This window comes from Pistacia vera, unplaced genomic scaffold, assembly GCF_008641045.1.
Source record: "Pistacia vera cultivar Batoury unplaced genomic scaffold, PisVer_v2 Contig514, whole genome shotgun sequence".
NCBI lineage: Eukaryota > Viridiplantae > Streptophyta > Magnoliopsida > Sapindales > Anacardiaceae > Pistacia > Pistacia vera.
In genome coordinates this window covers 10,160-82,248 of record NW_022196351.1, presented here as the reverse complement: position 1 = coordinate 82,248, position 72,089 = coordinate 10,160, and the positions used below count along the sequence as shown (strand labels likewise).

The 72,089-nt window shown below is 35.2% G+C and overlaps 1 protein-coding gene and 1 pseudogene across 1 annotated transcript; both read left to right on the top strand.

The window, feature by feature from the left end:
• Nucleotides 1-49,920: 49,920 nt before the first annotated feature.
• On the top strand, nt 49,921-55,396 carry LOC116106412 (annotated as a pseudogene).
• Nucleotides 55,397-68,046: 12,650 nt separating this feature from the next.
• LOC116106411 (probable F-box protein At5g04010) lies at nt 68,047-68,941 on the top strand. Its single transcript, XM_031392782.1, has one exon. It carries the CDS (start codon nt 68,051-68,053, stop codon nt 68,840-68,842), a length of 792 nt encoding a protein of 263 aa, XP_031248642.1. The 5' UTR covers nt 68,047-68,050; the 3' UTR covers nt 68,843-68,941.
• Nucleotides 68,942-72,089: the final 3,148 nt, after the last annotated feature.

The following is a 72,089-nucleotide window of genomic DNA, read 5'->3' as shown; positions in this document are numbered from 1 at the left end:
TCTTAAATGCATTAATAATCAAAATATGATACCCGAAAATGTTAATAAAATTAATATTGAATAAATAAATATTAAATTGAATAAGGGGATTTATTGTTCGTTGTTAATGATTACTAATAACATTTAATTACCGAAAAAAATTAATAAAGTTATTTTACATAATATATTCTATATTAGACAAATATTTAAATAATACATCATATACTTTTTTATTAAATAAAATTTTGTATAATATAAATATTGAAATAAATACGTTCAGTAAGTATTATGATGAATCACTTTTGCTGATCATTCGAGAACCTAATTTGCTAATTAAAATTGAAAGCTGCTAGATTTTCACTGTAGCAAACGTAAACTTCACATAAGATGCTATTTTTTATTTGGTTGCTTGCTTGCATGGTTATTTTTATCTTTGCCATTGTTGCTTGCATATTTCATTGTAGCGAACACAAACCTTATATAGACATATTGCTCAATGACTTATCTGCATGGTTTGAAATAAGAAATTTAAAATTTTAATAAATATAATCTTTTTACATGAATAAAATACTATACATTTCATATGTCTTGTAGTCCTTTTTTTCTTCTTATCACATTCGTATTATCTCTTTTACTTATTATGATCAATGGGATAAAACAAAATTTCATATATCAGTAAAATAAAAATATAATCTTAAAATGGATTGTAAGAATATATATTAGAATCATAAAAATATTTAAAATAATATTATCACATGGGAGCATGAGATTTTGAATGCTGCAGTGCGCCCTTAAACCAGGGACGGCAAAAAAAAAAAAAAAAAGCCGATTGCTCCACCACAGCTGAACATTTTTAATGCTGTGGCACGTAAAGATGTCCAAAATGGAGGATGATAACTCCCGAATATGGCAAAGTCATGAACATATATGAATTGTAACCCTGGAGTAACCTTTTAATGCTTCAAGAATAGTCTAAATTTGAGATCTACAACTAAAATTTTATAAAAATATTGAAGCATGTTCCAACACTCACGATTCATACTTAATCTTCTTGTTTTATTCAAAATCTAATAAAATCACAAAACAAAACAAAAACAAATGAGAATAATCCATTGAAATTAAGACCTAAAAAGCAAATAAATAGTAATAAACGCATGAAATAAGCATCCACATTCAAGCCCTCATAAAATTTTGTAACTTTTCCGGGAACCTTATACATTGGGTTATCATAATCATCTATGCGTTATGACCCATTTATTGCAACGATACTTTGTTTTTCATTATTTTACTTGTTCCTGAAATTGTAATATGGTTATGGTATTTTATAGTCGTTTTGAAAAGCTTTTAATATTTTTTACATTGACTATATTAATAGTTATAATTAGTTTGCATTACGTATAAGTTGAAGTTTGTAAAAAAATTTTTTTTAAACTAATATTATGTCTATTTTAACAATTACGCGCCACAAAGCACTTAAAAACACACATCCACTGATACAACAGATGTATATCAAATTCTGAAGTCACAGCTTATTATTTCCACGTCGCAACTGCAAGTGATTATACCAAAAGGTTACAATAATACAAAAAACTCCACAACATTTTATGAGTTCGTAATAGTTTGCCTAATTAACATCAATAGAGAACAATAACTGTACTCTAAGGATAAAAGCTTCATTAAACTAACCAAAATCTTAGGGACAAAATCTTTCGCCATCTTAACTGCTAAATTTTTGAAAAAATGTCATCCTCCACCGCTGTTGAAGGATGTAATGCTGCTGCATTTTTTTGACTACTTTCTTTCAACTGCTTCTGTTGTTGCTCAGATAAGTGGATGTGCTCTCTGGAATGGAGATCCATCATTACAATGTCCCATAAGTCTTGGACAAAAATATGTCTCCATCTTAATCCTCCAAGTATCATATTTTCGTCCAGTAAAGATGGGGATAGGAACGAAAGTGGATTTAAGTTACCATTGGCCATGACGAGGATTGAATGTTTAGTGTAGTAAACCCTTCTGCCAATGTAATATATATAGAGAGTCAAGGGATCTTTTAGTAATAGATGGCAATATTCATCGGAAAGGATTAGTTCCAGGCAATTTAATACAATACTTGTTGATCCAATCTCATATTTATTAGTTAGGTTATGAGTTAAACAGTTGATAATAATTTGCAAATGGAATACAAAAAAGATAATAATCAATATTAAATTAAGCCACCCCTCTAACTTCTATTATTGACTTTATTAATCTACCACTATATGCTTGGAACAAAATTAGGAGGAAATGCTTTCAAAACTTTATTAAACCTTTTTTTATTAGAAAATATGATTAAAACATAATCTTTGAACGGTTTCTATTTTGAGATAACATTATTTTGTTTATCAAATATGTTGACTCTATTATTGAAATTTATAATCACTTAAAGAACGAAATATTCAATTTATTAACATATACTAATAACCGATCATAAAGTAACCATAATGGATTTAATTTTTTACTATTTCTTATAGGTTAGCAGGATTGTCCAAGAATGAGAAGGGTTATTAAGATTAGCCTACTAATTTAATGTTTGAGAAAGGACAAAAAGTTTGATAGAAATGCTGATATATGATGACATCAGCATTATCAGTCACTGCCGCAGTCCATTTTTGAAACATTGATATAATCTAACGTTTGAGAAAGGACAAAATGTTTATAGTTATTTAAAAGACGTCATGTATTCCTATTTTTCCCACGTGTGTGCGTGAGTGACATCTCCATCGATCATGACCCCAAAGTTCAACTTAGAGCTCTTGCTCACACAGCCACTGAAATAGCCTGGTTAAATAGTATATTTGCTGAATTAGGATTGTCAATGAAAAAAATTCCTGTGATATGGTGTGACAATGTGAGTACTGGAGCTTTGGCTTCTAATCCTGTTTTTCATGCCAGAACCAAACACATAGAAATTGACACTCACTACATTAGGGAACAAGTTCTAGCTCACAAGATTGTTGTTCAATATGTACCATCCAAATTACAAATTGCTGACATTTTAACAAAGGCACTTCCTTCTGCACAGTTTGAAGAATTAAAAGTAAAACTGAATGTTGTTCCTTGTTGCTTGACTGCAGTTTGATTTGACTTGTGTTCAGTAGTACAGTTGAGATTAGATTATTGTTGAATTCAGTATGCTGTGATGATAAGCTGATTATTGTTGCAGAGTGAGTTTCTGTTGATGAGTTGAAGCTGATTATAGGTTGCAGATTATTAGTGTAGAATGTGTTTTCTGTTGATGATTAAAGCATATTATAGGTTGTAGATTATTGTTGCAGAATGTGTTTCTGTTGATGATTAAAGCATATTATAGGTTGCAGATTATTGTTGCAGAATGTGTTTCTGTTGATGAGTTCAAGCAGATTATAGGTTGCAGTTGATTTCAGTCTGGTTATTGTGATAAGTAGAAGCAGATTATTGTTGAATGATGTTGATGTTTAGTCTTGTTATTGTGAAGAGTAGAAGCAGGTTATTGTTGGATGATTGTGATAAGTAGAAGCAGGTTATTGTTGAATGATGTTGATGTTCAGTCTTGTTATTGTGAAGAGTAGAAGCAGGTTATTGTTGGATGATTGTGATGAGTAGAAGCAGATTATTGTTGGGCTGTATATATGTCTAAGTAATGAGCAGAAGCAGATTATGGTGAGCTGAATGTGTTTCTAAGAAATGACCAGAAGCAGATTATTGTTGGTAGAATCTGTTTCTGGTGATCAGCAGAAGCAGATTATTGTTACTCTACTCAATATGTTGAATTTTACAGAGAAAATAGTTTAAGGAAGGCTGTTGAAGCTCAATTTGAAGAAAGTTGTGCAAAATAAATATAGACAGGTTGTCAAGCTCAAACTGCAGGGCAGCTTGGCTTGAGGGAGGATGTTGGTCTGAGAAGAAGAGACTGCTGTTTAGCTTAAGGGAGGCTATTGGTTTGTGAAACGATGCCGTCTTAAATATAAAAGGCTGCACAGAAACGTTGCCGTTTCAACTAAAGAACAAGCTATGAAGAACTAAAAACACAGTCGTCTCAGCTCCAGTCTTTACTAAAATAAGTGTTGGCTTCTCTGTTGCTAAATAGAAATCAGTTCTTTCTCTATAACCTCACTGTAACTAATTCTGTTTCTTCAGTTCAGCAGCTCACTATATAAGCTTGCTTGTAACAAGATTCTGTTATTAATCAAAACTGAAACAAAGTAAAGTTTTAATTGCTCTGTTTTCTCTCATCTCCGTTTCTATTTCTGTTTGTTTAAGCTCTCTCTCTCAAAGTTCCACAAAATCGTTAAAGTAATATAGTAAGAAAATAAGGATATTGAACCCTAGAGAATGACTATTTACCAATTACCAAATTTGATTATTCCTATTTCTATTTGATTAGTTGAGAATTGATTGAATGAGGAAACTAAAAATAACAATTTTTTAAACAGAACAAAGAAAACAAATCACAAATAAGAAAGGAAGCTAATTGTAAAACAATATGCCAAAACTTAAGCTATAGACTTCACACCAATTTACTTTTATGTCTTAATAAATCATACTATCATTGTCAAGCCTTTACAAGGACCAAATTTTCAGAAATTCCAATAGTTTCTCTCGAACAATTATCGGATTAATCATCTATTGCCAACTCAAGATATCTCTAAATTGAATTTAGTTCTTAAAGGATCATTAAGCCTTTTGGAAATTAATACAAGTCTCACAAGTTATGTCTAGTGTATCTACTATTCACTCAACAGATGGTGTTTATTAATTAGACTAACTAAATTTCATCTCTCGATCTCAATCTAATTTATTAGATCAATCAACTCTCAATACCAAAATAATTAGAGGTAATAGGAAAATAATAAAAACTTTGAAAAGAATTGCTCAACAAAATTCAACATTAATCCATCAAAACATAAAAATAAATTGAGCTATATCGTAGCCTTTAATTTAGTTCATAACTAAATGAAAGGAAACAACAATTGAAAAATTGAAAGACATGAGTTCTAGAGAGGAATAAAAGAAAACATCTCCATTCATGATCCAAAGCTCCAAAGAGTAGATACTTTTATCTTCAAAAATTTAGCTAGTCTCCTTTCTTTCTCTCTACTTCCACGTCCCTAAAAATTGTTAAACTCATCAATATAGAGTGCAAGCTTCTAGGGCCAATTCTGGAACAATAAAACCCAGCAAAGACCCTAGGTTCGTTTTTCTTTCCTTTTTTCCACATGGGGAGCATGAGATTTTGAATGCTGCAGTGCGCCCTTAAACCAGGGACGGCAAAAAAAAAAAAAAAAAGCCGAGTGCTCCACCACAGCTGAACATTTTTAATGCTGTGGCACGTAAAGATGTCCAAAATGGAGGATGATAACTCCCGAATATGGCAAAGTCATGAACATATATGAATTGTAACCCTTGGAGTAAACTTTTTAATGCTTCAAGAATAGTCTAAATTTGAGATCTACAACTAAAATTATTATAAAAATATTGAAGCATGTTCCAACACTCACGATTCATACTTAAATCTTCTTGTTTTATTCAAAATCTAATAAAATCACAAAACAAAACAAAACAAAAATGAGAATAATCCATTGAAATTAAGACCTAAAAAGCAAATAAATAAGTAATAAACGCATGAAATAAGCATCCACATTCAAGCCCATCAGTAATAAGTTTGTAACTTTTCCGGGAACCTTATAAACATTGGGTTATCATAATCATCTATGCGGTTATGACCCATTTATTGCAACGATACTTTGTTTTTTCATTATTTTACTTGTTCCTGAAATTGTATATATGGTTATTGTATTTTATAGTCGTTTTGAAAAGCTTTTAATATTTTTTACATTGACTAATATTAATATGTTATGAATTAGTTTGCATTACGTATAAGTTGAAGTTTGTAAAAATAATTTTTTTTAAACTAATATTATGTCTATTTTAACAATTACGCGCACAAAGCACTTTAAAAACACACATACACTGATACAAGCAGATGTATATACAAATTCTGAAGTCACAGCTTATTATTTCCACGTCGCAACTGCAAGTGATTATACCAAAAGGTTACAATAATATCAAAAAACTCCACAAACAATTTTATGAGGTTCGTATAGAAGTTTGCCTAATTAACATCAATAGAGAACAATAACTGTACTCTAAGGATAAAAGCTTCATTAAACTAACCAAAATCTTAGGGACAAAATCTTTCGCCATCTTAACTGCATAAATTTTTGAAAAAATGTCATCCTCCACCGCTTGTTGAAGGATGTAAAGTGCTGCTGCATTTTTTTGACTACTTTCTTTCAACTGCTTCTGTTGTTGCTCAGATAGAGTGGATGTGCTCTCTGGAATGGAGATTCCATCATTAACAATGTCCCATAAGTCTTGGGACAAAAAATATGTCTCCATCTTAATCCTCCAAGTATCATATTTTCGTCCAGTAAAGATGGGNCGGTAGTGGCACTAGGTTCCATGTCTTGTTCTTCATTAGTGCCTTCATTTCATCTTTGATTGCCTGAGTCCACTTCGGGTCTTCCAATGCTTCCTCCACCCTTGTTGGGACATGATACACAGAAATGCTATGCACAAATGTCTTGAGAGGATCAATCAGCTCCTTTGTGGACACATAATTGGCAATAGGGTATCTTGATCTTCTTTCCTCAATGTCCGGTGAGAAGCGGCTTGGGGTTTTGCCATGATTTTACCTATCAGGTAACACATAACTAACAAGAGATGTCATGCTATTTGTGTTAAAGAGGCTTACCTCAAGATCATTCTCAGGAGTTGGGTCTTCGAGTACTACAGAAGGGGAAGAAACATGCACTTCGTGATCATTTTCATTGTGTTTAGTAGCCGAAGAGATATGTTCCGCTTGCCTTGGTTCCACATGCGTTTCAAATAAGTTCGGCCAATTTAATTCCATCCAATTCTGCTCTTCTTATCTAGTCTCCCCCTAAAGAGGAGAAGTGGGTGGAAAAAATGTTTTGGTTTCCATGAAGGTGACATCCATAGTAATATAGGTGCGACCAGAAGTGGGATCATAGCATCTATATCATTTTTGATGAAAAGCATAGCCCAGAAAAAAGCATTGGCAAGCACAAGGGTCTAGCTTAATCCGCTGGTTTTTATGGAGATACGCATATGCTACGCACCCAAATACACGTGGAGGAAGCATCAAGACTGTAGCCACGTGAGTGTAGCCAGAGAGGGCTTGTAATGGAGTTCTAAAATCCAACACCTTCGAGGGCATCTGGTTGAGCAAATGAACGGCAGTGGGGACAGCGTCAGCCTAAAACTGATTAGAAGCATGGGCACCAATTAAGAGAGCTCAAGTTGTTTCAAGAACATGAAGGTTTTTTCGCTAAGCGATGCCGTTTTATTGAGGGGTTTGGGAGCATTAAGTCTCGTGAATAATGCCATGTTGTTGAAAATACTCATGAAATTGGTGATTGACATATTCACCACCATTATCCAATCGAAGGACTTGAACCTTAGCGGAAAATTGTGTTTGCAACATAGCATGAAATGATTTAAACACACCGAGTACTTCATCTTTATGTTTGAGCAAATACAGTCAAGTCATGCAAGTGCAGTCATCAACAAACAACACAAACCATTTGAAGCCAGATACAGTAGTAATTGGGGAAGGACCCCACACATCAGAGTGGATCAAGGAAAATAGAGTATCCTTTTGATTCAAACTTAATACAAAAGAACATGCAAGTTTCACATTGAAAATCAAAATTATTCAACTGAGAAAATAAATCCGAAAACAAATGTTTCATATAGGTGAAGGACTGATATCTTAACCGACGATGCCAAAGCCAAAGTTCCTTTTCTTTGACACCAAGAGAATGATGCGTATGATGTCACTACAAGAAAAAGTAACTTTTGCAACCAATTTTTTTGCAACTAGGCAAAAATAGTTGTAGATATCCCACATTTATAACTAAATTCCAATTAGACAGCCAAAGGGAATAAAATTCTATGGCCAATTTTATTTCCCGCCTTATGCGTCTAAAATAATATTTGTGACTAATGTGATTTCTTGCCCAAAATATCACATAGCGACTAATTTATTTGGTTGCCAATTCTTGCGTGAACACAATTGGCAACTAAACAAGGGATTCGGCAACTAAAATTATGTTACAGAAATATTATTTGCCCTACTATATAGTTGCCAATTAGATGCAAATTTTAATTAATTTGTAACTATTTTTATTAGTTACAAAATAATACATTACCGAAATATCCAAGCTTTTAACAATATTACAGGGCCCAGGGTACATTTGCAACTAATTATTTGTGTATATTACAATTAGTTGCAAAAACTCATGTATAGCAACTAAAATGTATTTAGTCGCTAAAAGTTGATGAATTTTTTTGACCAACTTTCCCGATAAATGAAAAAAATATTATTTTAATTTGTACCAAATTACTATTGCGTAACTAATTATTGTTGCAAATTATCTGTTTTGGCAACTAAGATTTAGTTGCCAATTTATGGTAAATTTTGAGCGCCCCAAGTTCCTGCTTGAAATAAATTAAAATAAATTATCTCTTTGGCAACTAAGATTTTAGTTGCCAAATGTATGGTAAATTTTGAGCGCCCATGTTCCCTCTTGAAATAAATGAATTTTGGTATGTTATTTTGGCAACTAAAGTTATAGTTGTTAATAGATTTTTTTGCAACCAAAATGTTAGCCACTAATATTGTTTATTAAAATTATATACTACTACTAACCAAATCAATTTATGTTTGATTCTACTTTTGTCGCCTACATTACCATCTCTTTGATTCTATTTTGCCGCCTACATTACCCCATTAAAGGTAACTTTTTGTTTTTATACTTTTATGTCAAAGCTCATTCTTTTATAGATGGTATTTCAATTTTATTATTGATTTTCAATCCGTTTCTTCACAACATTGCTTTAATTTGTTTAAGCATTTGTTGTTAGTGAGTTCCTAATGGGTGGCTTTAACTTCGTAATGGGTGATTTTATTTTTGTCTTCTCTTCATCTGACATTAAAATGAGTATTATAATTGTAATGAGTATTTTAAATTCGTTTATTGTTACTAATAACAAGGTTGTTTGATTTTATTTTTGTCTTCTCTTTCATCTAACATTACCATTTTTCCCTAAAACTTTTGCTTAACCGCTATTTCACTCATTTGTACAAATCCTCATAGTTGACCTGCTTCCGACACTGGAACAACAGTTTCTAGTTTCTACTACTCTCGTTCAGTAGACACGACTCGCTCACTAACTCTGTTGCTTATTTTGTGCCTATTTCGACGGAGATTGTTAACTTCGGTGAGTTTTGACAAGACGTATCCCGAACACCCCAAATGTAGCGGTGTTTAGAAAAATATAGAACTGAACCTAACCGAGAACTAAACCAGTTTTTCGTTAACCTTCGATTGTGGTCCACAAAAATACAAAAAACTGAATTTCCAATTTTAAAAAACAAAATTACAAAGTAAACAATTTTTCCCCTTAAAATTTAAAAAGTAAACAAATTGAAAGTCCCTAAATCCTTACAATTAAAGAAAAACAAAACCCCAAACCCGGTTTTAGGGTAACATAAAAAAAAAAAAAAAAAGGTAAGTAATTTTGCACAAAAAATTTTGAAACTTAAAATTAAAAAAAAAATTAAAAAGTAATAAACCCACTTATACAAAATCCCCAAACTAATTTTACCCTAAAACGCAAACACTCTCCACTTCTCCACTCCATTCGCATCTTCTTCTCCATTTTTCCACACCACATATAAAACATTACAAAACCCTACTGCTTTACTTCTGAACCCAGAAAAAGAAGGCAGAGAGTTTTTAGAAATTAAAAATAGGTGATGAATCTTAAAGATTGGTGTGTATTCTGCACACGGCTCTCCCTCTCTCTCTCTCTCTCTCTCAATCGGCCTCCGTTCCAGTAGATCTTGTCATTATAATCATTACAATGACATCATGTTACCAGCAATTCACCGCTGGTCCCGCCGTGTCACACACCACTCTACTTGAATCATGAAAACCTTCACGTACGGCGGTGATTTCATGCCTCTTACGCGATCAGAGAAATCAACGGCCATGGTTCATCCTAAAATCGCTGAAACAATGTTCAAATTTGTACGTGGCAGGGGCAGGAGGAGTGTGGGAGAGATCGGAGGGGGAGGAAGCGACGGTGCAGGAGAGGAAGGCGGGGACGTGGTCGTACGTGGTGGAGAAAAGGAGGAATAAAGATGAAAGGAGTAGGAAGATGGAAGTGGTGGTGGCAGCGGCGGTTACGGTGGTTCTGGGCATTGGAAATCGAGTGTTGTATAAACTGGCGCTTGTTCCTCTGAAGCATTACCCCTTCTTTCTTGCTCAGCTTGCTACTTTCGGGTACCTAATAATTTTATTTCTCTCTTTTACTATTTTTATTAATTAGTGTTTCCATCATATATTTTTTTTATATTGATTTGTATAGTATGAGTTTTATTTAAATATTCAAAGAAGAGAATTTATTTTATTTTATTGTATTTCTCATTTTCAGTTTTATTTTATATATTATCCCTTCGAAATCTCATTTTTTTCTTCCTTGTTGCATATAGGAATCTTCCACAACCCATATTGGAATAGTTTATTTAGGTTGGCTTTTTCATTCTTTCTCATTGTTTGTGTGGTGAATTCAAGAACTTTTGTTGGGAAGTTGTCAGTACAAGTTAACGATATCCTAAAGGCAGGAGGTGCTGATATTGTTGAAACCATGGATTAGCGTGTTATATTATCCAAAATTAAACATATTGGATGTTGGTGATAGTCAAATTATTAAAGATGATAGGAGCATTGTGAAGATGGTTTTAGAGGATTTTTTTTTTTTTTTTTTNTTTTTATTAATTAGTGTTTCCATCATATTTTTTTTATATTGATTTGTGTAGTATGAGTTTTATTTAAATATTCAAAGAAGATAATTTATTTTATTTTATTGTATTTCTCATTTTCAGTTTTATTTTATATATTATCCCTTCAAAATCTCATTTTTTTTCTTCCTTGTTGCATATAGGAATCTTCCACAACCCATATTGGAATAGTTTATTCAGGTTGGCTTTTTCATTCTCTCTCATTGTTTGTGTGGTGAATTCAAGAACTTTTGTTGGGAAGTTGTCAGTACAAGTTAACGATATCCTAAAGGCAGCAGGTGCTGATATTGTTGAAACCATGGATTAGCCTGTTATATTATCCAAAATTAAACATATTGGATGTTGGTGATAGTCAAATTATTAAAGATGATAGGAGCATTGTGAAGGTGGTTTAAGTGTTTATTTATTTATTTTTTTTTTTTGAAAAGCTTTAGAGGAAGGATTGTTAGAATAAGGTTTACTGTGGAGTGCTCTGGATGGACGCAAGGCCAATTAGCTGGACAGAGCATTTGAGGAGGAAATAGAAAAGGCGAGTTTGAATCTTGAAAACGTTATTTTGGATTTGATGGATGGTAAATGGTGTTATTTCATAATGGATTGATAAATGCTATGACTAGTGAAACTTTTAGCTTCTGCGAGGGGAGTTGAACCCTCGACCTTTACAGTAACCTTTCTGTAACTGATAATTATTAAAAATATTAAAAAAAAAAATTCTTTATAAATTCTGAATTCATTTGGAAGATGCAGTTCTGCTCTAATTTTTCAATTTTATTTACTGCAATTGATAAGCTATATATTTGAAAAATACTATTATTGTAGTTTTGATTCCTTGACTGTTGTATATTCTCCTTTATATAACTGTTAACTACATATGCTTTTATGTTGTTTCTGTAACACATAGGTTCAAGAAATACAAATCATTGATCCTTAAGCATGACCACTGTTTTTGAAGTGATGTGAGTACCCTACTAGCAACTTAGATAGCTAGTAAGATAGCTTGGTGTACAAAAAATGTTTTAGATTGGTTTTAGAATATGGTTAAACTGAAGTTGAAAATAACCATTGGAAGACTGGAAGCAATGTATGACCCTTCATCGCCAGAATTTAAAAAGGTTTCATCATTTTGTGGGTACAACTTTGGGGTGAATAATACTTTTTGTTTTTTGGATGTGCAGGTCTTGAGAAAGTGTGGGATGTGAAACCTTTGGTTAATGGGAGAGAGATTATGAGTGTTTTGCAGCTTAAATCTGGATGGCCACTTATTAGGGAGTGGGTAAGGCAATCTTTATGCATCTAAGACCCAAAAAGTAAAAAGGTTTCAAGTTCCAAATGCTAATTAACTCTTTACTTTACAGCAAAAAAAACTCATGGCAGCTTGCCCATCCTTCTGCAATAGCAGAGGAATGCCTTGGCTGGACGAAGCAAACCTACTCAAAATCCTATCTGTGTTATTTAAAAGTTCTACTCAAAATCCTTTTTAATTTTCAATACATAATTCTTCTACCATAGTCACTTTGTTTTAGTTATGCAACTGTCTTTGGTGTTACCACTGATTGTTTAAATTAGTTGTTATCATGGTTAAAGATAAGAGATTACATGTTACTGTTGCCCTCTTCTTTAATGAATTTCTTGACTTTTGTTTTCTACTGCATTTTTAAGATAAAGGAATAACAATGTTTCAAGAAATATTGGTTGATAGAGCTGTTCATGCTGCTGTTGGCCGTTTTCTGCCTTCCGATTCTGGTGGTGAAAAGAACATTCATCCCACATTAGTTAGGGATGACTTTACTCAAGCTATGCATGATTTCCTTCCAGTTGCTATGCGAGACATTAGTAAACCTTCTCCTGAAGGTGGTCGCTCTGGTTGGGATGATGTTGGTGGTCTTAATGACATTCGGAATGCGATCAAAGAGGTATTATTTCTTTTACTTCTGATCTTCTTAGAAATGCAAGGCTAATAGAACTCCTTTGAACTCAGAACATTTTGATATTTTATTGCTTCCTTGAGTTGATAACTTATTGGACCTTTTGAAGTATGAACCCTATTAGAGTGTACATTTGTACGCTTTAGATTTTAAGCTTGAAAAATCAGTTCATCAAAGTTGAATACTCATTGAAAAATCTTTGATGATAAACAGTGCATTCAGTCTCTTCTAACATCTGACAGTTTAACTAATAAAAGTTCCTGTTGGAGTTAATTTTTTAGTGTGTCCTGTGTAATGTACAAAATGTCGAGCTAGATGCTTCTAGCTTCCAAGTTGAATGAGCAACTATTCTGAAAAGTTTTGCTAGACGCAAGGGTTGGTTCAATAGTCCTACTTATCTGTTAGGTTTTCTAACAACTAAAGGTTGTTGTAAATAGTTTGGGTTCTGAACTTGGTGCTCATGCCGAGGGGTTTTTGGATTATAAAAAGGCAAAAACAAAATCCATTTGTCTATTTGTATCATATATCTGTTGCTAATTCTATATTTAATTGTTAGATGATTGAATTGCCTTCAAAGTTTCCAAATATCTTTGCCAAAGCTCCTTTACATTTAAGGTCAAATGTTCTCTTATATGGTCCTCCTGGTTGCGGCAAAACTCACATTGTTGGTGCTTCTGCTGCTACTGCTTGTTCTTTACGATTTATATGGGTGAAAGGGCCTGAGCTGTTGAACAAATACATTGGTGCTTCTGAGCAAGCTGTAAGATGGCATTAAGCCTTTTCTTTTTATCTATATTCCATTAAATCATGTTCAATTGTATATTATTCTTGACATTTTGATGATACATAGTAACTAGTAAGGTGTCTTTTGAAATTCAGAAATTTCAATCCATTGTTCTCTGCTAATGTAATTGAGTAAATATGAAAGCCTTTTATAGTGTTATTTTCTTATATATTCTTTGATTTAGTTCTTTGTTTACTTGTGAAAGTTATTTCCAGAATTGAGTTGTTTAGCGTCTAAAATAACTATAATTAACCACTAAATTTTGGTCACCAAAAGATACATTCGGCCACTAATAATTAGTCCCAAAAACCTATTGGATTCCACATTCAGCGTCTAAAATGACTGTAATTAACTACTAAATTTTGGTCACTAAAAGATACATTCGGCCATTAAAAAAATAGTTGCGAAAGTCTATTGGATTCCACATTCAACGTCTAAAATGATTATAATTAACTATTAAATTTTGGTCACCAAAAGATACATTCGGCCACTGATAAAATAGTTGTGAAAATCATTTGGATTGTCTAAAAGTACTACAATTAATCACTAAATTTTGGCCACTAAAAGATACATTCGTTGACTAATAAAATAGTTGCGAAAATCTTTTATGAAATTATCTTTACACCTTTGGCGTCTAATTTTTGTGGGATTCGCGACAAATTATTAGACACTAAAACATACATTTTGCAACTAATTGATTAGTCGCTATACAATTTTATCAAATTACCCTTTACCTTTTAGCGTCTAAGTTGGGAGACTAATTTGACCAGCATTTAGCAACTATTTTGCTAGTAGCAAAAAAAAAAAAAAAAAAAACTTTTCGCGTCTAAACCAAAATTTAGGCACACTATGAATCTGCGACCAGGCTACTGTAACTAAGGGGCGACTACCAAATTTAGATGCTAAAAATGGCTTAGCATCTAAATGTGACTTTCTGCGTCTAATTTTGCTAGACGCAAAATGTCAGTTTTCTTGTAGTGTAAAGAAATCATAATTCTTCCATAATGGATAAGCACATTTAGTAAGAAAATCTGCATGAAAATCTGCACAAGAGCGAGAAATAAGCTGGGTTTTGATCTGCTCAATAGGATTGCCTTCAATCTGGAATAAGTTAGGCTGAGTGGTCCAGGATTGGAAAAACATCTTGTACTGAACATCATCGGGAGGATTCTAAGTTTATTGAGTTTAGAATAAACATCAAAACCTAGAACCATGTCTGTGCTAGGTAAATCGAAACCAAGAACTTTATGAAAAGTAAAACATCTTGGAAAAATTTGGATTTTAATGGGTTTGCTGATCAGATGAGTAGTGAAAGTGTCACTATTAGCAGCGTAGAAAACTTCTTGATGAGGTTTCCACTGAGAGGATGGGAGAATCTTTAGGTTGATAATAGCACGAGTAGCACCAGTATCAAAAAATGCTATGACTGAAATGGGATTGGAATATTTAGTAGGGAAGATTTGAACTTTTGCTGTAGGTACGTGACATGAGAAGGCTAATGATGGAAGCAATTGTGGTATTTGTTGGATATGGTAGAAATAGTGACAATCATCTGAATCAGAAAACTCAGCATCAGTGACTGCAAACTAGAAAACAATGTGTGAAGTGGGTTCTTCATCCATTGAAAACCAACTTTGAACATCATAAGAAAAATCTATATTAGTGAGCTGAGAAAGTTGTTGCATCATTTTGGCTGACTGTTTGGGCTTGTTTGGACAATATTTGGCAAAATGACCAGGACGGTTGCACAAATAACACCGATTAGATCTTTTGCCTCTACGTTTCTTTTTTCGAAGAAACTTGCGATACTTGAAACATCGAAATTTGCGCTTGGCAGGAGCATTCGGTGGGGAAAACTTGATGCGTCTAGAATGAAACTTCTTCTTGATAGGACAAGAACATGAGCGATCTGATTTGCACTTGATTTGCAAGTCTAGTCTCTGACAAACCTTTGTCAACTGCTTAGAACGCTTTAGATAATCGTCAAAAAATTGTTTTTGAGAACAGAGCTTTTCCAGAGCAAGAAGGACAAACTGATAAATTTCTCCAAGAGAAGTGGAACTAAGTTGTTTGCTTTGAGACTGCATAAGCTTGGTTGCTTCATGACTTAGGGATTCTGGAATAGATGCTAAAAAGGCTTACTTCATGTTATGATCATCTATACCCTTAGATATATGATATCTTTTGACCATCTCTTTGTAATGTCTGTCAAGATCTTTCTTTTTTAGAGAACATCATCTCATCTTAAAATATTCTTCTCTGACCTGGTCTTTATAAAGGTGAGGTAATCTACAAAATTCATCATAGAGGAGGTATAGAGCTTGATTAATATTTGACATTTGGATGAAAAAATTTTGTCTGTACTCCTGAAGACTAATCCACCAGTCATGGAGAATGCCACCAAATCTAGCTGTAAACTGCATAAGTACAGTAGAGACTTGGGCATTAGGTTTAAGCATCTCAGCTTGTAACCAGACTTGAAATTCATACATCCAATTTCTCCATTTGTGTGGAGGAAGATCATCAATAGTAAAAGTGTGGAGTTTTGCTGAAGCTGTATAAGAGTCACGCTCAGTTGTAGTATGACTAAAATATAATATATTTCATTGGAAAAATTATATTATTATATATATTGTCAATAATAATATAAAAAATTATATAATTAACAAGAAGTTATTATATATAATGCCCAAAAAAAATTGTATTAATATAAAAAAATATATATTTGAATTTTGATAACATTTTCAAAAAAAAAAAAAAATCTTTTCATTTTTCAATAATTCCTTTTTTTTTTTTTTTAAGAACCTTAAGTGTTAAAAAATCATAATTAATTATTTCGGTAATTTTCTGAAAAATAAAGGTCTTTTCTATTTATGGTTTTAAATACTTAAAAGTGATTTTGAAAATATATTAAAATGATATAGAGGTAAGACTAAAAGGTTAAAAAAACTTAAATATATAAATTTTAAAAATGATTGAAATTACAAAAAAAAAATTTATAACATTAAAATACATTTTTTTTATAAACAAATATCTGCCAATAATTGAATATAATAACTGTATGATTATGGACCATTTTCCAATGCACTTTTTTCATTAAATCATGAGTTTAGTATAATTACTTTTTTGCCCTTCATATTGTTAGTTTTAATGACTAAAACTGACGGTAGGGTAGGTGTTTGTGTAATATATCAAACTTTTGGACCTAACGTAATTTTGGGTACTTCAGGGAGGTAAAAGGTTTAAACCCTTATTTATATCACATTTCTATTCTTTCTCATTTACTAATTTGCCCTCCTAAAGAATCTATCTACTGTACCTTGGATATTGATTGCTGAGTGAGTGGGAAAAAAAATTATATGTACGTATATATAATATCACGCTGTTTAGGATTAGAAAGATATACATACAATTGTTAATATACGAGAGATTCTCTCTCGATATACCATTATTAATGTATGAAAGTTTCGCTCTTGATGAATATTTATATTTAAATTACGGTTAAATGCTTTTCTATATTTGTGCACTACTAGATATGTACTTCTTGTAAGCTTTGCTGTTTGGGTTTTGGATTTCATTGGTCTTTCAAGTGGTGAGTAAGTTTTTTTTGTTACACTTAATTATAGATCTCAGTTGTAGTTGGTGGTGTTAATAAAACCATCATTATGTTGTTGCATGCAATAAATGTCACAGTAGGAGTCTTTTCCTAATGAGATATTAACTCCTAATAAAATGTGAATCCTTGTTTCTTGGGATTCTTTTCACCTAGGAATAGCTTGAATTATTATCATCATATTTACATTAGATTTATTTCTATTATGTATACACATTTATTTAGAATTTCTATTCCTTGAGGACTTTGGTTTTCTAAAGTCTTAGGATTAGAGTACTATAAATAGGTAATGTATTGGGTCTTTTGTAAGTACTTGATTAAGAGGTTGCGGGTAGTTCCTAGGTAGATAGAGATCCCTAATATTGTATTTGTTTCTTGTTCTAGTGAAGTAAATATTAATGTGTTAAGCACTGTGGACATAGGCATATTGTTGAACCATGTAAATCTTCTATGTATTTTGTTTTCTTCTTTATTGTTCCTTCCTTGAGTGTTCTAATTAAACCTATTTGTTGTGTGTTTGACCAAATATTCTGCAACAATGGTATTAAAGCCGAGGTAGAAATTGTCAAAATGCAAGGCCAATATTTTAGGGTTTATAATTAAGGATGGCATCCAATTCCACCAAATTTGAGGTGTCAAGATTCAACAGTTCCAAATTCGAATCATGGAAGTTGAAGATGCTAGTGGCCCTTGTGAAGGATGGATGTGTAATTGCTCTAAAAGGAAAGGAAGTGAAGCCATAGGAGATACCTGATGAAGAATTCAAGGAGAAAGACGACTTGGCCATGAAAGATATTTATAAACACAGAAAAGGAAAGCATCTTGCTAGAATGAAAAACATGGCAAAGTTGAATGTTATAACTATGGCAATAAGGGACATTTTTCTCGCAATTGTAGCGAGCCAAAAAAGGTAATTTACTTGTTTGCACAATTAAGTTCTATAAGTGTTTCTAGTTCTGTTTTTCTAATTGAATCTCATCCTTTGTGGACTGTAGATTCAGTAGCCATTGACCACATAGCAAAAGATAGGAATGCTTTCATTAAGTTTTGACGAATACCACAGGAACAAAGTGGATATATGTAGGTAACAATTCAAGAGTGGAAGTTAAGGGGATCAACACATGCAAATTGATCAAGCTTGGAGGTTGAATCCTATACTTACATGACGTGTTATATGTACACGATATTTGTCAAAATTTGATTTCCGTGTTAGAACTTATTAAATTAGGTTTTAATTTAAACTTTTCAAGTGCTGGTGTCCATTTAGTTTTGGTGTGGTTATATTTCCAATGGTTTTATTGAACTAGATATTGATTATAATGATAGTTATGCTTGTTTTTTTTCCTTCATTACATATTCCAATAATGATGATATGAATGTATAACATGCAAGACTTGGCCATATTGGCCAACAACGAATGAATATACTACCAAGAGAAGCCTTGTTAGCAAACTTAACAAAAGTAGACTTGTCTACTTGTGAACATTGCCTAGCTGGAAAAACAAGAAGAAAACCATTTGGAAAGTGATAAGAGCTAAAGTTCCATTGCAATTAATTCATTTTGATATATGTGGCCCAATGAATTTGAGGGCTAGACATAAGACTGTTTATTTTATCACATTTATAGATGACTTCACTCGATATGGTTATGTCTTTTTGATCTCTCATAAATCCAAAACTTTAGAATGCTTTAAGAAGTTTAAAAACTTAGTTGAGAATCAATTAGATAAAAAGATAAAAGTTCTACGAACTAATCAAGGTTGTGAGTATGAATCTGAACAGTTCAAAATTTTTTGTCATAAAAGGGAATAAAACGTCAATTAACTATTCCAAAAAACTCCGCATCATAATGGTGTTGCAGAAAGAAGAAACATAACCCTACTTGAAATGGTAAGGTCTATAATGGCACAGACAAATTTGCTCATCACTTTTTCGGGGTGATACCTTATTGACTGCCACATAACTCAACCGAGTACCATCCAAATCTATTACTACTACACCATATGAGTTATGGACAAATCGGAAACCCGATTTGAGTCTCCTAAAACCATAGACATGTGTTGTCTATGTTCATGACCCTTTCCATAAATACGGAAAATTAAGTCCAAGGGGGAATAAATGTAATAAGATACTCAGAACATTCCAAGGGATACGTCTTCATAGGATAACAAGAAAGTGGTAACATCACTAAGTTTGAATCATTAGATGTCACATTTTTAGAAACCGATTTTCCTAAGAAGGGCGAGATAGGTCAAGACTTGTTTCTATATGAAACCCAAGACCAAGGCAATTCTGCTGTTGAAAACCAGTTGGTTATACTGCATCCCAATGGCAGCGATGTGGAAGTTGATGAATCAGTTTCAGATCTCCATTGTTCCCCACTGATGATCCGACTATGATAGCCAGTCCAAGTGAGAGTAACAACATTCAATCTCCAATGCATCGATCAAACAGGAAACAAGTTCCACATTGACGATTTGAGATTGAAGGGGGAATTTTCTAGTTACTCCACGAGATGAAAAAGAGCCAATGAATGTAAATGAGGCTCTCAAATGCCTTTCTAAGGAAACGTGGATGGAAGCAATAGAAGAAGAAATGGAGTCTATGAAATCAAACCAAGTATGAGAATTGGTTGATTTACCGAAATGACGAAAAGCCATTGGGAACAAATGGGTTCTTAAAATCAATTGTAAAGCTGATGGTAGTATTGAAAGATACAAAGCTTGCTTAGTCGCGAAGGAGTATCCACAGCAAGAAGGAACAAATGATGGAGAAACTTTTTTGCCTATTGTGCAATTTACCTCAATCCGACTTATTCTAGCTATAGTCACTAACATAGATCTTGAATTGCATCAAATGGATGTAGAGACTGCTTTTCTCAATGGAGAATTACAAAAAGAGATCTATATGGAACAACCAATAGGTTTTATTAGAGAAGGTCAAGAACATAAAGTGTGTAGACTTTTAAAGTTAGTTTATGGCCTCAAGCAGTCCTCAAGACAGTGGTACATACGATTCCATAATGTGATAATGTCGTATGATTTCAAAATGATTGATGAAGTTCACTGTGTCTATACAAGGAGATCCAATGACAATTTGTCATATCATCATTATATGTCGATAATATACTTATAGCTGGAAATGATATGGGATTTGTCAATGAAATCAAAGGATGGTTATCATCTCATTTTGAGATGAAAGATATAGGTGAAGCTGCATATATCTTTGGAGTCAAGATTTCAAGAGATCGCTCAAGGAAATTAGTATCTCTTTCACAAGAGCCATACATTAAGAAAATTCTTGAACGATTTCATATGGAAGATTGTAAACCCGTAGAAAACCTATCACAAAAGGCGAGACTTTGAGTCTTAAATTATGTCCAAAGACTCCACAAGAAAAGGAACAAATGAAGAATGTTCCTTATACAAGTGTTATTGGAAGTCTTATGTTCTCCATGATGTGCACAAGACCCGACATCTGTTACACTGTTGGGTTGGCAAGCAGATATCAATTCGACCTAGGACAAGCACATTGGAAAGTAGTGAAGAGAATCTTAAGTTATTTAAAGGGAACAACTGATTACTCATTATGTTATCAAGGAAATTATTTACACTTGAGAGGCTACATCATGCTAATTGGGAAGGAGATTTAGATGAAAGGAAATCTACTTTTGGATATGTTTTCTTACTAAATGGCGAGGTCATATCTTGGAGCAGTAAAAAACAATCATGTATAGCCTTATCTACAATGGAGGTTGAGTTTGTAGCCTTTTCAACTGCAGTGCAAGAAGCCGTTTGGTTGAGATGGTTCATGAATCATCTAGGAATAATTAATGTTGCTATTGAACCAGTGACTGTAAACTATAATAGTCAAGTAGCAATAGCATATATAAGGATCTCAAATATCATGGTAAAACAAAACACATAGATATCAAATACAATTTTGTGTGAGAGTTGGTGGCACAAAAAGAGGTGAACATGAAGTACATATCTACACATGACATTGTTGCGGATTCATTTACAAAGCCTATAACAAGAGATACATTTAATCGACATGTCAGAACTCTAGGCTTACGTAGATGTTGGATGTATTCATACTTTGAGATTTCCTGAAAAATGTTCACGATTTTAAGCTTATTATCTAGGTGATAATAGAGAACCAAGCTTAAAATATTTAACGTTGCCTAGAACAGAACAAAAATAATGTTATACTGAAATATGACCATAAGTGATAAATTATCAAAATTTATCACTTTATTTGCCTAATTGCCAGATTAGAGTTATGATGAATTAAAAGTATGCAAAGTGAACTCAAGTTAGGCATTAGGTATGTCTGAACTAAAATATGTATGACATTTACAAGAAAAGAGAGACATGCACTCTATGGGAAAGGATGAAATGCTGTAGCATGCGATTCATATCACATGTGCAAAAATATTGACCAAGAGGGTAATAAAAGTCAAAATTTCAACTTTAACATTGTGTGATGCCTTGAGATTATAAGAATAAAATCTCATAGAGTACCCTTATTACTCTATTTTGTTTCTTAGAAACCTTATTTAATGATTGCTATCTTAGAGTATTGCCAAAATATTAAGATAAATTCAATCTGTTGGGACATTTTTGGAAAAGCAAATTAAATGAAAGTTGCAAGAATCGAGAAAGAGGAAGATTACAATTTTTTGGATTATCACACTATAATCATGTATATTCATTGGTCGACCAATTATGTTTTGTTTTTTTTGTTTTGTTTTTCCTAATGCAAGGACAAAACATAATTATAAATACAACAAATGTTTATTATAAATGAGATTATTAAAAAAAGAGGTGATAAGTAATCTAGGGTATTGTATACAACAGACAACCCAAGTTTCACAATTTGAGAAGATATATATATTCCTATATAATAGATATATGACTAATATGCTCTCGATATATGCATGGTCACACATCATATTTACTAAAGTATAAACCTTGAAGTAGCATAGAGAGAAATAGTTCCATTGTATGTGAGTGAGAGATATTAGATATGAGTGGGACACCCATGATGGGACCCTCCCAATTATAATATATTACATTATGGTAATTGCATTTGGCAGTTACCAATAAACTGTAGCAGACTGCCACATGTATATAAGAGATTCTTCATTGATGAAAAACTCTTTTAACTCTCTTACGCTCAAAATTTCTCTTTTCATTCATATTTCTTATTGGAATTCAAGAAGACGGTGGTATGTGCTTATGATTGACAAAAAAGAGGAATTTATGTTGTGATTTCTTTATTGCAGTTCATTTATAAAATTGTGATTGCAATAATGACATGTTGATAAGATCTTGGGATTGAACTAGGAAATATTCTTTATTTACAAAAATTGGTATCAGAGCCAATGCCAACCGAAAGTGTGCGGACAGTCAAGAGATCTCGCCTAGCCCCAGAGGGATCGCAATGACAGCACTAGATCCTTTGGGGGGGGGGGGGGGGCGCGGCGGAGATTGAGACATCCCACATAGCTTGGGAAGGAGGGGCATGAGCTGGTTAAATACTAAGGGAATCCCTTAATAGTTAAGATGCGTTTTGGGCTTGAGCAAGAGTTTTTGGGCTTGAAAACAAAACCGTGAGGGGTTGGGTTTTGGAATTGGGCCACCCATACTGTCAAAGCGGATAATATCTTGATTGTGTTGGGCCATCATGGGTGTCCCACCCATATCTAATAGTTATTATAAAAGCAATGCAAGCCTTTACACTCACTGGACCTGATCTTTCCTACTCGGTGAACAAATTAAGTCAATTTCTATAAAATCCTTCTTAGAATCATTGGCAGTCTTGCAAGAGAGTGCTTAAGTATATAATACTATAAAGGTATATTCATCATGGTCTTTATTTCAAGAAAATAGCAGATTAAGTCTAGAATGATTTGTAGGTGCTGATTGGGCTAGTTGTATCTTGGATAGAAAATCCACAAGTGGATATCGTAATTTCTTTACTAGTAATCTCATTCAGTGTTATTCTCAAAAGCAAAAGGTTAAGTGGATATCATAATTTCTTTACTAGTAATCTCATTCAGTGTTATTCTCGAAAGCAAAAATGTTGTGGCTGTTTCATCAACCAAAGCTGAATATCGATCCTTGGCTCAATCATCTGCCGAGCTATTTGGATACAACACCTATTTGATGAACTTCATATTTCAGTATCAACCATTCTTGTTCTCTAGTGTGATAATTTGAGTGCTTAAGCACTAGCAGGCTATCTTGTGTTCCATGCCAGGATTAAGAACATTGAAATTGATGTCACATGGATTAGTGACATGTCAGTTTGTACATAAAACAAAGAAACACAAATTAATGAAGTAAGATTGCCGTTTTACAAACTTTTATCAAATTCTTAGAAATTTACACAGTGACGACATTGTAATTAAGCTATTGGAGCCCATTACTTGTGTGCAAATGGTATCTCAGTACATAAATTTTTTACTTTTTATTTTTAAGACTAATATTTGTTTAAACTATTAATATGAATTGAATGAAACTCAATACTTCACCATCCACATGAGTTATCAGAAAAATCTAAAGAGAAATCAATCAATATAGATTTAAATATGGTAAGGTAAACATATTATTTTCACACTTCATCTAATAAATCAATAAAATAATTTATTAAGCATAGATTTATAAATAACATGAATTATATTTAGTCTTGGATATAATACCATATATGAATGTAACATGCACATCACATATAAATTCAGTATGATAAAAGAAAAAAATACTTCGGTCCGTTTGTTTCCATATTTTTGCCCTATCCTATTCCTATTATTTCCAAAATACACATTTGTTTTTCTATTCTGAAAATACTATTATATTTTATAAAATTATTTTTAAACCTCTTAAGTTTGTTAATTTAACTAAAGACCCCAAAAAAAAGTTCAGAAATTGACAAAACACCCCCACCCACCCACATTTGCTAGATTCTGGCTACCACCATCGGAAGGTGGCCGAAATCTAGTATAATGATGCACTACCGGCTGGATCTGCTGATAATCCTATTTTTCATAGTGATTTTGTATTGAATTTCAATAGGATATAGGATATTTCTCATATAGTTTGGGCCATACTTACTAAGTAATTCTATTAATTTTACTTTGCAGGCTTAAACGATGATTTTGAGCATAAATGATGGTGTTGAGCGTAAATTATGTAAATTGATATTTTCAACTCGGAATGACCTGAATTTAGAAGCTATGAAAAGCTAAGAAGCAGAACTACAACTTTCATTTTTGGGTTTTTTCCTTATTCTGATTGGAAGATGGTGAAAATTTGGCTTGAAGTTGTGAACAGCCCATTGCAAACTGAAGAAAAATGTCTTTGAACATGTGTCAGTATTTTTTCTATAACGTGATTTGTAAACCTCAGATTGGGGTAATTATTGAACAAGTAGAAACATAAGACATAGGGCTACAACTTTTATTTTTTGGTTGTGATCCATTTTAGCTTAGAAAATGGTTAAAAATTGAGCCGAAAGTTACATTAGTGCATCGAAGACAAGCAGATTTGTTATCACATATTTTTAATTTAAGTGTGGCTTTTTACGATAATACCCTCACGACTTTAATACCAAAAAGAGAGGTCCTTAGCAATAGGAGTGGAGGCTAGGGTTTTGAAAAAAAACCACATCAAAGAGGAGGAGGAGATCAAAGGAAAGAGGTGAGCACATTCATTCAGGAGAAGTTGGCGCGATACTTTTCTAGAGATCAATTCTTCAAGATTTCAGTTTTTGTTTTCTCTTACTCTACTTTTATGTATCAATTTGGAATTGTTATGATGATGAGTTCAAAACTGATGTTGATTGTTATCGCTTTGATTATGGAGTAGATTGTTATTGTTAAGGGGTAGATTCTACCGAACCATGTTGACTTGATTTTCAATTTTATTAAAGCATTCAGGAATTTATTGTTCTACAAGAATCTGTGTGATTTGCTTAATACTTTTGGATCTGATGTTTCTTTAATTATTAGGGCTCTTATTGAATGATGAACCAGGCGGTGAAGTTTCATTAGAAATCTTTTGATTAGGGTTTCCTTGTGTTCAACTGTTTTATTGATGTGATGATAAACCAGGCGGTGAAATCACTTCAGGTCATTAAAATAGCATAGATCATAGAATGAATATGATACTCGGGAAAGTCTTATGAGGTTTGTTTAGCCAATTTAGGTTTTAAGCGGGAGCGGAATCTAACCGTTAATGAATTTCACAATTGTGTTAAATTGAGGGATTTAGCCATCTTTAGATCAATAAATTTCCTGAATCTGATTTTTATAGCATGTCTGATATTTGTCTTTGTTATTTAATTATTTTAATTTCTAGCAATTCTTGTTTTTATTTTAAATTCACATCATCAATTTCGTTATCTCAAATAACAATTAAGATTAGTTAATTTATTTGTTTGTTTAGCATTCAGTCCTTGTGGGATTCGACACTTTATTCATCACTTTATTACTTGTTGATTAGTGCACTTGCTAACATACGAAACAGTCACAACATCTAGTTGGTAGTGCGGCGATATAACCTCTTTCTACTAGATCCACCGTGGATCTGGCCGAAAAAGGCCAGATCTACAGCCAAGGATCTAGTCATTAACGGCCAGATCTTTGGTCGTAGCTAGTCGTCAATGACGACCATATCTTTGGTCATCATTGAAGACCAAACATGGCCAGATCTAGCCGTAGATCTGGCCTTTTTCGGCCAGATCCATGGTGGATTTGGCTGACCATATCAGTGCACGACCAGCCAGATCCAGCCGATCGTACGCTGATACGACGACTCCAGCCACCCTTCGACGGTGGTGTTCGGCTGCCAGTATTTAATGGGTGGGTGGGGGAGTTTTTGTTAATTTTCAATGTTTTAATTATATGGGTGTTTAGTAAATTAACAAACCTAGGGGACGTTTTTGTTAATTTTCAAATCCTACCTCGTTATTATCACCCAACTCTTACTTTTTCAAAATATAATCCAAAATACTAAAATAAACGCACCCGAATTATCCGATTGCAAAACCCTTTATAAATTCAGGGTTTTTACTTACACTCTTTCAGAGATTAGCTAATTTTTAGCGTAGCCATGATTTGTTCTTCAATATAAACCCAAATCAAAATTTTTACACTTCAGTTTGGCCTAACTCATGATCATTGAATCCGACCGAACTCGTGACCTCAAAAAAAAAAAAAAAAAATGCTAAGAGAGTGAAATGGTGAAGAACACATCAAATCTAGCTTAACTCGTGAGCTAAATACATGATAAGTTGTACAATTTGAGTGTTTTTAGGGTTGTTTTGACTTTAGTTTAGTTTATTTCTCATTTGTTTTCTTTGTTTTGATGTTAGTTTTTCTTAGGTTTGAGATATGAATGGTTAGCTATTGATTTGGATAGCTTTTGTGTTTTTCAGGCTTTGATTGAGTAGATTGGAGCATTAGAATGAAATTAGGACTTAAAGCTTGAAGAAGTTGAGACTACCTAATATTCTTTAAGGCCACGGCCATGCCTTAGTGGTTCACCGTGGCCATGGTGGTAGACTTAAGATAAAACAAAGAGACTAGAAGCATCATGACCTAGGCTATGGTGACTTAAATTTAGCTGTGGCCAAAACTGTTAGGGCGTTTTTGTTAGTTTTTCTTTCCTTTTTCACTTAGGACTCTTTTAAATATTTCAGTATAATTGAGATTAGCTATTAATGGACGAATTTTGCATATTTTGGAGAGGAGAAGATGCATTCTTGGGGCTTAAAGATTGAAGATCAGATTTAAGAGTTTAATTTTGTTTATTTTCAAGTTTGAATATGTTTTCTTTCTTCTCTGCTTATTTCTTTGTTTTTAGGATGGAGTAAATCTCTTTTGTTTGGGGAAGATGGAACCCTAATTATGTTTTGAATAATTTTTATTCTTAATACCAGATTTATGTTTATGAATTTGTGCAAGAGTTTAGGTTTAATGCTTTATGAATGTTGATTGAATCAATTACCTTGATGATGTTTCGAATAGAGAAGTTAGGGTTTATTGCTCAATTCATATTCATAATTGTTTTATTGGAATAACATCGCACAGCGTATTAAAACTAGAAGTAATCGAATAGAGATTCTAGGATTAATTTGTGGTCCATCTAATTCATAACAGAATAGGGCGAATTAGTCGTAAGAGATTGATGATTTTATGCTTCTTAATTTCAGAGTAACCGAATATGGATCTGTATTAAGTTGAATATTATGTCTGAATAAGGATAATTGGCCTTAGAAGAATTCTACTAATTCATAGCACAAACGGATATTAAGAGTAGTTGCCAAGCATAATTAGAGGGAAATTTGTACCCTAACTTCATTAATATTGCAAAGTTCTTCACATTGCTTATTTGTTTAACTAGTTATTTTTAATCCATTAGTTTCACACTCTAAAATTTTGTTTTTTTCAAATAACGTGTAGGTAGTTTTAGGTAATTACAAATATTTGCTTTGATCTCTGTGGGACGATACTCAAACTCATCACTTTATTACTTGAACACAATTAGTGCACTTGTTAAGGTTGATTTAGTCGCATCAATACACAGCGTCAATTTATGAAAAAAGATAAAAGAGAAAGAGAGAGAAAAGGGGGGAGGAAGAGAAAAACAATCAAACTTTTTTTATTTTGTGGAAGGTTATAATGTCCATCAATTTAAGGCATTAAAAATAGAAAAAATACTACGTTTACAAACTTAATTTTACAACATTTTCTTACAATCCAACGTGTCAGCAGATTTACACTGTCACGTCATTTGTCACTACACCCAAGACACCAAAGACATTACTAAAAATGAACAATCATTCCTTCATAAGGAACATATGTTCCTTAGGTCTAGTCAAAATTATTTTGATATGATAGCGCAAACTCAGTTACCACGTTAGGGATTGTAAAAGAAGTTTGTAAAAAAAGGTTATTGTCGTAGCATTACTCTTAAAAATACTATAATGTCCACTAATTTAAGGCTTTAGATATTTATCTTGGTGGAATGACTAAAATATCCTCACTTTGGTTGACTTTAATTAACTTTTTTTTTTTTAACACTGATTTAATGTCATGGGTGTTCTTAATACTTTTCAAAAATCGTGAGTGTGCTTCAAATTAGCTCATCGGGTGGGTAACAAGAAAATTTCTATAATTTTATTGTGTTATAAAAAATATTAATAAAAAAAATATGAGCAAAATATTAATAAAATATTCACTTTATAATTTTTAGATGTTAGAGTTCGATCTTTTTCTTCCTCTTTAGTTTTGTAAATGGAGAGAAATCAAAATGAGGACATATGTTTATGAAAAGAATTTAAAAAAGACATTATATAATTAATATAAATTTTGAGATTTTAGATTTAATTGTTCCGTTGATTATGCAATTTTTGACATGTTTTTGGTGAAAATTATAAAACTTGTTTGAAGATGGAATTTGACTTGTTAGTTAACTTTAGGTTTTTTTCTTTTTTATCTCTTGATTAATTTTTTTTTTTTCCTTATGTATTTAAGCTTTGACAAATGTTTATCTCTTAATGGCTATTATTATTTTTTAATGTTTCTTTTGATTTTTACATTATACAGTAAAATAGATTAACTTTTATACCCTTTATAAAATAAAATTAAACGGTCTTATACTGTTAAGTGTTTTACTTTCGTCTTTTAATAAATTTGTGTCCATTTTAATTGTTTCTACATACATGATACATGTGTTCTCATTTTGATTCTCCATTGTAAAGTAAAGGAACGGGCTTGATACCAGGCCTATAAACAAAACACATGCAAGTCCAATGAGCCTAGCATAGGCTGAGTAACACGAAGACCGGAGAACACAAAAACAGCAGCCACTCAGACCCAAAATCCAACAACCTCATGCAGGCTTATGAAAGTTTAAGCAACCAGCCCAATACATAAAGCCCAAATAATGAAGCCTCAATTCTTAGTAACCTTATTTAAAATTTTAAAAATAATTTTTGTGCGTAGATCACAAATTCCATAATTGTACTTCATTTATTTTTTTTTTTCTTTAAAAACCTAACTATTTTATAATTTTTGGTCATGCAAGTTGCCCTCATTTTTTTTTTTTTTTTTATAATTTTTGGTCATGCAAGTTGCCCTCATTTTTTTTTTTTTTTTGAAACACAATTTTGGTTGTTCAAATTGAGAATTAAAAAGAACTTAAAAGTTAAAAAAAAAAAAAAAAAAAACAATCTTCACGAATAATCTACCCACATTAGAATAAGAAATTATAATGCTATGAAAGTGTCTATTGGAAATATATGTTTTAAGAAAGAAATTTTTTGGTAATCAATGAATAAAAATTAAGGATACGACTTTACTTATAGAAAATATATTTATTGAGAAGCAATTACAAACTCATAATTTTATATTATTCAACACCAGATATATGTACCATCAAAACTTATTTATCTATTAAAATACTCCTATTTATTTCTCAAATTGTTTCAACTATTTTTTCCGTTAAAAAAAAAAAAAAAATTCTTTTAGTTCTCAAAATTGTTTCAAATCTATTAAGGCAATTTTTTTCTCATAAAATGTGAGAAAATGTTCACAAAGTAATTTCGTTTTTTGGTAATACGAAGATGGAGAGTTTGCTTGAGTACTATTTTGGCTTGTGTTATGCCTTAAAAATCAAGGCTGATGTAGACTCACATTAGCAAGAATTAATCAGAGTACAGGAAGACATTGTGCCGTCCAAGCGCTGTCATGCCGTCCAAAGACAGAAGGAATAAGACTGTCATCAACTTGGTAGGTAAGGGTATGGCTAGTGAATGGATGGGAGTCATCCACTTGCTTGATCCCTGCGCGATTTAAGAATATCTACCGCACAGCCAGCCAATAGAAAACAAGGTAGGAACTATACGGTACCTGCCCATTGGCAGACCCATAATCATTGTCCAAGAACGTCTTACTATAAATAGAGAACTCCCCTTGCTTCATCCGGATTGGACTTCTGATAATATAAAAACTCTCTCTCCCTCTCTATATTTCTGTTCTTTCTGATCGCTACTTGCAGCCTTATTGTAACCTTTCATTTATAAAAAGACAGTAGACGTAGGAATCTCTTTGAGCATTCGAACTACTTTAAAAATCGTCTTCCTTTTTTATTTATTTATTTATTTCCAGTTGACGTGTACTTTCTAAGTCTGCTTAGTGCGATAGTTGGTGTCAAAATCTAGTATCAACAGTTTGACGCTAGAAGGAGGGGCCTGATTTAGTATCCGCTCTTCATCAGGAATCTCTGATCAATCGATTCTGTTCGATAGCAAATGACCCATGGTTTCGAAACGGAGCGAGCTAGCCCCAGCAACGAGGAGATCCCCTCGATATAGGATGACACTTCTCCCCAAGTGCCTCCAATTCAACATAGTGCAGTGGCAGACATTCCATCGAGCTCACAGCTTGATCCAGCTATAATGGATTACCTGAAGAGGTTCAATAATACTCTCCAGATGGTTAACTGAAGGTTAGACCAATTGGACCAGGTCGTACCACCCGAGTTCAACAAGGTGTGCTACTGCAAAAAACGCCTGTAGGTTGTGCTAAAGCGTGAAAACGGGCGAAGGCCCATGCCACATGCACTACAACGCAAAAAGGCAAGAGAAAGCAGGTGGCAGATAGTGGGCCAAAGGGCTCCAAAGGACTAGCAAATATCGGTTGCAAAATAGGTAGAATACCTGTGGCTTTGCGACTTGGCGATTTGTCGCATCATGAACCATCCCACGCCACATCGCATGGGCACCCTCACAAGAGTGCAAGGCAGGGAAACCCCTAATAAACGCGGGTCGAATATGACCACCGCGAAGGTCGGGCTAACTCCCCGAACCTTTCATTGCCTTCACATGGCTTTAATCAGCGTGTGTCAAGATATGCCAGAGCCTTCGGCCGAGGCGAGGAAGAGTTTGACCTGCGGTCTTTCCTCAACCGCAATCGTGATGGTCGAACCCATATTATAGAAAGTGATCCCCAGATAGTTGCGCTGCTTGAAATTGAGGAGTTACAATAAGCTCTAGATCAGCTTAGAGCTCAACAAAATGAGTGTGGGCAAGTCACTAAAGCATCTCCCTTCTCCCTTCTCCCTTCTCCCTTCTCCCTTCTCCCTTCTCCCTAACAGTGTTAGTTGCTCCTCTCCCGTTAAGATTTAGAATGCCCGATATGCGAGCATTTGATAGGAATTCTGATCCACAGGATCACCTTTATGAGTTCTATGAGTTCAACGACCTCATGGAGCTTCACCAAGTTTCCAACTTGGCCAAGTGTCGCTGTTTGGTAGTGACCCTGACTGCCTATGCCAAGCACTGGTTTAGATTGCTTTCGCCAGGATCTATTAACTCGTGGCAGCAGATAAGCTCGTTATTCTTAAGACACTTCCAAACAAATAGGAAGTTCTCAATGCTGTTGAGCTATTTGAGCAGCATATGGCAAGAGAAGAATGAATCCCTCATGTCCTACATTGACAAGTTCCACAAGGAGTTGCACAATGTGGCTAATACACCTGAAGAGTCTGTTTGGACTCTCTTTATTGCGGGATTTCGCCCACAGACTGACCTGTGGAAAAAGTTGCAATCCGAAGATGACATTTTCCTCACTCGCTTCTAAGACCTCATGGAGAAGAACCTCATAATCGAGAATTTCGATTCCGCTCTCAATCGCCACGACCTCGGTCCTTCGACCAGTGCTCCTAACCGGGGGGAGGGTGGTAGAAGAGCTGATCGCAGATAGGCTAATGACAATCGACGAAAGGGAAAGAAACAGCGGTTTAAGCCCAAAAAATCCTATGCCCAGGTTCCTCGTTGCGATCGCGACAAGAATCAATATACTCCTTTAAACGCGTCAATATCGGCTATTCTAGATAAGTCAGAAGAAGCCAGCTTACTTAGAGAGTTGGCACCCATGAGCAATCCCCCTTTCAACAAGAAACAACAACAAATATTGCCGCTATCATCAGGATAATGGGTACCACACCAATGAGTGTCGGGCTCTCAAGCAATCAATTGAAGACCTTATCAAGCAAGGGCACTTCAAGGAGTATGTTAATGGTCTGACTCCTGTTCGTGAGAAGGATCAAGAGGAATAAGGGAGGAAGCGCCATGGTCGTAAGGGCCTCTACTGTGTGGGGATCATCTTTGGAGGACACACCTCATGGGGAATTCTTGAGATGCCTAGGAAAGGTATGCTCGGGAAGTTCGTCAGGACTCTATGAGTGTGATGAGCACGGCACTGCAACCCGCTAAGGTTTGTAGGAAATAAGAGATTACCTTCTCAAAGAAAGACGTGGTGCAATTGCATCATCCCCATAAGGATGCACTCGTTATTGCGCTTAAAATAGGTCGGTGCGAAGTCCATAGAATGTTGGTGGACAATGGTAGCGATGTGAACATCCTGTTTCAGTGAGCCTTCGAAAAAATGCAAGTGGACAGGGTAGATCTGAAGCCTGCATCTATCCTTCTCTATGGTTTTACTGGGGATCATCTGATTCCTAGGAGAATGATTGTACTTCCCGTCGCTTTGGGTGAGACCAACGAAGTGACCAAGATGACGGAGTTCTTGGTAGTAGACTATCTATCTGCCTTTAATGACCTTCTGGGACGACCTCTACTACGAAGTTTCAAGGCCATCACCTTCATCTATCATCTGAAGATGAAGTTTCCCACATTGACGAGGTGTAGGGAAATAAAAGGTTCTCAGAGCGAATCTCGTGATTGCTATGTAAGGGTAGTGCAGATGGCATGCAAAGGGAAAGGGAAGCCGGTGGGCATTCTTGAGTAGGCAATAACAATCAGTAGGATCGAGCCATAGCCAGATCTAGTGGAAGATTGCATGGATTCTCGTGTCCAAGAGGAGTATTCCCACAGTGAGAAAGTTGAGTCTCTGTCGGAGGTATCTGTCATCCAGAATGACCCAACGTGAGTGTTGAGGATCAGGAGTAGTCTTAGCCCTTAGCTCGTTGCAGATTTAACGAGCTTCCTAAGACAGAATATCAACGTTTTTGCATGGACTCATGCTGATATGGTCGGGATCAGCCCAAACATAATATGTCATGCACTTAACATCGCAACACAATTAAGCCGATTCGCCAAAAGAGAAGAACAATGGACCTAGAGCGCTACGTTACTTTTAAAGTTGAGGTGGATAAGCTCCTCTCAAAGGGGTTCATTTGGGAAGCCCATTACCCGAGTTGGGTCGCCAATTCGGTGTTGGTGAAAAAACCCAATGGCAAGTGGCGAACTTGTGTTGATTTCTTTGATCTCAACAAATTCTGTCCGAAGGACAATTTCCCTTTGTCCAGGATCGATCAGCTCGTCGACCCCACCTTTAAGCACGAGCTGTTAAACTTTATGGATGTCTACTCAGGGTATAACCAGATCCTGATGCATGAGCCTGATGAGGAGCACATCTCATTCATCATAAATCGAGGACTGTACTGTTATAAGGTCATGCCTTTCAGTCTGAAGAACACTGGGGCAACGTACCAACATTTGGTTAACGGTATGTTTTCCGAGCAGATCGAAAAATCTATGGAACTTTATGTCGACGACATGCTAGTTAAGTTGCACGTCGCTTCAGATCACATAGCACATCTTGTTAAGATGTTCGACGTACTCTGAAAGTATAGAATAAAGCTTAATCCTCTAAAGTATTCATTTGGGGTATCCTTAGGAAAATTCCTGGGGTATATGGTTAACCGCTGAGGGATCAAGATCAACCTCGAAAAGATCCGAGCTCTCATGGATATGAAAAGTCCCATGATGCGTTGTAACTACAACATGCATAAATAGCAAGTGCATTAGTCGCACAAAGTAATAAAGTGATGAGTGAGTATCATTCCCACGAGGATTGGTTGCTAAGCACTAAGTTTTCTACTATTTTCAAGTTGGAGCAATCGAGTTGTTTGGATTAAAGGGAGAAAATGAAATTTAAAACTAAAACAAGATTTCTAAGTATTCAGAACTAAATTAGGAAAGCAAGATTAAAAACAAGGTAATATCAGTTTAAAACAATAGGTAGGGTTTTGATTTCATTTGGACTCTATGGATTAAACCTACAGATTATGCTATTTCCATATTCACATGCATTGATTGTAAATCGAATTCTCTAAATTGTAAACATACCCTTTCAGGCTATGTTTTCCTACTTTTCCCTGTTAAACTTCCGCACCCAACAATTTGAAGATTAATAGTTCTAAGCTCATTAAGCACCTAGAATCCTAGATTGATTTAATTGATTCTTAAATCTATCTCTAGCATTTAATACTACAATGGTGATTACCCAAGAAGCCTAACATGAATTATTTCTCAATCTCATCATGTTCATCAATTAATAACAATAAAAACAGAATAACCCACAATCATTGGAAAAACATGTTAAAATAATAAAAATCAATTGCTTAATCCATGAGAATCCGAACTACATCAAAACCCTAACCCAAAATGGGTTAGTTCATAGCTAAATCAACAACACAAACAAAAGAAATGAAAAACCCAATGTTCAACATTAGGAAAATAAGAGAAAGGACAAGAGATCTCCCCAAATGATGAATCCACTGGTTTTAATCTCGAATCTTCACCCTTTTTAATCAAAGTTCACCCAAAAATCAACTTAAGAACATGAAAATAGCTGCTTCCTACTAAAAACGAATGACCTTTTACAAAAATGACTAAGTTTTTCTTTTATACCTCGCCTAAAACCCTAGGAAAATGCATAAAAAACGAAATTGTGCGTTTTGAAATTCGCAGACTTCACCGCAGTGAAGAAGGATTCTCGCCGCGGCGACAAAGTGAAATAAAGCTCTCGTGCGCAACTCTCTTCGCCGCAGCGAACCTTCATGTGGAATTTTAAATTTACAGAATTGCCCTCCGCTTGCTTCTTTGCTTGAATCTTCGATCTTCGATGCTCTCTAGGAATGGCAATGGGGCAGGGCGGGGCGGGGATCTCATTCACCGTACCCATCCCTACCCTCAAAATCATTCCCCACCCCCAGCCCATCCCCGTTATGGGGATGACAGGAATTCCCCTTCCCCGCCCCAAAGGGGAATGTTGAAGGCCTGTCCCTGCCCCGTTAATTTTATATAAACATAAATTAATTTGAGCATTACGAAATCCAATAGTTAATTCTCATTCACATGACAAACACTCAAATTAATCATTTAAACATAATTAATTATACATAAATATGGGTTAGGGTTTGTTCTTGTTCAATTGTTTAGGGTGAGGGAAATTAGGAAAATATGGGTTTATATAGATGGGATAATTGTGTAATTAGGTGAAATATAAGGGTATTAGTGAAAAGTAAATATATATTATATATTATATACGGGGCGGGCCGGGGGAAAGGCATCACCCACCCCTGCCCTATCCTCGAGGACGGGGATTAAAACACCCCCACCCCCGCCCCTATCCCCAAAAAAACCGGGGCTTCCCCGCCCCATATGGGGTGGGGCAGGACGGGTCCCCGAAATCCCAGGGAACATTGCCATGCCTAATGCTCTCCTCATGGAAGCAAGCTTCATAGTGCTCCAGTTTGCTTCAGAACTTTCCCAACTTCTGAGATCCGCTCACTTTTGAGTCCAAAAACTCCAATTCGCTCATTATTTGCATAAAATGTCCATTTTAGCCTGAAACACAAAATATAAAGAATTAAGTAGCAATTCAGGTTAAAATGAACTAAGAAGTATCTAAAATCAGACTAAAAAGTCCAATAAAAACAGTATAATCCACGAATTATCAAATACCCCTAAACTAAAGACATGCTCGTCCCCGAGCATAAGGTACAAAACTCAACGAAAGAAAAACAACAAACAACGAAAAACACAAAACATAACACAACAAAACTAAAAAATGAACAAACAAAAAAACTTTGACTCAAACTCAACAAGAATTGCCTAGAAATTACACAAGTCTCAAAAGTTGTTGAAAAATTATTATCAGAAAATGTTCAACACTCCAAGAAGTTATAAGCTACATCGACTGTCTTCCTCAATCGGTCCACCGAGTAGGTGATCCCCACTTCAATCCACATTCCAACTTCCCGGATTATTTTATGCAGAAATAAAAATTTTATCAAATGGTGGCAGACTCCATAAGCCTAAATATCGAACTACTCTCCACTAATGTAGACTAGACATCACTAAGAATCAATAGGTCTTTACAAGCTTATAACATTAGGCTCGGGTAGTGGGTTCCACGAAAAAGGATAGGATAAACAAAGTAAGAGAACTCGGTTTTCCTCATTCAAACACTAAAAGTCACATCAATCTCCACTTCTTCTCAACCACCAATCAAAGTGTCAACCATTTCACAACCCTCAAACTTATATATTTCTTGTTTTTGATTTTGAATTGAAATATATATATATATATTTTTTGAAAATAAACATCAATCGAGGTTAATTACCTCTCTTATTCTTCTTGCCCTTCTCACAACCCCCAAACTATTCTTTTAGTTCATTCACATAACTCTTTTCTTTGTGTTTGCCTTGGGTCCAAAATTCTCCTAAAGGGTATGATAAAGCGTTTAGGATAGTTGGATTGGGAAATTTTTGGTTTGCAAGAAAATAAAACGCAATGATAATCTCATAAGGCTCAAGTGAGTAACTAGGGAAAAATTCATTTGTGTGTTGGTTGGAAAGGCTCAAACGTTCCAAAAAATGCCTAAATCAATTCCTCAACAATGTCTATTCCTAAAATTTCGCCTCAAGCACTTCTCTACTAGGTTCTAGAATCCATCAACATTATCAAACTTTTCCTAACCACATAAAATGAATCTAAGCATGCCGAAATAAATGAAAATGGTGGTTGAACCACTCAACAAACCTCAATCAAAATTCAGTCAATAAACATAAACTTGAAGTAATGCTTAGCATTTTTCAACAATAAAATCCCAGCAATCCTAGTGTCATCATGGACTTATGCAAATCATCATTGGCAACCACAACAAAAACAAAAACGTAATTGAAATAAAAATAAAAAAATTTTCTAATTTTTCCTACCCCCAAACTGAAGATGACATTGTCCCCAATGTCACATTATGCACAAATTAGGAATAGAAAATAAAATAGAAAAAGATGCAAGATAGTTCCCTGATAGTTCCCTGATTAATCTGTGAAGTTGAAGTTCCGCTCAACAGTGCGCACACCCGGTCCTCAGCTTTTTCATCAACCAAATTCTATAAAAACAATTGAAAACTGTGGTGTCCACTATGTTAGAAAAACCCACTGACTAGTATGAAAGTATTACAACCCTAATCTCATTTTTACATCAACTACAAATTAAAACAAGAATAAAACAACTAAAACAACTAACACAATCCCAAACAAAAATATCAACTAAGTTCAATGTTCAAAATAAAAGAAAAACATAAACAACTAAAACAAATAAAAATAACGAAAACTAAAACAGGTGCTCAGGTGCTCATTCTTCGGACTCCTTCTCTTCCTCAGCTTCATCCTCTTCTGAATTGGAGCCTGACCATTCATCTGAATCCCAGTCTTCCCACTTTCTGAAGTATCAATCCCTAGCTGGTTGCAGTAGCTCAGGTGCAGCTCATGTGTCTTCCTTGTCTGCTCTGCCAGCCACCCGTGACGTCGCTCCATCCGTTTCATCTTACCTATCATCTTCTGTATCATTTCTTTCATTGTGACTGTTGAACCGGATGCGGTGGTAGTTGCTGTTGTTCTCCTTCTCTTGGTGCCTAATTTGGGCCCTTCTTCTGGTTGAGGCTCAAGATGTTTGCGGAAGTAGGCTGTGTCGAGGAGTAGGGCATCATGGATTAGTGGCTTATCATCCTGTACCTCGATTCCTGCTTTAGTGCACAACTCTGTAATGAGATGTGGGAACGGAAAACTGCCTCGCCCTGGTTTGGCTGCAAGTTGGATACTCGTCAGGATGATGTTCCCCACATCCATTCTCTTTCCTGTGGCAATAGAATACAACAAAAGTGCTTTCTCATACGTCACTATACTGTAGTGCGTCTTTGGCATCATCCTAGCACAAATAAAATACTACCACAATCGAGCCACTGGTGTTAAACTAGTCCCCTTAATGGTTTTCTTGCCCTTCTTTGAAATATCCCAAGAGGCATCTGATTTCGCTATGGTCCTAAGAATCACCTCATCCCTTTTCTGTGTCATCCTAAACTCCTCATATTCGTCACGGTCAATCTGAGGTAAGCCATAAAAATTATTGATGACTTTTGCCGTAAATACCACATCAGTACCCCTCACAAAAACAACCCCCTCATCACATTCAGGGAGGTTGGCATAAAACACTCTCACCAGTGGTTCCATAGCCGCATATGCGGGTTCACTCATAAAGTCCTCCCAACTTCTCCCTTGACTCCACTCATCAGCCTGGGTTGTAGTCAGTCCACGCTCAGGGATAAATCCCTTGTCTTTCCTTTTGGCTGCTGCCTCATAGTTTTTCCGAGCCTTTTTACTTACAAAACGGTCGTCTACTTTCTTTCCTTTTCCCTTACCCTTGGATGATACCTTGACTTTGAGCGGCATTTTCTCCAAAACTACACTTCCACTCAACAATGCAACTAAAAAATTCAAACCTAAGTGTCCTACAACAACCAATTCAATCCTACAAAAATTGACAACACTTCCAAAAATTCACACTTAGACCCCCAAACTATGATTTTTCCAAATTCAACCAAACACTCCAAAATCCAAAACCCACACTCCTCAATATCACCCAATGCACAATCAACCCTTCCTCAAACAAAATCAGCACTTACAAGCACAAAAATTCCACAACTCAACCAACAATCAAAATTTTTCAGATCTACAAATCAAAACTCGAAATTGTGCGATAAAAAACTTAGAGAACATGAAATCTTACCCAAACTAAGGAGTATTCGCCACCAATTGAGCCAAAATCAGCCTAGATTGCAAAACCCCAAATTTCTTGAACTAAAAAATTTCGTGAATTTTTCGCAAAAATTGTTGTTGAAATGAGTTGTTTTGGTGTTTAGGAGGGTTAAAGAGTGAGAAATTTGGTTGGGAAATCACTGGGAAGGCTCTGGATTGAAGTTGGAAATTTTTTTTCTCAAATGGATTGGAAAAGTCGCGTGAAAAATGAAGAAAGAAGGTAGATATTTATAGAAAACAGACTTCGCCGCAGCGAAGTTCATCACGTTGATCTAGGGTTTTTTAAAACCCATTCGATGCCGCGGCGAAGACCAATTTTTTGCCGCAATGAAAAAATACCTAAAGTACAAAGCCGCTGCGACCAACAATCTTCGCCACGGCGAAGTTCCCTTATCTATTTTTCCCACATTTCCTTCGCCACGGTGAAGACAAATTTGTCACCGCAGGGAAAAATTACCCAAGAGAATGGCGTCGCGGCGAAGAACAATTTTCATCGTGGCGAGGTCTAGAACCTTTTGCCTTCCAAGATGTTCACAAATTGCTTCACCGTGGTGAAGAAAAAGCTTCGCCGTGGCGAAAACTGGAACATTCAGTTTTCCACCTTGATTTGCAATTTCACTTGAAACATCCAAAAACACACCTATTAAACTTCATAAAAAAAATCAAACAAAAACTAAACAACTACAAAACAATCACAAAGATAAATAAATGAAAACACTTGGGCTGCCTCCCAAGGAGCGCTTGTTTATAGTCAAAATCTCGACTCTCTTAATTCTTCAAGTCAGAATGTCAAGCCAGATCGGGATGGACTGGCAACTCATCACCCCATCAATGTATAGCTTCAATCTTTGTCCATTAACTATAAAAGTTCCCTTTTCTTCATGTGACACTTCCACCGCTCCGGAGGAGTGAATTTTTGTAATTGTGAATGGTTCAGACCATCTAGACTTAAGTTTTCCGGGGAAGAGCCTAAGTCTACAATTGAACAACAACACTTTCTGACCCACTTTAAAGTTCTTCTTGCTGATATGCTTGTCATGCCACTTTTTTTTCTTCTCTTTGTCAATTCGAGCATTCTCATATGCTTCGAGACGGAACTCATCGAGTTCATTCAAAGTCAGCATCCTTTCCTCCCCAGCAGCTCTTAAGTCCATGTTTAGCTGCTTGACTGCCTAGTATGCCTTATGCTCGAGTTCTACCGGTAAGTGACATGCTTTCCAATAGACCATCCTAAACGGAGACATACCAATTGGAGTCTTAAATGCAGTTTGGTAGGCCCATAATGCATCAGCCAATTTCCGTGACCAATCCTTCCTAGATGCATTGACTGTCTTTTCTAAAATTCCCTTCAGTTCTCTGTTCGACAGTTCTACTTGCCCATTGGTCTGTGGGTGGTAAGTGTTACAAATCTACGTTTTACTCCATACTTTCCCAAAAGTGCATCCAATTGCCTATTGCAAAAATGAGATCCTTCATCATAATGATTGCCCTTGGTACCCCAAACCTTGAGAAAATATTCTTTCTCACAAAATTAACCACTACCCTAGCATCATTAGATGGCAATGCAATCGCTTCTACCCACTTCGATACGTAGTCCACTGCTACCAAAATGTATATGTTCCCAAAAGAATTTGGGAAGGGCCCCATGAAGTCAATCCCCCACACATCAAATAGCTCAACCACAAGGATGTTGTTCAACGACATCTCATCCCTTTTTGAAATATTACCCCGCCGTTGACATTGGTCGCACTCCTGAACCATCCGGAAAGAATCCTTAAAAAGGGTTGGCTAATAAAACCCAGATTAAAGAACCTTGGCTGCCATCTAGCTCCTCCAAAATGGCCACCCACTTCACTCTCGTGACAATGCCGTAGAATGCTTTCCATTTCCTCCTCTGGGACACATCTACGTATCATTTGATTAGCACAGTGTCTGTCCAAAAATGGCTCTTCCCAAAAGTAATACTTCAAATCTGAGAAGAATTTCCTCTTTTGTCGGAAAGTCATTCCAATTGGGAACACCCTTGATGACAAATAATTCACAAAATCTGCATACCATGGTGCTTCATCCACTCTCATCAATTTCTCATCCAGAAATATTTTCTAATTGGAATTTCCTCTTCATTTCCCTGGATTGGTCTCTCAATCCTTGACAAGTGATCTGCCACCACATTTTTCGACCCCTTCTTATCTCGAATTTCCAACTCAAACTCTTAAAGCAATAGGATCCATCTTATCAGCCAAGGTTTCGCTTCTTGCTTTTCTAATAGGTGCTTGAGTGCCGAATGGTCCATCGAGACAATTACCTTTGCACCTAACAAATATGAACGAAATTTGTCAAAAGCAAAAACCACAGCCAACAATTCTTTTTCAGTGGTGGTGTAATTCAATTGTGCATCAGTGATTGTTTTGCTAGCATACTGAATTACATGCAACACTTTGTTTTTCCTCTGTCCTAACACTACTCCTAGAGCAAAATCACTAGTATCGCACATTAATTCAAATGTTAGTCCCCAATCGGGAACTGCAATAATAGGTACAGATACTAATAATTTTTTTAGAGTTAGAAAGGCATGCATGCATTCATCATTAAAATCAAAAGCAACATCTTTAATCAACAAATTACAAAGGGGTTTAGAAATCTTAGAAAAATCCTTGATGAATAGTCTGTAAAACCCTGCATGCCCCAAGAAACTTCGAACTGCTTTAACATTTGATGGTGGTGGCAGTTTCTCAATCACTTCTGTCTTTGCTCGATCTACTTCTATTCCGTCTTTTGAAATTCTATGACCAAGCACTATTCCCTCCTAGACCATGAAGTGGCACTTCTCCCAATTGAGCACCAAGTTTGTCTCCTTATATCACTGTAAAACAAGAGAAAGATTAGCTAAGCAGTTATCAAACGATAAACCAAAAACTGAGAAGTCATCCATGAAGACTTTTATAAACCATTCCACCATATCTCCAAAGATCGACATCATCTCTGAAATGTGGCTGGTGCATTGCATAACCCAAAGGGCATCATTCGGTAAGCAAATGTGCCATATGGACAAGTGAAGGTCGTCTTCTCTTGATCCTCAAGAGCAATGGCAGTCTGATTATATCCTGAATACCCATCCAGGAAACAGTAATAGGCATGCCCTGCCAACCTCTCCAACATCTGATTAATGAAAGGAAGTGGAAAATGATCCTTCCTTGTCGCCTCATTCAATTTCTGGTAATCAATTCACACTCTCTAGCCCGTGACCATCCTAGTTGGTATCAATTCATTACTCTCATTCTTTATCACCGTGATACCTCCCTTCTTTGGAACCACTTGTAATGAGCTAACTCATGGACTATCGGAAATAGGATAAATTATTCTCGCATCTACGAGTTTCACCACCTCCTTTCTCACCACTTCCTTCATCGAAGGATTCAATCTTCGCTGTGGTTGCACCCTAGGCTTGATATCATCCTCCATGAGTATCTTATGCATACAGAATGATGGCGAGATGCCTCTAATATTCGAGATAGTCCATCTAATTGCTAGTTTGTGTTCCCTCAACACCCTAATCAACCGCTCTTCTTCCAATTTGCTCAAACGTGAACTAATAATTACTGGCAAGGTCTCTGATTCCCCAAGATACACATATTTGAGGTAGGAAGGTAAAGGTTTCAACGCAAGTTTTGGAGGTTCTTCATTTTTTTCCTTTTCCTTCTTTTTTTCAAAATCAAAATCCTCAAATTCTCGATCTTGGCTCTCATCAATCGGTTGAAGTGCTTCCAACAATCTAGTACATTCATTACTCGTCGACTCATCTACCTCTACTGTTTTTGATTTGGCAATACAGGGCTCTAGAGGTAATTGTGGGGTGTTCTCTTCAATAGATTCTGCTACTAGTTTATCTACTACATCAACACTAAAACATGAATCTGATTCGGATGGAAACTTCATAGTCTCAAAGACATTGAAAGTTACTGTTTCATCTTGAACTCTCAATAGTAACTTCCCTTCTTGCACATCTATAAGTGCTCTTCCCGTGGCAAAAAATGGTCGGCCCAAAATAAGAGGAATTTCCTTATCCTCTTCCATATCCAATACAACAAAATCTGCCAGAAAGATTATCTTATCCACTTTCACCAACACATCTTCCACTATCCCCCTCAGATGTTTTATGGACCTATATGCCAGTTGCAACGACATAGTTGTTGGCTTCAGTTCACCAATTTCCAATCTCCTAAAAACAGAAAGGGGCATTAAATTAATACTAGCACCTAAATCACACAAAACAAGATCAAAAGTAATGTCTCTTATAATGTAAGGAATAGTAAAACTCCCTGGATCCTTGAGCTTAGGGGGTAGCTTCTTCTTGAGAATGGCGCTGCACTCCTCTGTGAGCATCACCATTTCCTCATCTTCTAACTTCCTTTTGTTTGATAAAATTTCCTTAAGAAATTTCGTGTAGCTCAGCATCTATTGCAATGCATCTGCAAAAGGAATGTTAATATGCAGTTTTTTAAATATTTCAATAAATTTGGAAAACTGCTTATCCTGATTCTTTTTCTTTAGTCTCTAAGGAAAAGGCATAGGTGGAGTGTGATGTGCCAACTCTGGTAGTATCTCGAGAAATGGCAATTTCTCTTTCTTTTTCTTTTTCTTTTCTTCCCTCTTTTGTTCCTCTTCCTTAGAACTGCTTGGTTTCTCATCAATTACGATCTCTTCATCAACTTCCTCATCAGACTCTTCTCTTCTTTTTGGTGACTCTTCTTCTTTCCTTGCTTGCTCTAATTCTTCCAAAACTGTCCCACTCCTCAAAATTATTGTATTTGCTTACTCACGTGGGTTCGTCACTATGTTGCTTGGTAGAGCACCCTACGGTCTCTCATTTAGCTTTTTAGCTAACTGCCCCATCTGTACCTCCAAGTGTCGAATGGATGCCCCTTGATTTCTGAAATTAGTTCTTGTCTCATTCATAAAACCCGTGGTCTCGTCTCATTCATAAAACCCATGGTCTCTTGCATAAACTTCCCAAACATGTCCTCCAATTTTGTCACTTTTGGGTCTCCTTGTTGGTTGTTCACCACTGTTTGGTTGTTTGGCAATGCCCTTTGATTCCATTGATTGTTTTGCTGATTCTGTTGGTTTTGATTGCTCCAAGACATGTTCGGGTGATTCCTCCAACTAGGATTATATGTGTTGGAGTACGGATTGTTCGGTTGCCTTTAATTTCCAGCCAAGTAGTTAACCTACTCTGATGATGACGATGCTGAGGCAAAAATGTTCCCTACTTGACATTCAATGCTCATGTGATTACCTGCACAAAAATCACAAGTTAGTTGAGGAGCTTGAATGGAATTTACCTGCATACTTCCCAACTGTTTCTGAAGTGCTGCCAGTTTGGCTGAAATGGCTGTATATGTATCAACTTCATGAGATTTCTTCGGTTGCACCCTTTCATTAGGTCTTTGATAATTGTTGCTTGCCAGAACCTCAAGCAACTCGTGAGCTTCTTCCGGAGTCTTATTCTGTAATGCTCATCTTGATGAGTGAGTATCGTTCCTATGAGGATTGGTTAATCGTATGTTTTCCGAGCAGATCGGGAAATCCATGGAACTCTATGGCAACGATATGCTGGTTAAGTTTCATGTCGCTTCAGATCATATAGCACATCTTGTCGAGATGTTCGATGTACTCCGAAAGTACAGAATGAAACTTAATCCTCTAAAGTATTCATTCGGGGTATCCTCAGGAAAATTCCTAGGGTATATGGTTAACCACTGAGGGATCGAGATCAACCTCGAAAAGATCTGAACTCTCCTAGATATGAAAAATCCCATGATGCGTTGTAACTACAACATGCATAAATAGCAAGTGCACTAGTCGCACAAAGTAATAAAGTGATGAGTGAGTATCGTTTCCATGAGGATTGGTTGCTAAGCACTAAGTTTTCTACTGTTTTCAAGTTGGAGAAATTGAGTTGTTTGGATTAAAGGGAGAAAATTAAACTTAAAACTAAAACAAGATTTCTGAGTATTCAGAACTAAATTATGAAAGTAAGATTAAAAACAAGGTAATATCAATTTAAAACAACAGGTAAGGTTTTGATTTCATTCGGACTCTATGGATTAAACCTACAGATTATGCTATTTCCATATTCATATGCATTGATTGTAAATCGAATTCTCTAAATTGTAAACATACCTTCTCAGGCTATGTTTTCCTCCTTTTTCATATTAAACTTCCGCACCCAACAATTTGAAGATTAATAGTTCTAAGCTCTTTAAGCACCTAGAATCCTAGATTGATTTCATTGATTCTTAAATCTATCTCTTGCATTTAATACTACAATGATGATTTTCCAAGAAGCCTAACATGAATTATTTCTCAATCTCATCATGTTCATCAATTAATAACAATAAAAACAGAATAACCCCACAATCATTGCAAAAACATATGAAAATAATAAAAATCAATTGCTTAATCCATTAGAATCCGAACTACATCAATACCCTAACCCAAAATTGGTTAGTTCATAGCTAAATCAACAACACAAATAAAAGAGACGAAAAACCCAATGTTCAACATAAGGAAAATAAGAGAAAGGACAAGAGATCTCCCCAAATGATGAATCCATTGGTTTTAATCTCAAATCTTCACCCTTTTTAATCAAAGTTCGCCCAAAAATCAACCTAAGAACATGAAAATAGCTGTTCTCTACTAAACACGAACGACCTCCCACAAAAATGACTAAGTTTCTCTTTTATACCTTGCCTGAAACCCTAGGAAAATGCATAAAAAATGAAACTGTGCATTTTGAAAATCGCAGACTTCGTCGCAGCGAAGAAGGATTCTCGCCGCACGTAGGAAGTGAAATAAAGCTCTCGTGCGCAACTCTCTTCGCCGCGGCGAACCTTCATGTGGAATTCTGAATTTATTGAATTGCGCTCCGCTTGCTTCTTTGCTTGAATCTTCGATCTTCGACGCTCTCATCATAGAAACAAGCTTCATAGTGCTCCACTCTGCTTCAAAACTTTCCCAACTTGTGAGATCCGCTCACTTTTGAGTCCAAAAACTCCAATTCCCTTATTATTTGCATAAAATGTCCATTTTAGCCTGAAACACAAAATATAAAGAATTAAGTAGCAATTCAGGTTAAAATGAACTAAGAAGTGTCTAAAATCTGACTAAAAAGTCTAATAACAACAGTATAATCCACAGATTATCATCCCACGAATAGAGAGCAAATTCAGAGCTTAAATGGGAAGATAGTGGCTCTTAGTTGCTTCATATCGAGAGTAACAGATCATTGCTTGCTGTTCTTTAATACACTAAGGGCCAACAAGAAGTTTGAATGGACTCCAGAATGTGAGCGGGCTTTCCAAAGCATAAAAGAACATCTTGGATAGCCACCTCTCCTATCAAATCCTCTTCCCATGGAAATCTTATTCATCTTCCTGTCCGTCTCTCAGTATGCAGTCAGCGTAGCCCTCATCCGCGAAGAGGGCAGAGTTTAATGACCAGTGCATTACACAAGAAGGTGATTACTGGATGCCAAAACACAGTATCCAGAACTGGAACGATTAGCCTATGCCTTACAATGTAGGAGGCTGCAACCTTATTTCCTTGCTCATACCATCCATGTTCTGACTAGTTGCCCACTCAAGCAAGTTCTTTAGAAGCCAGAAGCTTCGGGTAAGTTACTTAAATGGGCTATAGAACTAAGCTAATTCGATCTGCATTATAGACCGAAGACAATAGTCAAAGGGCAGGTTGTTGCTGATTTTATTTCAGAGTTCTCTTATCAGCTAGATCAAGAACCTGAATAGCCAGCCAGCGAAGACGTCCAAGAAACTGTTCGAAACTTATCGACTTGGAGCCTCCATGTTGATGGCTCTTCGAATAGAAGAAGAGCTAAAGCTGGTCTCATACTCCTTAGTCCCGAAGGGACTTAGATTCACGGAATCCTCAGGTTTGGATTCAGAGCTACAAATAACGAGGCTGAATATGAAGCACTACTTGTTGGTCTACGATTAGCAAGAGAAATGGGGTAAAAAATAATCGACATCTATAGCGACTCGCAGCTGGCTGTTAATTAGATCCTGAGAGAATATCAAGCCAAAGAAGAGAACATGATTAGCTATTTAAGGAAAGCTAAGGCCGCACTTGAGCCTTTCAAGCATTATATGATTAGTCAAATCTCGAGAGATAGTAACTCTATCACAGATGCTTTGGAAAAACTAGCCTCCTCGCTAGGCTCTGACGTCCTAGGCAGTATCTAGGTTCGGCATATTGAGATTCCCAACATCAGCTCACTTGAGTAAGCCACAGCTACGATGGAATCTACTTCATGGATGACTCCAATTATTCAGTATCTCCGAGATGGGACCCTACCCAACGACAAAGCTGAGGCAAGAATCCTGCGAACTAGAGTTGCTCATTACACACTAATCGAGAACTATCTGTATAAACAAGAGTTTAACACTCCCCTCATCCGATATGTAATTGATGATGAAGCAGACTACATCATGAGAGAGATACATGAGGGAATCTGCGTTAATCACACTGCCACACGATCTCTTGCCAATAAGATTATCCGTCAGGGATATTATTGGCCCATACTTCACGAGAATACCTTCAACTTTGTGAAGAAATGTGATAAGTGTCAAAGATTTATGAATGTTCCATGAGCTCCTTCCCACCAGCTGACGACAATAACCAATCCTTGGTCATTTTCTATGAGGAATTGATCTCATCGAGCCTATGCCAACTAGTAAAGGGGACGTCAAGCATGCAGTGATCGTAGTGGATTATTTCACTAAGTGCATCGAAGCTGATCACGATCACTACCAAGAAGCTTAAAGACTCCGTCTTCAAGAACATAGTGTGCCGCTACGGGATTCCTCATACACTTATCTCCAAAAATGAGAAGCAGTTCAACAATGAGGAATTCAAGCATTTTTACGATGAGGTAGGGATTCATAAAATGTTTGCCTTAGTAGCAAGACCGTAAGTCAATGGTCAGGTTGAAGTTGTCGATAAGACCATTAAGCACACATTGAAGCCCAAGCTTGGTGCAGCCAAAGGCAATTGGTCGATGACCTCCCAGAGGTCCTATGGCATATAAGACAATTCCGAGAACCTCTACTTCAAAAACACCCTTCTTGCTAGCATACGGCTGCAAGGCAATGACTCTAGTGGAAATAGGAATTGGCTCACTTCGAAGAGAACTTTTTAACGAGGCAGACAATGAAGCATTCTTGCGTGCTAGTTTGGACTTGGTTGAAGAACACCGCGACAAAGCTCAGTTAAGGATAACTTCCTACCAATAGTGGGCAAAAAGATTATTCAACTCTAAGGTTAGAAGAAGAGACTTTCAGGTTGGCAACCTAGTTCTAAAGGAAGTCCTTCTCGGTAAAAGGGAACCAAGTGCGAGGGTATTGGGACCCAATTGGGAGGGTCCATACCGCATTACAAAGGTAATACGACCTGGGATGTATCACCTTAAAAGGTTAAATGGTTCTAAAGTACCATGAGCTTGGAATGTTGAACATCTTCACCCCTATTATTAGTAATTTCGAACTCACTTGCAGCTTTGATTTTTTCTTTGAACTTGTAAAATTGTCCTTGTAAGTATTATTAATAAGACTGTTCTGCCTCTTCTTGAAGAAAAACTTATGTCGTTATCTCAAGTCTTTTGCTAATGAGCTTGTTCTTTATAACATTTTGCAAGTTCAGTACAGTAAAACCTCTCTATAGTGATACTCTATATAGGAATAAACTCTACATAGTTATAAAAAATTATAGTCCCTAATTATTTTATGTGATTAAAGTCAATCTAAGAATATATAGTAAAACCTCTTTATAGTGATACTCTATATAGGAATAAACTCTACATAGTCATAAAAAATTATAGTCCCAATTTAAGATAGTTATAAATAAGAATAAACTCCACATTATAATAAGTTATATTTTTTCTAATTCCCGTTTTAAAAAAAGTTACCTTCACATAATAATAATTATATTTGTACATTACAAAAAAAAAAAAAAATATATGTTATGTTACATTAAAGGTTTAAGGTAAAATAAAATCTTTATTTAAAGTTGTTTGGAACAATGATTTATGTTTTAGAGTTGTTACCACATCTTTTAGCTTACAAGTATGTAATAACTCGCTAGCATGGATACTTTCTTGTTGAAGCCAAAATATTTTTAGCTTCTCAAACATGATTAGAGCTTCATGACACGAAACTTTTTGTATTTCCATACTATCATCCTTATGATTATTTTTTTTCTCTTCTTATCTAATTGTAGCAATGATTTCTTCTCTAGTTAAAACACACACGACTTGTTGCTTATTTGGATGATCGAAGAAAATATTAATATCCATTCGATTAGTGTAATGAAGTTACCGAATTTGATTACTCAATTCTATATTGACTCTTTTATTCTTTCCATCCACTTTATTTGTAACTTGCAATTTCATCGACAAAGGTCCTAATTTTATAGTGCTTAAAATAATTGATAATTATTTGACTTTATATTAATTTATCATGCATCAATTATATTTACAATGCTTAAAATTAGTTAACCTGACTGTTATGATTATTGAGAGATTTGGCTGCAATAACAAAAAATAAATAAAGTCAATGACAAGTGAGTTCAAGAGAGATCTGACAAAGCAGTATATTGAATTAATATAAATACAATAAGATATTTAGGAGAATTCCATATTCTATTTCTACTCCTGAGGTTTAGCTGGATTTGTTTGACAGCAAATCATCAAAAGCTGTCTTCAATGCTAATTTTGTAAAAATAAAAAAAATAAAAAATTTAACAATCAAACAACACTTTAGTCATTTGACATAATTTTATAAAAATAATTATAATTTTTTTCTTTTTTCAATATTAGTTGTCTAAAGCCAACCCACTAAACCCTGACAAAACCCATCGGCTTTCATCACCGTTCGTCATCTCAAATCACCTACTGATAGTCTCCGCCACAACTTGCCGGCTTATCTTGGCTTCTGATTCTCACATTCTATAATAAGCTCACTGAGAAACATGTTGTACCTTCGACACCACAATAAATCCACGGCTTGGAATCCACAAATGCTTGTCTCAAAGTCACGGAACGGGTGACCACCATGTTGGAGAGGTCTAAGCCACTACGACGTCAGAAGTGTTGACGGAATCGGAAGTGTCAACTGCATCGGTAGTGTTGGTGGTCGTGACTTAGGCTATGTCTGCTCCTGGGTTTTTGTTTTTGTGGTGAGTTTCTTCTCTTTTTTGGTGGTTTATTAGTTTGGGATTTTTTTTTGATTATGATAGAACAGTAGTGGCGGTTGAGACTGGAGAGGATTGCTGGGAGTTTTGGTGGTTAACAAAGAAGAAGATGGGATTGCAGGAACAAGATGCACTTTTTCCAATTATTTTTTCTTTTTTTCTTTCTTTTTTTATTAGAAAATTTTGGTTATATTTAATAATTTGCTGAAATTCATTAAGTTGTTTAACTTTATTAAATAGAAAATTTAGATGAATTTCAAAGTTACAGTTCAATGTCCATATTAGATAATATTAACTTCTATCTAATTGGATTTGGGATATTTCAATCTGGATTAGATTTACCCGAATAAGATTATTGTTGCTTAATTTTTCTGACAATGGATGATTCGTTTTATATATTCTTGATTAGAATTCTTGTGGGCCTGGCGCTATTTTCAGGAGCAATGGATGATTCATTTGAAATAGATTTGCAATAAGATGGGAACTAGTTTTGCTGATCTTGGGATTAAAGTTCTAAACACTGTTTTCGATCACTGTTGTGAATTTATGGAATGGGGGATATGTTATGGATGGAGGAAGCATATCTCTGATATCTCTGATTAAAACCCTTTTCACTCTATCAGCCTTCTTTTCTCTAATTTTGCTGCTACTTTATTTCTATTATCCTTTCCATTTGCAAAGCTCAGTATGCTATGGAGATATAGGAAGAGTTTATTGCACTTGGCACAAAGAAGGAAAATCTGGAGAGCACTATCCTTTAAGTCAATCCATCGGGTATGTGCAGCAACAACACACCATGTGCAAAATATTTATGACCAAAATGAATATTTTCCCAACAGAAGGAAACCAATCATTCTTACACCTCACTTGATATATTCGACTTTGTTGAATTGTCCTTTTGATTTGATTGCTTTCAGTTTTTTCCTTTGGTGTGCAAAAGAACGGAATTATTTTCATGATAGTCAATCAATTGGTCACATGATTAGCGTGGTTGCTCGTTGAACTGAACAATATAGGACTGTTGGAGGACTTGTTACTGCATTAGAGAATATTGGGTGTGTAACAAAGGCTTAGACTTTCATGCTTTTGTTGAGGATTTATTGGCATGGAGGAATGCATGAGCAGGTTTTTGAGACTTTTGACGAAATGGATAAATTTGGTTTTATGCCCAACACATTTGCACACAATGTTATTATGGATGTATTGTTCAAGGTTGGGCATGTTGATCTGGGTATTAAGGTTTTGAAAGAGACCCAGGCATCAAATTTCTTGAGTTTGAATATTGCACTGTGTAATTTATATAAGTATAATGATATAGCTAAGGTGCAGGATGTTATTAGGATTATGTTGAGGAAGGGGTTTTATCCTAATGTTCAGACATTTGAGAAGGTTTTAAATTGTTTCTGTGAGAAGGGTATGATGGTGCAGGTGTATCTGGTGTTGGGTCTCATTCTTACATTGGGAATTTCTTTACCTGTGAATGTTTGGAGTGCACTAATTGATGGGTTTTGTCGTTTGAGCAGACTTGATATGGCAGGTTATTTATTGGAGAAAATGGTTGAGACTGGTTGTTCTCTTAATGTTGTAACATATACATCTTTGATTAAGGGATACATGGAATCCAAAATGGTTAGTTATGCATTTGGTATTTTAAATACTATGGAATCTAAAGGACATGCCCCTGACTCGGTTTTTTACAATGTATTAATAGATTGCTTATCAAAGATTGGGAAGTTTGATGATGCTCTTGATGTGTTTTTAAAACAGAAATTGGTTCCAGACTTTTATACATTTTCTTCTTTATTATCTACCATATGTTTGTCTAGGAGATTTTCTCTTTTACCCAAGTTAGTAAGTGGACTTATGGTAGAAGCAGATCTACTAGTTTGTAACGCACTTTTAAGATACTTTTGTGAGGCTGGCCTTCCAACTCATGCATTGGAGTTATATAATGATATGGTGGATAGAGGTTTGACACCTGACAAATACAGCTTTGTTGGATTACTTTGTGGTCTATGTGGAGCCAGAAGAATCGATGAAGCAGTCAGTGTGTACCAAGGGATTGTCCTGAATCATACTGCTCTTGTGCAGATGTACATACTGTAATTATAGATAAATTTATAAAAGCTGGTAAATGTCATAGAGCCATTAGATTGTTTAGAAGAGCCATAGTAGAGAACTACCCACTAGGTGTGGTATCATGTGCAGTTGCCATTTGTGGATTTCTCATGGGTGGGAGGATTGGAGAAGCATCTACCTTGTATAGTCAGATGAAAGAGATTGGTTTATCTCCTAATGCTCACATATATAACCTAATTCTTTCTAGTTTCTGTAGGGAAAGAGATATTAAAATGGTCAAAGAATTGTTACAAGAAATCATCGAGGCAAGAATTGAGCTGAACTACAGGACTTTCATGAGGGTAACTAGTTTTATATTTCAATTTCATCCGTCTTCTTCAGCCTTAAATCAGTTAATAGAAATTTGGAATATTGGATTGATTCCTGATGAGGCAATTTGTGTTCCATTGTCTGATGGTGTTGACCTTCATGTGACAAACGTTGATTCCAATCACTCGTTGTTGCAAAGCTGCTTGGAAGATAATCAATTTCTAAACTCTTCTAGCTCTGATGACCTTTCTGATGTGTCTGCTTCCATGGTTGAGTTATAGTCAATAAAGAAATAAATCTTTATTTGGAAAGACTGTGCAGTTCCATCCTATGGAACTTGGCATGCCTGCAGATTTTGATGCATGATAAAGGTATAATTGATGATTTCTGTTTCATACCACTTCTATTAGAACAATACCCTGGAGACTTTGTTATCTTTTTTTTTTTTTTTTTTTTTTTTTTTATGATTTTGAATTAATATGGTGGACCTTCTACCTGTTCAGATTCATTTCTGATTGGAGTTACAGAATACTGAGACATGGCTCAAAAATTCACCTTCAACTCAATCTTAACTGACCTAATTCTTAGCCCATAGAAACCCTAACATCTGTTAGTATAAGTATTTTTCTTTACCTATTTGAATTCAAACCAACCAAACTCTTGCATTGTTGGAGGTCATAATTGCCTCTCTATATTCCATGTTTTAAGGTAGCTGAAATTCACGGGTTAGGCATTTACTGGACATTGAGCATTGGTTGCAGCCTCTGTCATGAAACTACATTCTTCGATATATAAGTTTAGGGTTTAAAATAAAAATGAATAGCAATAACAATAAGAACTTGGTTAACTGATTAAAACCGTGGATGATGGCATTGTATGTTAGAATGCCGTGTCTATTGATTTTGATGAAAGCAGGAACTTAATTGTTTTGGTGAAACAGATTGAATTTATTTTATTCATAAATTTCATTACAGATGGGGAATTGAGGCCTTCAGGCTAGGTTTGGCAGATAGCTTGGAATTGCAGTCTACATTAAGGTTCTCTCTACTCTTGAATTATGAGTGTTTTCTGTTTTACATATGTTTCAATTCTATGGAATTTGTACTTGCCATTCAGAATTAAATTTGTTATCTTATTTTGAGACCTATTTGCTTGTATATAAAATGGTTTTACTTAATCAGATGAAAGACAACTAATCTTATTGTTTTGCTAATGCATGATTCATGTAGAATTGCTTTTTTTTCCTTACTGACATATCTAATGTCTTGCATGAGAAGTTCAATGCAGATCTTCGGACTCTGACAGTGGTAATTTATCAGGGATGGTGTTTCTACACAAATTAGAAACTGATCGCTAAGAAATCAGATTGCAGCTTTGTTAGGTAGATAAAATCTGCAAGCCGCGATACTCTTCAATAATATATACATAATTTGTGTCTTATTTATACCCTTTTTTAGGAGCCAACAAAGAAACCTCAGTAAATCAGACATTGCCAAAGAGAAACAACTGATTTCTAATACCTAATATTTTGTGTGTGCATGTTGAACTATAGCAAAACCGTTGCCAGACAATTGGCTCAGCATTGAAGTGCATTTATAGCAGTATCAAATGCTTGCTATTGTATTTCTTAGTCAAGTTTGCGCCAAATTTTATTTGTAGATTCTTAGTATGTACAGCTCCAGATGAGTTGGGTTATCTTTTTACACTGTACTGATCATGAAGATTGTATCTGGAAGAGTGCCGGTAGATTGCAGTCAACCCCAGGTACAGATTCCTAATTTTAGATAATTTCTTTGCTTGATTTACAACCTTCTTCCATAACTGGATTCTTGCTAATCAATGTACCTGAATTGAACTGTAATTGCAGGCTTATTTGATTGATTGGTTGAAGTCCATGGTTGCAAAGCAGAAAGTTTCATTTATTGGGGATCCTATTTGCCAGAAATGCCTTCTACGAAAGAAGTAAAACGGATTATTTTAATTGCTCTGCGATGCTTTGATCCTGAAGTCAACATAAGCCAAGGATGAAGATGTAATTCACATGCTTGAGCCACACGACTTGCTTTTTAATGTTGTAAGAAGTAAGAACAATGATTTTTTTTTTTTTTTTTCCTGAGCTGCCGTATCTTCTTAAGCACGCTTATGGGCTAACCTTACCTATTCAAATCCTGTCGTTTCAACATTGCAGGGACCTCAGATTAAGAAAGCGGCTTCTTATCATAACTATCCACTAGAGAGCCGGCCTATTATCAAGTTGGGGAAAGATGATTCTAACACAAGACGATGAAAACAGCAGTAATCGCTATCAAATGCAAATATGAGCTCATGATACTTTGCTCATAAAATTCTTTAAGTTGGAAGAAGTTTTAGAGACTGTTTTCAACACCAATATGTAATAAATGCTACTGTTTTTTTTTTTTTTTTTTTTTTCACTAATTTCCGGAAACAAGCAGTAACATAAAGAACAGAAACCTTGCAAGGCTTATTGTTTATTCAAGTCTGTATCATCTAGGAAGCATGGTTGATACGAGGAGCCGAATAAATTAGGTTCTCAAACTAAGATTTTTTATAACAAATCTTCATTTGAACATTATCAAAGGGCAATTTATCATCAGGAAAAGAGCAATGAGAAACTTACTTTTTCTTAGGCAATAGATCGCACGCCAATTGCGCTTGAATATGAGTACAGTTCCATTGTAGTTTTTTGGGTTTCCTCATTATTCTAATACTTCCATTACATTAGAAATGCAAATTCCAGTACATGGATCATTTTGAATCCCCTCAACTCTTGTTGAATAGGTGACATTATCAGCTACTAGGTCTATATTGCTTAATTTTGAAAATTTAGAATTGTTTTTGGATGAAAGCCAGGGTTCGGATGTGACCCACAAGAATCTGTTGTACAAAAACGTACTTTATGATCATTCTCACACCTCTGAGCAACGCAAGTTTAACTTTCTTGTGTTGCCATTCTATGTTCTAACTTTAATTCTATATTCGTCCCAACAACTTTTAACTGCAATACGGTCATATCCCTTGAGATTATGTAACATTCTTTAATTTTGGTGTTTATACATGAATTTGACATAATCATATGATAATTATAAATTAAAGAGAATTGCAAGTGAATTTCTGTAAAAAAAAAAAAACTTGGTTTGATCCCACCTGTGTTAGGAGATTTTATTGGTGCAAGAATTGTGAGACCTTGGACCAATACATTACCTCAATTTCAATTATAATATGAAAAGGAAAGGTTGATATCATATGGTTATGGGAATCAATTAATATTGTTATGATAATAAATAAATAATAGTGAAAATTTATAAAAATGGATCGATTTGCTTAATGAAACCTGCATTTATAGGGTTGACGTTCCATGATGGAGAATTTATTAAATTTATGTTTGATATTTGGATATGATCTCTATAAGTTAAGGACGAGTTGCATTCAAATTTCTGCTTACGAAATTTTTTCCACCAACAAGCACCTTGGCCATATATCGTGCCATTACCATCTAAAAATGCAATCATCAACTGAGTGCATTAGTAACACCTTAAAAAAAAAAAAAAAAAAACATTATCTTTGCTAATTAATTGCTTATATCTTTCATAATTAGTAATGTGGTGAAAATTTTATTTTAGAGGTGATGGAAATATGACAATGGCAGAGTCAAAATATTGGTTTAGAGATGATTGAAATGTAGTAATGTTAATTGTTGATGCTGAAAACTCACAGACTTGGGCCTATGGTATTTTCGGTCCCGATGTCATCAATTCTTGGAGCCTTCCTGCCAACGTAACTAGCAAGATATCTTCCTACAAACAGAAACAGATGTCAAAGGCGTCGGTGGGTGTGCCACTGGTGTTAACCCTCCGATGCTTAAGTTACACACGTTGTATTTAGGGTCTTGCGATTGGCCAAGTCACAAGAGGGTAAAACTGTAAACTTGACATGCACATGTAGACCTATTAGGCTTATCAAATGCTTGTGGAATGTATTTAATATATCTATACAATGACAGACTTATCAATAGGTGTTTGTTAATAACGGAAAAATATGGAAATCAATGCCAAAAATAGATTTCTCAGATTCACACAAAACAAAAAATGTTTATTTGCAACAAGAGCTCATTAATGTATATAGTGCACTCTCTTACTTACCTTATTTCTCTCTTATGTTTATTTTTCTTATATCTAAAAGAGTAAATGACATGTTTCCACCCAAGGTTTGGCGAATTTGCAAATTCCTATCCTGGTTTCATAAATTCCAGATTTTCATCCTTAAATTAATAGAAAATGATTTAATGTAATGGTTAAAGGGTAAATTAGTCATTTATACTGCATTAAATTTGAAATAAAAACAAAAATGTCAAAATAGTCCTCCACATCTCAAATTTCTCTCACAAGCGCCCTCCACATCTCAAGTTTGAAATATGACGATCGAACCCCTACAACAGAAACGCCACTTGGCAGCTAGTACGGCTGTCAAACGAGTCGAGCGGCTAGCGAGTCAGCTCGACTCGGCTAGAGCTCGCTATATAAAACGAGTCGAGTTCGAACATGGGGAGGCTTGGCTCGTAGGCTCGCGAGCCTGATGTGGCTTGGCTAAGTAGGGTTCCATTTGTTATATTTTATAAACTGTGGGGACTGAAGTGTTATCTTTATTCTTTAGTTTTAAAAATTTATAAAAACGACATTTAGCCCCCCAATGTAATTAGTTCTAAAACAAAAAATTAAACCCCCAAATCAGATTTCCCAAATCGACAAACCCTAACCCCTAAATTTGTTCTTGCAAATATTCATAATCAAAAATCAAAATCAAAATCAAAATAAGGTTGTGTTGAGGAAGAAAACGAAGATGAAGATGAAGATGAGATGGAGACGAAGATGAAGATGAAGATGAGATGAGATGAAGACAAAAATGAAGATGAAGATGAAGATGAAGATGATGGAGATAAAGACGAAGAAAAGGATGAAGATGAAGATGATGAAGATAAAGATATGCAGATGATGCAGATGATGCAGATAAAGATGCAGATGATGCAGATGATGAAGATGATGGAGATAAAGATGTAGATGATGAAGATGATGGAGATAAAGATGCAGATGATGAAGATGAAGTCGAGTCAATCGAGTCGACTCGAACTTGATCGAGCTCGAGTTCGAGTCTCTTTTCTTTGACTCAACAGGCTCGAGCTCAATCCTGTAGCAAACGAGCCGAGCTTGATAAGTCAAAAAATCGAATCGACTCGGCTCGTTTACAGCCCTAGGCAGCTAGTGGATGAAAAACGGTGAGTGGGGAGGCTAGTAGAGATGCGGGTTTTGCTGAGGGGAGGATGAGGGTTCGAATGGTTGTGAAAGGGGGTATTTCTAGTGTCAAAACCAGCCTAAATATGGTTGTAAACTTGGAGAATCGCACGAGATTGCAGGGGTTGTCGGCCAGCCATTTGTGGGGGCATCGGGGTGGGAGCGTGAGGATTTTGGTGATTGTGGCGTGGGGGTTCTCATGGTGGTGATGGGGGAGCTTGGTGATGTTGGAATCAACCGGAAGTGGCTTAGGAGCGGCGGCGGGTGAGAGGAAAAGTCGTGGAAATTGTGCAATGAAATTGCGTAATCTGGCATCCCTGGTGGGCGGTAATCAGGTGAGGGTGAGGGTGTCGCTCTTAGTCTCCTTTGCGTTGTTGTTACCATCATTTTGGCCAATCTATGGTGCTAATTGCAGTGTCTGGGGTTTGCCCAGCTTGTAGGGGTGCGATGGATAAGCTTCCATCTTCTAGGGAGGTTTATGATATTTGGCTATATAATCAAAAGTAAAAGTTAAAGGGTAGTTTAGTAATAACACATTCTATATTGTGTCAGACTCTAATAATGTAAATTTAAGGGTGAGAATTTATAAAATCAAGGATGAGAACTTACTGATTTGCGAAACCTTTTTTGGGAAGTTATGGTTTACTGTATCTAAAATTCACCAAAGCCTTTAATTTGTACTCACCTTGAGCTACGCAACGTGACACTCATGTAGGCATCCTTGTTACATGCCTTGTGACCTTGCTGAGGTGGCATTCGTGCAACACCTTATCTTTGTCAATGCCACTTTAGTTACTTAACTTTTTACAAACAATAAATGCATTGTCTAAAACTTTACAAAAGTTGTGTGTGCCTCTATCCTTCATATCCCAATCACGGATGGGTGTTTTCTGCGGCCCCGTAGAGACCTGGCCGAACCCACCCCGAATGGGGCGGAGAATGCCCAAAAATATTGAGGATCGGCCCGAGGACAGTCCTCACAAAAATTCTCGCCCTGTAGAGCCCCACCTTTTATTGAGAATTCTTTTTTCTTTGCAAGATTATATATAAAGTTAAGAGTTTAAATTATAGTCTTAAGTAATGCATCTAAATTTATGATATTTACTTTTATAAATTTTCTAATGTTTGTATTAAATTTATAAAAAAAAATAATTTAAACGAGAGAGTCTAATAAATAAATATATGTATTATTAATTTGTGTATTTCACAAAATAATAATACATGACACAAAAATAAATTTGATTAGATTATTACAATTTACTAAACCAATATAAGAATATACACAATTGCTTAACGACTTACAAATTACACAAAGTCAATTATCCTTGTAATTAATTAATGGGTCAATTAAATATGATGTTAAACTTAATCAATGTTGGGAATTTGGGATAATGTGATTTGTCTCTTTCACAAATGGACTAATTTTATTAGTTGTAGTGGAGATAATATTTTATGAATTAATTCATCAATATACCTAGTAAATTATGTTAAGACTGAATTTAGTTAAATTAATTTTGCTAAAAATTAATTAATTAACAAGACTAACTAAGTCTAAGCTTCCATACAATTGAATAATTAATCAGGTTACCTAATAAATTATGTTAAGATTAGATATAGATATATTTATTTTATGAAAAATTAATTAATTAATAGGGTTGATTAAGCCTAATCGGCTAAGCCTTCATATAATTATATAAGTAATCAACTTACCTAGCAAATTATGTTAAGATTGAATTTTGTTATATTAATTTTATGAAAAATTAATTAATTGACAGGGTTAACTAAGCCTAAGCCTCTATATAATTGAATAATTAATCAATTTACCTAATAAATTATGTTTTTCCATTGAGGCAGTGGAAAAACAAAAATAATTACAACATGGATCGCTCTATAGAACCAAGATCAAGGCACAAATTTACAACTTATATCAAAACAAGAATTTGCAGAAAATTAGTTTTGAGTTTAAGAAATCATACGCACGTTTGAAGGCTCCTTCAACTTTATCTTTGAACGTATTTTGCTACCGTCCCAAGTGTAGGATCGAACAGATGTAGTCCATACAAAGATAATCGCAAGGAACTAAAGAGAGATTTGTTAGATCCTCTTTAGCCTTAAGAACAAAGAAGAAATGAAGAGTATTTGATTTAAAACCAAAACTCAAATCTAGAGTCAGAGAGTGTTTTGGGTTCTATAGCTTTTTCTTTTCTTTGAAAATAAAAATGAGTCAATCAATCATATCTCAACTAAACTTTTACTTTTATAGTGTAATTTTAATTGCCCTATTCCTTATGGAATAGGTTTGTGCTCTAACCCAAACACCCTTTGTTTCCAAACACTCTCATTTAGATATTTTAATTTTGTTTATCATTATCTCAATTAAAATCAATATATATATTAATATTTAACAATAATGAAAATTTATTTAAATATATACGAACACATATTTAAATGTAATCTCACTTATTTAATTTTTTCTAACAAATTAAATAAAAGGCTACGACCTCAGCAAATTTAATTGCACTGTAAAATTATCAAAATACCTTTTCGCCTAAAAAGATGAAAATGCTCTTCTTACTTCCTAAGTCTTAAATTATCTTCTATGTGTGTGACCCATAGGCTCCTCATCATACCGGTAGTGTATAGTATCACGATCAATATCAATTAATCATCTCACTAATACACAGACCAAGATTGGCCCCTAGCAAGGCATTATGGCTACCCAATAGATTCAGATTCAGCAAAGTAGCTACCTCTCAACGATATGATTACTGTACAATTCGATCATTTCATCATCCATTATCTCGACGAGACCAAGGCATAGAAATAGTGTCAACCTTCAGTTACTCTCGATATTATGTATTTAGTTACTGGACCAATGACCTGTATTATAAACTGGATAAGGCAACAACTCAATCTCACTATGGCCACAGTTTTACTGTCATTGCCATTTACTGAATTGCGCCGTGAGATAACTTCTCTCGTACCCGAGAGTGATGAATCCTCTATCTATCCACCATAGTCTTGATACACTCCTTGATGTAGCCAAGCACCACCGTATTAACAGCTCTGAATAGAACTATGTTAGGCTAGTGTTAAACTACACCAATCGGTGCACAAGACGCTCCGGTGATCTCAAGTCTAAGGATCACATGCACCACCATTCGTTAGAGGATTTGTTCCATAGACACTAGGGTTACGATCCATATGGAATCCTTTGGTGGACCAGTCCAGTGAACTTGCCTATAACAAGCACCCATGTGTTGCACCAGGTTGTCAACAAACAACCTTGACAAGTGAGATCAGTCACTGCCTTTCGACAGGGTCCTTCAACACTATGATAGCCTTACCATATTATCTGTGCCCTTACTTCAGAATAATACTAGGGCTACAGAAGTTTCTAGAATGGCCACCATATGTGCTTATAGAGTTCTCACTATCAAGATTTGAAACACTTGATACCCTCATCACGGTTCTATCATTCTAAAGACATATATCAATACAAACAATGATGATTTACGCGATATAGTATAAAATGCCTTTTATTGATCAATGAATATTATTACAAAGATTCAATTCTATAATAATTGATTGGTTCTAAGGCATCTACTCTAACAGGGGCGAATTTCCTCGTGATGCCCCATTCATCAGGCTAGTCCAGGACGAGGATAGGAGTGATTCCAAATCCCCACAGGTCGAGGACAATCATGAGAGTTGTCCCTGCCAGTGGGGATGGGTTGGGGACAGTCATGGGAGTGGATATCGAGGTCGGGGAAGAGGAATGGGGTCCCTGACCCTGACCCACCCCGTGCCCATCCCTAATGCCAATTGTCAACTATACATGCTATAGGATTGGGCAATCACTCTTCCCCATGGCTACTAAGCCATGATTTGGGCTAACCTTTTTTGACTAATCTTATCTCATTAGCTAGGTTGCATAGAACGGCGGTTGCGAGCCCACTTTCTAAGGTCTTTCATCATTGGACCTATTCTAGGCTTCATAGGCCCACTTGTGGATCAATGCTGGATTCACCATCCCTTGGGCTTACCATGACCTTGTTTTGGGCTTATCTCTATGCCTTGTCCAAAGTGTTATTGAGCCTATATGTGGTTTGACTGTTTTGCCTTTTTGCATAATGACTCCCATTAATATATGTTCATATATAGAGGGCGTTTGGATCATATAATATTTTATTATGGGGGTATATTATATTAACAGGGAGAAATATTACCTTAAAGATTACTGGGAATGGTTAGAAAATGTGCTTGGTTGGTTCGAATAAATTGGTGAATAATATGTTGGGAGGATAAATGGGTGGGTATGTTACATAGATTACTAAATTGCCCTCCTTTTTAAATATTAATAATAGTATTTTTTATTATTATTTTTATTATAATTTCTTTTAACCCCCTACATTTGAAATTTTGCTAAAACACCCCAGTCATATAAAACTTTAATTTATAGCAAAATCACCCCCACCCACCCCAAGCCACTGCTGGCAGCCAACCAGCACCGCCGTCCGCTGCTGACAGCTTATGAACTGGCGCATGACTGGCCGAAAAGGGCCATGGATCATGGATTACAACAACCGATGCAGGTGATCAGTGGTGGTAAATCACAGCCGGTGGTGATCTTGGATAGCTGGGGGTATTTTGTTAACTTTTAAACTTTTTTGTGGCTAGGGTATTTTAGCTAGTTTCTCAAATGTAGTGGGGCTGGGTAATTGTTGTTTGGTAGATATTTGAGGGCAATTGTGTTCGAAATAGTTTTTAATTAAGAGCAAAATGGATAGAAAGTTCAGATTACCCGGGTTTTTAATAACACCCCCTAACAAGGTAATAAGATTACCCCCTACATTACCAACAATAAACATTATTTACAATAAAAGATTACTGTAATATTTTATTACTTGCAAACCAAACACTGGAATCTTGCAAAATAAACTAAGATTAACCCTATTATCTTATTTACCCTGATCCAAATGGCCCCATAGTGTTAAAGAATAATTTTCAGGGTTGTTATAAAGAAGAAATTCACGAAAGTACACAAAACTTACAAATCTTATTTTCATCAATATTGATTGATTTGATTTCTATTTTTATCTATTAAATAATAAAAATATTAGAGAAAACAAATGAGCTTGAAGTTTATACATAAATATTTAATTGACAATATCTTTCTAAATAAATTCAAAAGGTAATATTTTAGAGTAAAGGACTTTTTCCCACCCAACGTTTGCCTTAATGACACTTTCCTACCTAAAAAGTTTCAAAATACAACTTTTCCACCCAAAGTTACTATTCTGATACTACCCAAAGTCGATTTTGGTGGCGAAAATTCTCTCCGTCAGTACCCTTCGAATCTTTGGTCTCATATCTACAAAACCCCTCTCACTTCGGTATTTGATTTCTCGCTGATTACCCGCCAACACAAAGCCAGACTTCTTGTTCTTAGACGACTTCCGACTGATTCTAGTGGCAAATATTCAATCGGTTACCACCAGTCGATCCATTGGCCTCCACACTACAAAAACCCTTTTACCTTGTCTCCTAGTAACTCGTCGAAAGCCGGTTGAGAAAGTAAAGTGTATTTTGGATATTGACGGAACATAAAGATTGGGTGGGATAGTGGTATTTTGAAACTTTTGGGATGGAAAAGTGTCATTAAGAAAAACCCTTGGTTGGGAAAAAGTTGTTTACTCTATTTTTAAATACAAAAGAACCAATATAACAAAGGTAAAGGTAACATTATATTTGGTTTCTTGAAAAATCAACCAACAAGCGTTGAAAATAAAGTTGAAACATTGATTCCTGAACGCTGTAAATAAGGAAAAAGTGTAAACTTGAGCAAGAGAAGAGAAAAAAGAACTATTGTATAAGAAAAAGAATTTGGCACTTTAATTAAAAGAAAAAGAAAACAAATAACAATAAAAATATAAAGAAATTTTAGGATAAAAACCAATAAAGATTTGAATTTTTTTCAGACTAAAGACATATTGGTAATTCACAGATCCTTTTTTATGCTTTGTTATAGTGAAATTTGGCAACCAATGGGAACTAGAGAAACATATAGTTATCAAAGCGAGAATAAAAACTAGATGATCATTCGATCTATGGCTTAATTCATTATTTGTTTCATAAATTTATTTATATATTTTTAGTTGAAATTACCAATCTATTTTTGAAGGATCTTTATCTGAGTATCAACGGAGGCCATCTTACAATCCTGAAAATGCAATCCACACACCCCCAAGGCAAGCACACATACATGATATTGAAGAAAGCCTAGCCTAAATTTTAGATCACCAAAAGAATTGCCTTGATCTAAATCAAGTGAGAAGCATCACCAAGAAAGTTTTGCATCGACCGAAAACGTGAAAACATTTTGGGTAGAGGCAACCGGATTGTCCAAGAAAATCACAAACTGCTCCAAAGTCAAAGTTGCCAAATCTACATCTGGAGCAAATGGTTGGACAAAAGTTGTATCTGGCAGTGTCAAAAGCAAAACAATGGCAGGTCAAAGTAGAAAAGGCAACGAATGCAATCAAAACAACAAAAGATAGACACAAAGAGTTAATTACCTCCTCTAGCTAGTGATTTCTTCATTGATGATTCGACGATTCCTATGTTGGCTAAAGGCCTCAATTTAATCAATATCATTAAATTAATAAAATAAAAGCGGAAGCCCAAGAACATAACTCCCGCCATACGGCCATAGTAATCAAATTCCAAGTACCATGAGAGACTCTTGTAAATTGGGATTAATTCTAGTCTATTCGAAAGCTTATTCCATTTATTGATGGAGAATCCACAAACTTTCTTGTAGACTAGTGACCGCGATTCTTTCTCTGTAATTTGGTTTATGCAAAATTTTTAAGCAGTCTATTTTTCTTCTTTTCCATCAAAGAAGAAGTTATATGAAGGATGGCTACCACTAGTAACTGATGGGAAGTTACAAAGGTTAATGTGCCACAAAATAAAACCATAATGTAAAGGGAAAGTTGTAAATAAACCGTAACTTACATTCTCCTACTTGCACATTCAACACTTAATATGTACCAATTCAATACTAATACTTCCTCAAAAATTTTCCCATAGATATATAAAATATCCTCGTTTTAAATTGTATGAATCATGGTGGTAAGTCCTCTAGAGCAACTATTACCTTCCACGAATTACAATGCAACTTTCTCTTTTGAATGATAACCATATGTGGTACATAACTTTATGAATGAAATTCTAAATATTCATTCAAGATCAACAAACAAAATTAAAACATGCATTGCCATTCTCCAAACTTCATGTATACAACTAAATAAGAGAAGACAATTATGAAATTAATGAAGTCTTTCAAATCAACAAAATGCGATACAAACATAAAGGGTATCTTAATCACATAGAAACTACATAATAAAACTAAGCCACATTTGCTCAACATGTCTCTTATAAGGAATAGGCGGTAAACCTTTTGTCAACGGATCAACAATCATCAATCTGGTATTGATGTGCTTAATAACCACTTTGTTTGCTTTGACATTTTCTCAAATCACGAGATACTTAATGTCGATGTGCTTATACGACTTCCCCTTTTATTGTTCTTGGCCAAAAACTCTACAACATAATTATCGTAGTAGTAAATCCTAAATGGCTTGGAAATTGTATCAACAACTTCAAGCCCCGAAATAAAACTCCTTAACCATATAGCATGCGATATTGCTTCAAAGCATGATACAAACTCTGCTTCAGCGGTAGAAGTAGCAACTAAAGATTGTTTTGCACTTCTCCAAGAAATGGCTCTCTTTGCTAATAAGAAGACATATGTCGATTTCGACTTTCTCAAGTTGAGGCAACCAACAAAGTCATAATCTGAATATCTAATCACTTCTAGATGATTAGGTAGATTGTATGTAAGCTTGTAGTCCTTAGTTCCTTGAAGGTATCGCATGACTTTCTTTGCAACTCTCCAATGGTCTAAACTTGGGTTACTTTAATATTTGCTCAACATTTCAATTGCATATGTAACGTCAGGTCTTGTGTAAACATGAGCATACATTAAACTCCCAATGGCGAAAGCATAAGGAATTTCTTCATTTGTTCTCTTTTTAAATTATTTCTTGGGCTTTGTTCCAAATTGAATTTGTCACCTTTGACAAGAAGTGCAACACTAGATGATCAATCCTTTATACGAAATCTCTCTAAAACTTTATTGATATAGGCTTCTTGAGACAATCCTAATGTCTCCCTAGATTTGTGTCTCTCAATCTTTATGCCTATGACCTATGAAGCTTTGCCCATAATTCATTTAGAACGCTCATAATTCATTTTGAGTAATCATAATTGGTTAAGTTTATAAGATAAACTTACTCCCACTATTCTCCATGTATATACAATGGTTATATGTATATTTTACTCTAGTAGCCAAGAACCTCTAGCCTTCGCTAGAGATCCATGACTCAACTCTTGGCTTGGAACCAGCGAGAAAGTGAAGAGCCAGACTAAGGCCAACTCAAATGATTGAACCAATGCAATCATCTCTACTTGGGTTACAAGCTCACATTACTAGTCATATACCATATATATGACTCCTTAAATACCTGAAATTACTTTCAATATTAAAAATTTAAAGTAACATCGTTTAAAATATAACTTACACCATAAAAATATTTTTATAGGTTGCAAACCAACACAAGTGAAACCACGTTTCATATTATAAAATATACTTACAACAACATGAGAATTGACAATATGTAGATCAATTAAATCTCAAGCATCCGTATGACTCAAAACATCATAGTCCTTAGAGGTCAAGATTGGTATTTTGTGAAAAATTCTTGGTTATAGGAGTCCTTTTTCATTTTTAGCTTTCATATATATATATAACTAATAACAAGATTATAGAATTAAAAAGGCTTTAAAGGAAATTCTCTAATCGTTTAAAGAAAGGGACGAAAAAGCTTACCCTTTAATATTCTCATGTTTGAAACCAATAACAAAATTCTTTGGTAAAACTGAAATCAATAACAAATTTAATACCAAATTTGAAAATGTAATTTTGACACACTATAAAAATTGTATTCCTTTAATAAAACAAAAATCACTTATAAGAAAAATCATAAGATCATAAATAAATTATTTCGGAAACTAAACAAAATTCTTTTAAAAAAAAGCATTTCGAAAGTAGATCAAAATTTATGTTGTTTGCCTTCTTATTGAATCGAGAATCGGCATCTAATTAATAATGAAAGCAATGGGAGTTTATATAGTGTTTGGCTGCCCATTATAGCAAATAAAACTCAGCCATCACATTACCACATGTTACATAATAAGCTTAAAGATGATGATGATGTTATGTACTTTGCCACAATTGCTGGAAAACAATAAATGAAAGCAGCTCATAGTTGGTTTGACGGTCAAAGAAGTTTGTTCCCTTTTTTAAGTTTGGGTTTTATTTTGTGACCATCTACTAGAATAAATTAAACTTATCCTGTTCTTTGAGTTTGTAAAATATTCAATAGAATCCGAAAATTAGTTGAAGTGTATATAAATTGACCCAAACTCTTTGATTATTCAAAAAAAAAAAAAAAAAAAAAAAAAAAAAAAAAACCACCTCATAGTTACACGAAGTCACTTCACAACAAAAGCTTTTTTTTTTTTTTTTTTTTTTTAATTCTTTCAGTCTTAATTCAAAGTAGGCAAATTGAAGAAAATTTTCCCCGTCGCTCCACCATTGAGCTCAAACTCAAAAGAATACATTTAAGTAGTGCACGTGTGCATTGGACTAGCATGCACGTGTACCCCACAGGAATTGCTCGACCGCACACCATTTGATCTTACGTGTCAATCTGAAACCATGCAACTCACCACATCATTCCACATGCCACACACAATTATTCCTCAACCTGACAACAATCTCTATACATAGAAAACCAACACAAAACTTCTCTTGAATTAACCAATCAACCAAATGTCTCCACTTTCCTCCACTAATCCCCCGCCGTGGGAGGTCCTCAACCTCCTTGCTCACCACCTTGACCCCAAATCCCTGGCCATAGCTTCTTGTGTCTCCAAGTCTTGGCTCATTTCCTTCTCCTCTGACCAAATTTGGCAACCCATATGCACCACTCATTACCCTTCTCTCTCTAACCTCAAACTCACTCATTTATCAATCCCCTATCACCGCATCTACGCAGTCGCCTACTCCGCCACCAAACGCCGCCAAAAACCCCCTTCTAGACCTCGTCTTTTCCTCCACGACCTCATCTTCGCCATCGACTTACGTACTAAGAACAATGTCCCACTCCTTACCATCGCAAAGCCTGTGAATGAACTTTGTTCTGACGCCAATGGCGTGTTCAAGTTTGATGTTAATGTTGACGATTGTGAAGGTTTAGAGATGGTTGAGTTATCAGAAGAGGTGAAAATCGCTTGGAATGTGGTGTTAAAGGGGTGGGGCGGTGCTTTTACGATGATGGATTGCGAAGGGAAGTTAAGTTTTATTCCAGGAGCTGAAGGGTGGTTCTCGGAGGAGCTGCCGTCGCCAAGGTGCTGTTCGAGTGATGTGGCAAGTGGGATTGTGGCAGATATGAAGTTAGGGATTTGTAGCAGAAGAGGAAATGGTGGGAAAGCAAGGGTTGAGAAAGTGAGCATAGGAATGTTGAGTATTGTAAATTGGAGATATGTTAATGTTGATGACGGACTTAGATACTTGCAACATTTTCTTTTACCAAACGACGAGTGTTGGTGTCATGGTGTGTAAAATATTTTTGTTTATCACTTTAATAAAAATTTTGTTCCATAGCTGAAGAAGGTCTTTTATTGAAGACATAATCAGTTCCGTAGTACACTTCAGTCAGCTCAGCACACAACATGATTTAAGAAATGACTTAGTCCATCTTTTGACTGTTTGCGCCTTTCAAGCCAAAGTTTTATGTTATTATCTTTAGTCACCCAGTTGAGTCTTACTGTATATATTTAGCCTTGATTTTCTTTCTTTCAACCTATAATAACCTGTCCCATTTAACCCTTAAACACATTTCCTACCCATGACTTTCTTTTAAGAGGAAATAATCTGAATTTTTGAATGTGAAATGTGCGTGGCTTCGAGATTTGTGCAAGACTTTGTGAGGATGTTTGAAGGAACGGGTTGGGGGTTGTTGTGTGGGAAAAAAAAAAGGATGTTGGGTGATATCCATGCTTCTTAAATTTCTATAAGTTAATGTTTAATTGATCCAAAATAATAATAATAATGAAAAAAAAGCAATTCAATAAGGAAGTATGAAAATGGTACAGATTTCAATTGTGGTTGGGGAGAGTGATACAATAAAAACAAAAAAAAAACAAAAAAAAAAAAAAAGGATTTTGGATTTGAGAGAGTAAGTTGTTTTGAGTGACTGTCTTCTATGAAATGTAAGATTATTTCTCTTAATTGTTTGAATCCCTTATGTTCTTTCATAATCCAATACCTTAGCCTAACATTACAAGCTTAATGAAGTCCTAACGATCTGAAGTTGTGTGTTGCTCTACATTCGTGGAGAGTGATCTGAAAAATAGGCTATGGAGTTGTGTTTTTAATGTTTTCTATTTTATGGGATAAAAATGTTGTTTTCTTTTGGAGATTGCTATGAAACCACCTCTAAGCCTTGGATTAACAGCCTATGGATTAACTGTGATGGAGATTTGAGAACGAAGGTGAAATTGATTTTTAGGATGTTCTTGGATGTGGTTGATCATTGCTTATTCTTGTTGTTATATGTGCATGCAATGTATAAGACATATTTATTGATGTATCCAGGAAACCCATGTTTTGTATATATGTGTGTTAGGAATTTGTAGGATGTTTGTGGGTAGCATCACTGAAAACCCTCACGAGATTATAACTCGTCCACTAGGGGGACTTAGGGGTTTAAAGGCTTATTGCATATGCTAAATACAATCGTATCAACCTACGGAAATGGTTTAGTTAGGATAGATTAGTTAGAATTAGATTTTATTGCTTTCATTGCTAGGGACTAGCAATAAGCTGGTTGGGGGTTGTGTTGAGTGGTGAAAATACGGATTTATTTTATGATTTGGGGGTGAAATTGTAAGAAATTCAAGGTTTAACGCATTATTTAGGATGAATTTCCTTACTTGTTTTATTATCTTCTAGAATCATAGGTTTTGTTGTGTTTTCAGGTATTAAGGTCCAAAAAGATGGACTATTCGTGTTGTGTTGGTGTTCGGACATCCGGGACCCATTGAGTGTGGATAAATCAAGGCGAGTAGAAAAAGAGTGAAATTCCGCAAGTGCGTTGTAACACGCTTTTCTAAGCCAGGTGTGAAAACAACGAAATTGATATTGTGCCCCAGCGAAGAATCATCGCTCTATGGTGAAAAGTCGGTGAATTCCAAATTGCACTGTGGCGCACTTCATCCATGCCACAGCGTGATCGGGTTCTTGTTGAAAGAAAAATCACCTGGAGTCGCGCCGTAGCGCAATTCAAGTGCGCCACGGCACAAATCGTGATATTTGGAAAAACTCTACATTTTCAACCCTAATTTTGGCGACCAGTATTTACAATTTTTCCATTTTGCCTAAAAACTATATAAAGGAAACTTTAGTGCGATTTTCATAATTATTAAGTTATATAAAACACTTTTAAACATTCGCGGCTTGGAGAGAGTGTTTGATTGTGTAAAGCTAAACCTTGATCATCTTGAGTAGATTTTGCATCCAAATGAATAAGGGTGAGTAGAAAAACGAAGATAAAGTGGGAAGCTTCCAAAAATGAATTTCTTCTATTCAGATTAAGAATGGAGTTTTTACAGCTTTTAATGTATGAGTACAGAGAAAGAGTAAAGTTGCTCTTTAAGAAGAAGCAGCTAATCTTAACAAGAAAAAAGACTACTAACACTAAAACTACACCGTTTAACATAAAAGCAACACCTTATTGATTCAACAAATAAAAAATGACCCTTAATCTTTAATATATTAACATTCCCCCTTAAAACTAGAGTAGGTAAATTTCCAGTTTATTATATCAACATTCCCCCTTAAATTGGAATAGGTAAATTTCCAGTTTAGCTTTTACTAGTAGGAGCTTTTAAAATTCTCATTCTGAATCAGTTTAGCTGTTCATTCTGAATTGCTGTAGCAATATCTTGCACGCATTTTTCAGTCGGAAAAGAAAAATCTTGCAGACTTCATTCTGAATCAATTCAGTTGTAGCAATCTCTTGCATTCTTGAAAGAAGTTCTGCCACGCTTCTTTTTGCTTTTTGATTACTTCAATTAATTACACTTTGTAATCATACACCAATCAGTTACACCTTAGCTCAATTATTACACTTGTCTTAACTTCAGTTCAGCTGCCATGTGAGCTTAAACTTCAAATTTAGTACATTCAATTCTTCTATGTCTCAAGTCAGTAGCAGGAACACAAATATAGTACCTCAAAAATTCGAATTTACTTCATGCTATATTGCTACACCTCAGTTCATCAGTGACAAAAAAAGGGAAAATGCAGCACACAAAAATATTTCCAGTTCTCAAGACATTTCCAGCGGCAGAGTGCAGAGCAATCATAAGAAATTTCCAGCAGTAGTATGTACAGCATACATAAAATGTTTCCAGCACCAGAATGCAAAGCAATCATAAGACATTTCTAGCAGTAGAATTCAGAGCATACAAAAAGTATTTCCAGCAGCGAGATAGTAGCAAAATGTAAAATACAAAATGCAAATTGTAATCAAAATACTCTAAAGGATAATTGATTTACTAACAACATTCAACTTACTTCGTAATTTAGCAAATTGTGCTACTGTTAAGGCTTTGGTCAAAAGATCAGCTATTTGGAGCTTAGAAGGCACATATTGAATTATTAGCCTTTTCGCTAACACCTGCTCCCTTATTTAATGAGCATCAATCTCTGTTTGTTTAGTACGAGCATCAAACATAGGATTGGAGGCTAGAGCTCCGAGACTAACATTATCACACTAAATGACATTTGTGGCATTAAGCTGTAG

What these genes read in the sequence shown, in the direction of transcription:
- LOC116106411 (XM_031392782.1), top strand. Translation starts at nt 68,051, where the DNA reads ATGTCTCCACTTTCCTCCACTAATCCCCCGCCGTGGGAGGTCCTCAAC.